Raw genomic sequence first — 72,089 nt, 5'->3', positions numbered from 1 at the left:
GAAAGAATGAAATATGGCCTTTTGTAGCAACGTGGATGGAACTGGAGAGTGTGATGCTAAGTGAAATAAGCCATACAGAGAAAGACAGATACCATATGGTTTCACTCTTATGTGGATCCTGAGAAACGTAACAGAAACCCATGGGGGAGGGGAAGGAAAAAAAAAAAAAAGAGGTTAGAGTGGGAGAGAGCCAAAGTATAAGAGACTGTTAAAAACTGAGAACAAACTGAGGGTTGATGGGGGGTGGGAGGGAGGGGAGGGTGGGTGATGGGTATTGAGGAGGGCACCTTTTGGGATGAGCACTGGGTGTTGTATGGAAACCAATTTGACAGTAAATTTCATATATTAAAAAAATAAATAAATTTAAAAAAATAATAAAATAAAATAAAATTCTAACCCTCTACTCCCAAAACTTACTATTTATTTCCCTGCATTATTTTACTCTATAAAATATATTACATTTTTACATATTTCTTATATATTTTGTTTATGGTCTATCTCCTCTGTCCCTCACCTCTATATTATACACTCCATAAAGACAGAGTATTTTTTTTATTCACTTACTGCTCTATCCCCAGTACCTAAAATAGCATGGAACATGGTAGTCATTTACTAATAGTAATAGAATGACTGAACAAAACAGCTATCCTTAATGCTTTACTGGACAAACACTGTCACCCTATCATCCTTTCAAGTAAGTATTTTGAATTTTGCACCCCCACCAGCTATCCTGAGTATCAGAAGTTTTCTTATGCACTGCCTTAGTGGCAGGAGTCTATTACTTCCCTGATGAGTACAAAGGAATTTTCAGAGGAAAAGCCCAGAACTGTATTCTTGTATGAGAGAAAGCTGTGGTTTTGATGGGTTAAGGTCTGAGTGTGATTGTTGTATGGTAGTTTGGTGAGTACGAACCTCCTTTCTTCCTGCAACATAGCATTTACAAGCCAGCAACATCTTATTTTTAATCTGAATCATTTCCCACAACATATACATTCTTCATAGCATAATCTTTGTTCTGCATACCATATTCATGAATTTATGCTTGATTCTAGCTCACCACAACCACCTTTTCTAAAATCAGCCTTTATCAGTCAGGGCCCAACCAGAAAAGCAGAAACCACTCCAAGTATGTAAAACAAACACAGAGAATTGGTTCCAAAGCTATACAGGGGACAGGGAACATGTTATAAAGCTATTTGGTACAGAGGAAGCAACCCAGAGATGATCAAGAACAGGAGACTCCTATAATCTCAAGTTTGAAGGGACAAGAGAAGAGTGTTGTCACTGGAGCCCTGGGAAGGGGGTGACCCAGGGTGAGCTGGAGCCAAGATGGGTCATTGCAAAGTTTGCTGGAGACACAGAGGAGAAGCAGCTGATATTGGAAATCCTACCACGGGCAGAGAAATGGCAGCTTCTCCCTTCTTCCCACCAATGTCCAGTCTTCCATCAGTGCCTTCCCGTCCAAACCCAACCATAAGTGTGTGCCTGCAGAATAGGAGTTGAAAACACAGCCTATGGGGATTAGTCAACTTTCCCCCGTCAATGCCTCCCCACCCTTTGTGCTGCAGAGCAGAGCAAGGAAAAAGCAAAGAAACAAATCTGAGGCTCCATGAACCTCCAGCTCCATGAACAGCCACACAAGATGGGATTTTTCTCATTCCAAGCTATCAGAATTTGGGGAAGTTAATTTCTCCAAAAGATCTGAAGATGCATATGGGGGCCTTCAGGATACGAACTACAGCCAAGCTTGCTTATGTTTAACAGGCTGGAAGGAGGTGGGGGGGGTTTATTATAGGGGGAGCTGGCAGGGGCATAGTGCGCAAGAAGAGTGAGAAGGGAAGAGTCTCCCATGTTCTAAGGCTGTTTCAGGTCCCACAGAGGCAATCTCCTATGTCTCTAAGGGGAACATGAAATGAGAAAGAGGTCTGGTCTAGAACATGGACACCAGTTTCCCATCCCATCCCAGGGTTCATAGCTGTTTGCAAACTTTTTTCCCATGACCAGGGCTCTGATTTTCATGAATCCATAAACCCTCAAAAGGGCATAGCCCTAAAATATTTTATTTTAAAGGCTATAATTACATTAGGTCCCAGATTAGTACACATAACAAAGGATACTCTTTACAAGAAGTTAGGTAACAAAAAGGAAGTGCATACCAAGCAGAATCACATGATTTTCTGGAGGAAACTATTTACATTTTTAAAATTTAAATACAAACAATGGAATGTATGTCTATGCCATTCCTACCAGTAACAGATTATTGCACAGCTACTTTCCATTTGGTTAAGAGTCAATGTTGATGAAGCAAAGCTTTTGATGTTTGACAACAGAACACATGCCCGACCCAGGAGATGTCATGAATCAGGGGCAAGAAGATGAGCGCTGGGGGAGAGAAACCAGACCCAATTCATATCCCAGTTTTTCCTTTTACTATTTAGATATCCTTGGGGAAGCTGTCTAATCAAAGTATATTTCTTCATCAGTAATAATGATTATAATTTATATTTACTGAATGTTTCCTATTTGCCAAGTACCTAAGTACTTTATATGCATTAACTAATTTAGTCCCCAGAAACCTATTATTGGCTTCACTTTACAGAAATAGAGAGAGGTTAAATAATTGCACAAGCTCACAGAGCTAAAAAGGAGCAGAACTAAGGTGGTTTTTATATGTTGTATACCACAAAAGGTGTCCCACCTAAGGGTTTGCCATTCTGATTATAGTCATGGTAGATTTGTGTATTGATAGGGCAATTTTCCGGAAGATGGCAGTACAGTGTTTTATCCTAACAAAATCAGTACATTATGACAGTTTTGACAGATGGAAGTAAAGCATTTTTTAAAAAGTGCACCTTTTTCAAGCCTGCACAAATTTGCCATATGGGCAGCCAGCAAAGGCATTGAGTAGAACCAGGATACAGATCTGGGCAGTCGGGCTCCAGGGAAATGCTAGAAGTATGTTAGAAAGACGTGTGACTTCAAGTTAAATTGTGAAAACAAAATAAGGTACCATATGTAAAGCATAAACATTTGTTGTTGCCACATATTTTTCAGGGAAGAAGAAACTATCTCTGTACTAATGCAGAACTATAGTGCTCCTTTATTTCAAGATATTTTACCAGAACTCACAGAACTTAATTTTTATGGCCTGGGCACTGCATTTGTTATGGAAGAGTGGTGATTTCCTACCCTTATTTCAGATCTTGCTTGTCCCCCCCAAAAAAAAGGCCTACCATTCACTTATGTTGATAATAAACTTGACAGTCTCCACAGATGTCTCTTGAAATAACGTTCCCCTCATTCCTCTTTGAAATAATTCTCCCCTCATTCCTCTTTTTCTTTCCAATAGTTCTGGAGAAACTTGGGGAAAAAGTTCAGAGCTGGGCTTTGTCCTTGTCTTACGTGTGTTGTGTTTAAGTTATTAAACTGTCCACATACTTTTTCCTCTTGACCTTTTCCAAAGCATCCAATCACATCACTTTCACCTGCACTGACCTGGCAAAATCATTACTAACACAAAAGGAGCCCCTCAGGGAAGCTAGATGTCTTCTCATTAGGTGGCTGACCTTCCAGAGTAGAATCCTCAGTTCTTCTGGACAGACACCCTTCCTTTCATTTCCTTTGCAAAACTTAATTGTTCACTATAACCATGCAAATACACACTAGTTTGCTTAATTAGTTGGAGAAATAAAATGTGTTGACAAAGTGGTGATGACAGGAGGTTCACTAATTGTACTACATAAAACATCCTGGTAGGGTGGCCTGCTAATACATCCTAATGATAGTGACAATTCTTATAATAAGTAGGATGTGTTGATCACCCAATAACAAAAAATTCTCCAGGTATTTCTCTTTTTTCTGCCTCATGCGAAGTCAGAGCTATTACTGAGGCTCTCTGAAGTCCCAGGGGGAGGCGGAGTAGGTGAAGCAAGACAATGTTGGTAAGACCAATACCTGTCTGGTGAGAGCCAGGGCTCTTACCTTTTCGAACTATGCAGGCCATTTTATATTGAATAGCTCTTCTGGGGAGAGCAAGTGGGGTGATGAGTGACTTGGAAATAATTTACCAAGAACTGAAATAGAAAAAAAAAATACTAGACAGTTTAAATACTACATTTTAAACAAAAGACCCATGGGGTAACGGTGGGAATTTGTAAATCCCTGATAGTGACTGGTTTCTTAGATGCTTCAAATTCTAAATAAAGGTTATAATCTACATATCAGTCCCCTATTCTTTTCTCTGTATGCTACATATTTTTTCTCTTGTGTCCCTCATGCTGAAAGTTAAGTTGGAAACAAATGTTATAGATAAAGGAACTAAACAACTAAAAAAATGTATACACATAGCAAAGATTAATTTCCTCTGCTAATACTTACTAAGCACAGATTATGGGCCAGGAACTGGGCTAAGAGCTAGGAATTCATCAAAGAACCAGATGGACAAGATCCCAGGTTTCATTGTGTATATTCTAGTGAGGGTTACAGAAAAAAAGCGGGAAAAAATAACAGGGTATTAAATGGGGCTATCACCATCTGGGAGTTTTAACTGAGTTCCTAAGACTAAGAACAGTAGGTGTAATGTACTCCAAATTCTAAATTGAAGAGGATTGGTGGGATAGAATTGGTTCCACCATATATTGCCAAAACTCACCTCCTGGCTATAAAGAGCAACAAAGAATAGAGGCCTGAAATTAACCAGTGATGGACAGGGTGTTGTTAGCAAGCAGCTCAGGGTATAAGGGAGCAGATTATTTCATCCTCAGAAAGTTTAATCTTCATAAAGCAGAAGTCTGGGAGACATAGGGTCTGGTATCTTACTACTCATGGCTGAAAGCCTCCAGCCAACTTTGAGTAACATCTGGTAGCAGGTTTCACTGGAAAGTATTTTCTATGATCTAAATGTGTCTACCTCTTCAAATTCATATGTTAAAACCTAATCCACAATGTGATGGTATTTGGAAGTAGAGATCTTGCGAGGTGATTAGGTCATGAGGGTAGAGCCCTCATGAATGGTATTAATGCCCTTATAAAAGAGTTCCCAGAGAGCTCCCTTGCCCCTTCCATCATGTGAGATAACACTGAGTAGGTGGCCATCAATAAGGAAGAGGGCTCTCGCCAGACACCAAATTGGCCAGCACCATCATCTTGGGACTTCTCAGCTTCCAAATCTGTGAAAAAGAAATATTTGGTGCTTATAAGCCACCCAATTTATGATATTTTTGTTATAGCAGCCTGAATGGACTGAGACCATCCTGTATACCCTCACTTTGGCAATACAAAGCTGAATTATTGTCGCTGCTCCAGATATAGCCTCTGCAAAAGGGATCCGTGTATCATGTTATCTCAAAAGGAGACTGCTCAAAGGATTGAGGCTACCCTAAGATGTTTGTTTGGGGGAGGAAGCCACAAGAAGCCAGGAGTGTAATCAACCAGTATCAAAAGTATTAACTGTGTGAGAAAACTGCAGATGGGGAATCTGCAACTCGACAAAGAATCAGTAGTTAGGCCTACAACACAGAAGGCCTGATGCCAGGTTACAATGATTCAAGTGAATTAAGTCTTTTTATATCTCTCCTAGCTCTGCCCTTGTTCCAGTTCCGAAGACTCAGGGAGCCTACACAGTTGGGTGGGAAGAGGAAGGGAATGCAAGGTAAGGGGAATAATAAAGAAGCTGATGTCCCCCTCTTTGTCCAATGCAGTCTTCCCAGCCTGAGGCAGGCCCAATCTGGGAGAGCTAAAAAGCTTTCAACAGTATAAGTCAAAGAAACGAGGGTGTAGATGCTTCACTGGATTGGAATTTTAATATTTGACAGGAATAGAAGAAGCTATGGGATTATCCATTGTGGAGGATAATGAGTCAAGGGATCAAGGTTAATAGAAAGTTGTTTTCTGCTTATATATACCAAATCCGGCTCATTCAATAGTCAGGATTTTAGAGAGCAAATAACTTTGCAGATTGTGATCAGTGCTGTCAATGAGCTAAGCAGGTCAGGAGAGGCCTCTCTCAGGAAGTGTCTTTGAATCTGAGGCCTGAGTGATGAGAAGGAGCCAACCAAACAAAGAGATCTAGAAGAGCATTCTCACTAGAGAAAACAATGAGAATGAAGGCCATGAGGCAGAAACTTTAATAATCCAGGCATAGACCAAAGGACAGCATCAAAAACATCAGAGAGAAGAGGCCTGATAGTGTTGGCACTGGAGGCAGAAGCCTAATTCTGAAGTGCCTTTTAGATCTTGGTTTTGAGTTTGAAATTAATAATAAAGGCAATAAGAAGCTACTAAAGGATTTGAAGGTGATCATGTTGGTATTCAAGGAACAACAACAAAGAAAGAAAACAACTCTGTTTCTGTGAGGACAATGTATGCTGTTGGGTCAAGTTTGACATAGGGGCACCTGTTGGAAGCATTTTACCAGTTTAGTTACGACATGATGGGACCTTGGCCTAGGTATAAGTGGAGTTGAAGTGATGTGGAGAGATTTCAGATATAAGCTGTAGGAAGAACTTAGGCCACGCATTGAGGGGGTCAACTAATCTTTAGTGGCTGCTATTGGTGCCCTGAGATTACCTACTTTATTGATAGATATAGCCATTCCCCAGCTGCCATGAGTGTTAACCACTAATTGCTCACAGCTACCATCTTCTCCAGAGAATTTTCACAAGTTAAACAGTAGCTGTAGTACTCAGAAAATTATGTCCTCTAACCTCCCATTCGTGGGGATCCAGAAACCTGCCATGTACTTACAAAAAGCCAGCCTCCTTGCCTCAAGATGAAAACAAGTTAGTGTACAATTTGCACTCCAGAGCTTCCCTGTGGGACTGTGCTGAAGCTACTCTCACTGAGCTCTTTTACCCAGCCCTCCCTTGTTTTCCTCCCCTTTTCCTGAGGGCACTCACTAAATAAGTCACTGGAATATCACTAAATCAATACCAATATAATAAATCACCCGAGAATCCCTGTCTGAGGCTCTTCTTCTAGGGAACCAACTTGAGGGAGGATTTAATTTGGAACATGTTACTTTTGATATGAATTTGAGGCATCCCAGTAGTAATGTTAAGTGGGCAGGTTGATACATGACTCAACCTTGGAGAGATGGAGTATTTGGACATCAGTAGCATATGAATGGTATTAACAGCCAGAGCAACGGATGAAATCTCCCAACAGGTATAATTATATAAGAGAGTCTAGGATTGCACCCTGAGATCAACAACATTTAGAGGCAGAAAATGAAGATCCTGCAAAGAGAAAACATGATATCTTGGAATCTGAAGAAACCGTAACTTTATAATAGGGTTCTAATAGGGTTCAACAATATAATATAATGGAAAGTATCAGACTCCCTAGTGACCACTGACTGTCTCCTTTGCTATACAACATGGAGAAAATTCAAGAAATGTGATTTTCTGTTACAGAATCTCTTAATCATTGGTACCTGCAAACTGATGCTTTTAGAGTCTTCATAACGCTAGGTAAGGTTATTTCATGTTAACTGCACAATTAACTCATGTCATCAATGAAGCTTTTTTCATTTGAATTAAGTCCCAAGTCCCTATAAAATTAGAATTTTCCTCATTTGCTGAAGTCTTCCAATTACTTTCTAACTTGAATTAGTAGTGCACTAAACTTTTATTTCCAGAGAAATGAGTTCAAGTAGAGGTCATCCATGCAAATGAGTTGAGTGATCTCAAACTAGCATTTTAGTGTGTCAGAAAGTTCTATCTATATTGGTATATTTTTAAAGGCAAATGAAAGATAAGAATATGGATTTTGTGTATTTATTTAAAGACAGATTTTTGAAAGTGACAGTATTTTCATCTAAATCTTCAGCACCCATTAAGTAACTTATCAGGGAGCAAAGTTTATGGCAGGTCAGAGAATCACAAAATGAAGAGACAACAAGCCAAAGAGGTAGGTCTAGTAACAAAGATGCTCTGAGTTAAAGATGTCATGGACAGTTAATCTATAAATAATTAAATTTTATACTAAGTTATAAGGAAATGAATTCTTATGAAAAAGCTCAAAGCTCTCAATTCTCATTTAATCTTTACTGCAATACTTTGAGCTAAGTGGTGTTTTCTTCAACTTAATGATGGCCTAAATAATCAAAAAAGCTAAGCAACTTGTTTAAGGAAGCAAAACTAGTAAATGGTATATTAAGACTCCAATCTAGGTCCCTCTGCTTCCAAGGCTCATACTTCTCACATACCAAGATCAATCATGATCAATACATGTTCCAAGTTTCTTTAGTGTTGCAACAGAAACGAAATCCAGAGATAACATTCAGTGGAAAAGTGAATTCTACATGCCTAGTCTTTGACTCTCTCCCCATGGGAACACCTCACAGCAAGTCATGATTCACTGGTCCTTGTACTTCTTTTTGTCCCTATAATGTAAAGATGGACTCTTCTTTGTCTAAGCATGGTTTACTGAGACACATATTTTTCCAAGGAATTCACAAAAGGTGCCGGGGATGTGGGTAGGGAATGATACCAAGTGAAGGCATATAACTTTATTTATGTCCATTTGTATTCCTCTTTTGCAAAGGGTTGAAACAGATCTGGACAAAGGGGAATGGAATTCTGATCTCCAAAGCTTTATACCCAGAGATATAACAGATTGCCTGAAAAGCAGGGAATTGTGTTTAAATATTAAATTGCAGAAAAGAAAAACAGGACTCTTTGAGAGTAGGGAGGCTGGATATTTGCGTGAGCTTCCCCACCAATACTGAAATTGTTGGAATTAGTAAGTGTGGAAAAAAGTGTCCATTGATACCAGAACCTTATTACCAATATCTGGTCTGGTAAGCACTGAAGAGCTACAATCCTTGGAAGCTTGGGTTATCTAACTGAGGACCCAGCTGTGGATAACACAGGTGATGCACTCTTCTTCTGCCTTGTTCCAATACAGGAATACTTGCTTCTTTTCACTACAGAGGGGCAATGATGAGGACCCCTAGACCTAGGGTGCAGGGCAAAACAGATGACATTCTCCAATACTAGAACACTCACAAATGCTAGATGCAGTAGTGGTTTTCCCAAGGAACTAAAGTGGAGGCCAATATTTATGAGGTTCAGTTGCTAGCTGCCTGGGACTATTCCTATTAATATTAGTCTTAAGGAGCATCTGATTTCCTGTTTAACTAGCAGGTCTTCAAAATGTATAAGACTGATTCACTGTGTTAGTCAACTCACTGCCATGTCCCCATTCCTATTTGGGGATTTACAGAAATATTTGAGTCAGGATGGTTCTAGGAAGACTGTGCTCACTGCAGATAAGCGGGGGGAAAGTTCAGAGCTAGTCAGATGTGGAAATTAATATTAAAACAATCATATCTGTACTCAGAAAAAAGATTATTTTACATAGGGTTATAATCAATGTCTAGTAATAGTCCCTTCACCCAAGCTTATTACAAACTAGGACAATCTTGCCTAAATTCATTCTCTACTATTTTCCTGACCAACTTCTCATTATTATCTCAGTGAATCCACTAACTTCTGTGCTTCCATTCAAGTGATGGTTTCCTTAAAGTTTTTGCCTTATCATCCCATGCTACTAAAGGAGTTTATCTTCTAAAGCTAACTCACTATAATTTCAAAATATATCAGTGCACTGGGCTGAATGGTGGTCCCCACAAAGATAACACTTTACAGCAGGAGGAGACAAAGGGAAGAAGGCCATAGGAAGGCAAAGATTGGACTTAAGCGGACACTAGCTAAGGAACACACGGAGCCAGTAGAAATTGGAAAAGGCAAGGAAAGATTATTTTCTAGAGCCTTCAGAGAAGCCAGGAAAGCCAAGTGTTGTCAAAATCTTGATTTTAGACTTCTTGCCTCCAGAACTGTGAGACGATAAATTCTTACTGTTGAAAACCACCAGTTTCATGGTAATTTGTCACAGTGGCCACAGGAAATAAATAAAACTGGTAGCAACATTGAAACTATACAATAACTATAACACAAATGTAAAATATGGAATACAGACTCTGAGAATATGGTTAGTGAACAAGAGGTAATGTTACTGAACACCTGCTAACATTTTGGAAGCATTTTGTGCCCAGAACTATCCACAGTTTCTCTGTAATGTCAAACTTATAGAACCATGTAAGGTGGGAAAGACCATCCTGATTTCACCCAGTTGGTGAAACTGGGGTCAAAGAGGTTAAAATTTTTTCCCAAAGACCAGTGCAAGAAAGAGAGTCAGCGTTTGTGTCCAAGTCTGTCTAACTTCAAAACCTGTGCTCTAATATATCATTCAGCCTGTTCCACATGGGAATCATTGATTTTAGGCCATCTCAAAATTACAGTAAACTGGTTGTATAGCTGCAGGTAGTCTAGCACAAACACCAACTGCCAGAGACTTAGTGTCATTAAAGGTACTATAATTTTCATCTTTCGGTTTTAAAATATTTCTTTGGGGAATCTTCATTCTCTTCCTAGAAAAAGGCTACAAATGAAGTATTGGTGAGTCAGAATTACATCCTCCTTTGCTTAATGTCTTCTGCAAGATTTTTAGGAAGGTAAAAATTACTCATGAGACTGACAGGTCACTCCTAAGTAATTATCAAAAATTCTACAAAAATTATATTTGTTGAATATGAACTATGAGTATAGTAGGGTTAGAGTAAATTTGGCAAAGTCTGACGTTTTGGCAAATTTGGGGGAGGATTCCAAAAGTTTCCATGCCTCTCATGGTCAGAAGAAGGTTATATCTGCATGAGAAATTATGCCCCAAAAAACCTCTTAGAATAACTTTAAGAAAAAGAAAATCATATTGTAACCATCCTCTAGAAGTTATTCTTAAATTGCTAATACACTCCTGGTTCTTTCCTTGGACAAAGTGAACAAACTGCTGAGATTGTGAACATTTGTTATTGTCATAGCAGAAGGTAAACTATTTTCATAAATATGCAAATATCTCCTACTGGGCTTCTATAATATTTCCAGCAACTCTGCTGCAGCGTATGTCTATTTCAAATCTGATGATATTAAAAAAGAGGAGAAAGTGCAGAGCATGCAGCTTGGAAATATTTCTGCCCAGGAAAGCTAGCAATTAGAGCAGGGGATAGGCGAGCAGCCTGGGATAATGAACAGTACCAAGACAACCTGCTTAATTTGATCTTCCTCCAAGCCTGAGATGGTTGTGAAGGAATGGGCTTTGTTTCTGTCGGGGAATATAGTGAAACAAGGGCAATGTCTTTATGATCTCACTGCTTATGTACTCAGAGGTTTGTATTCTAGAGAAGAAAAGTAATACTTAATCTAAGACAAGGGCCCCTTATCACACTCTGTTTGTCTGTTTGCTTGTTGCAGTTTTGGGGACTTTCTCTTCACCATTCTGTGAGCTTAGGGAAGTCAGGGACCCCTGAGAACAGAGCCTCAGAATGTCCACGTACCCTGCCATGCTGTTGAAGCAAAGGAGGCTCTCGTTAAGTGTGGATTAAGTGAATGAGTGAATGAATAAGAAGCAAAGATAGACATAATAATAAGAATAAAGGTTTTAGAATCAAACAAGGCTAGGATTAAGTCCTTGCTCCACAAGCTACTTGATCCCAGAAAGGTTCATAACATGTCTGAGCCTCAATTTTCTCATCTGAAACTCACCAAGCACTGGACCTGGCTTATATTAGGCATTTAATTCATGGTAGCTGTTATTAAGTTCTCATGATGGTAAGCTCCATAGCTGACCTTGGGAGAGTAGGCCTAGCAAGGGATTTATTTTTTTCACAGAAAAGGTATTTTGAGCCCCCATGGTATGACAAATGCTATGCCTGGCTGTTGAGATACAGATGAAACACTAGGGTTTCTACTTCTACCACATAGTGGAGACATATATCCTTAAAATGTAAATAATAAGTATAAAATGTATTATCTATTATTATAAAAATGTTACTGTTGGTATTAAAATATGATAAATGTTTTAATAGCCATGCACAAGGATAAGTGGGAACACAAAAAATGTCAGAGAAGACAGGAAGACAGGGAAACAGGGATACTTTCATGGGGGGGGGGGTGGTAGTTAAACTTATTAGTGATACCTGAAATTACATAATAATAATAGGAATTTTTGGAAATGGACTGATTTGAAGGTCACAGAGTATTTCAGGGATAATAGCTAATCATTGCCATGACACAAAAGCAATTATCAGTGTTCCTAGAAGGGCTGTAAAAATCTCCTTGACCCCAAATCTTTTCCCAACAGACGGTTCCCTTTCTTTTGAACACTGCCCTGTCCCCTGCAAATATCCCTGGAAAGGTAGAACACTAAGTGTCTGAGGCTGCAGTGTGCATGGGTAGTTCAGAAACAGTTTCCCATGGAAGAGACCAAGTCCCCGCCCCTCCAGGCAAGGCTACATAAGCATACAGCAAGGCAAGCTAGGTTCTGTAACACATTCCAGTTTTCCATAAATTTGTCTAAAATAGGCCTACTGAATTTACAACATTTAGAGTAATACATGTTTAAGGGGAATATTCATAGCTTCCTACAGCATTTCCAGTCTCAAAAGTTTTGGGTCTGGAGCTCTTCTAAAAGAGCTGCTGCCTTTTCTCTTTTACAGCCACATGTGGATTTGCAGGAGAGCTGGGGCAGGAGCTGGGACTTCCCAAGGCACATCTCTGTTACTTTGTACTCCCTAAACCCCACTGCCCCTTCTGATTCTGTAAATATTCAAAAGTCTCTTTTTTATATACAGATTTGTGAATAGCTCACCCTAAAACAGCTTCAGGGGTTATAGAAAACCTGAGCGTAAACGTTAGTGGCAAAGTATCTCAACATGATGTGAATTGGGGCAGGTGCTTATTAACATAGCATGTCACCAATCCTCATCTGAATTGTATCTCCTGGGGTCCTAAAGGGTCCCTGGAAATGTTTTCAGGTGCTGCCATATGTCTTCAGGAACGAGTAGATCTCTAGGCTCCTCATCTCCATTTCAAGCAAAATGACTTGCACTTGCCTGTATCTATATTGAACTTTTAGCCAAATTTTGTTTAAAGAAACTGTTTCTGCCACTTCAAAAATTTGAGAACATTGATCTAGAGAAGTGGTTCTCAAATGAGCAAGTATCCAAGTTACCTGAAGGGACTTTTTAATACACAGATTGCTCTGCCCTACCCCCAATTTCTGATTCCGTAGCTGTGGAATGGGGCTGGAGGATGTGCATTTCTAACAAGTTACAGATGACACTGACACTGCTGATCTGCTAATCGCACTTAAAGAATGAATGGTCTAGAGAGACAAAACTGGCTTGGGATGAAGGGACCCTAGGTTCCAAGCTTAGATATGTTACTAACTGGTAGTAAACATTTGAGAAATCATTTTTCCTCTCTGGGCTTCAGGTTCTAAAATTGGTAGGGATGGGGGGGTGGGTATACTTTTTCAGATGCTAGTGATAGAAAAACTCAGATTGGTTTACTAGCATAATGGAATTTATTGGTTTGTGAACCTGGAAAGCCCACGTATAGTGTTTGACTTTATACATTGCTGGACACAGGTTCTCAAACAATGTTGTCAGGATTCTGTGCCTCTCCATGTCTGGGTCTGTCTTCATTCTCAGACAGGCTCTCCCTCATGAAGAGAATCCTCATGAAGAGAAGCGATGCCAGACATATATTCTACCAATTTAGCATCCTTAGACAGTATCTTTCTCAATAGTTTGAGCCAAAAGTATGAGGGCTGATGCTCATTTCTTGGAATAAGCCAATTTGGGGCTCTGTTGACCAGACCAAGGACATGTGCAAATTCATGGAATTAAAGGATAGGATAGACACAGCTCAGGCCACAGGAATGGAAAGAAGGGGAGAGCTGATTTCATGAAGTTACACCTAGATGTTACAACCAGAAGAGCCAGGAATAGTGAGACAGTCAAGATAACTAAGGGGTGAGTAAATCAGATCGATCTTTCTCAACATCTTTTTTTAACCTATAGACCAGCAACCAAGAACACTTTGTAAAACTTTCTTTGAAGGGTCTTATTCTTTGAAAGTCATTGCAAGTTTTTTTTCCTATTTTGTAATATAAAATTATGTTGACTAGTTTATGTGCTTTTCAAGTATCACTCCCTCATACAGGGTTTAATTCCCTAGATGGGATCAGGTTAGGTGTTGCCAGTGAGGGAGTGGAGGTTTGGGAGTTAGCCACACCTGAGTTGAATACCAGCAATACCACTGACTACTTTTTCCTTCCCATCTCTGTGGATATCAATACCTATCTCCTAGGGTGATGGTGGGCACCAAATTAGGTGATGTCTGCAAAGTACCTGCCCCACTCAAGAGACTCAAAAGATAACAACTATTTTTATTATTACTGCTGAACTTAATGGAGCCTTTTTCGTCAAAATGGTCTAGATACCAGCTAGAAGCTTGGGGCTATTTTAGTCTACGGTCAAACAGACACAGACAGCCAATTAAAGTAATCAATTTGCCAGACTCAGGTTTGGCTTTTTTTTCCCCCAACTCTCAGCAAGTCCTGACACCTTTTTAATAAGGTTTCTGGAGCATTTCTGGGAGTTTATAAAATAAGGTAGAAAGTAGCCTGGATGAGATGAGCATAAAAAGTGGAAAACAAAGAGAACCTGGAATCAGTGGGAAACTTCATTTTCTTTAATTAGCATATTTAAGTGAAGTTTAGAAGCTGCTCCTTCCCTGAAACACTGCATTTTATTAAAAGCTGTTTAGAGCTCATAACCATTCTGCTGATTTTCTCAAAACACGTTCTCCTTATAGGCCGGTGCTAAACTGTGCATATGAAATGAGCTCGGCTTAATGTTGTGTTAAAAGAATTTGGTCTCCAGAGCTGTCTCTCTTCTTAATAATATGTAATCATACTCCATCTATTTAGTTTTCATTTAACTTGCCCCATGCAGGCAATGAATCCAGTTTAATTAAATGTGCCTTTAAATAGTTGAACGGCACTCATTTGCACCTAGCAAGCCTCCCTTTCATCCTATTAAGACCCCCCTCAAGATATAAAACCCAATAAAGAAACCATGTAAGACGTGTGTCTGATAATGCAAAGGAAGTCTGACATTTCCTCTGTACTTTAGTGAAACTTGCAGTAGCTTTTAGGCACATTGTCACAGCTGAATGGAGCCAGTGTGGGGCCTCTTGGGATGTGGGGTGGTTATTTGGATCAATCGTCAGACACAGAACATTTGGAAATGAGCTAGTGATTCTCTATGTTGGAATCAGCCATGCCCAAAGTGAGGCCCACTGAGACACCAGATAGCCTCCTTTGGTGACTCTCAGAGAGTTTTTGAAGAGGGCGTGGCTCTTGCATTTGGCCATATTCCCCAGGGAAAATGGGTGGGTGAGGCTGCAGTTTCTCCAATTAAAAGATTTGGTAAAAGGGCAGGGCAGTTTGTTCTGAAAATTGAGACAGGTGAGTTAGTGGTATTTTCCAGTCAAAAATACATAATATTAGAGAATTGTTGGGGCGCCTGGGTGGCGCAGTCGGTTAAGCGTCCGACTTCAGCCAGGTCAAGATCTCGCCGTCCGTGAGTTCGAGCCCCGCGTCAGGCTCTGGGCTGATGGCTCGGAGCCTGGAGCCTGTTTCCGATTCTGTGTCTCCCTCTCTCTCTGCCCCTCCCCCATTCATGCTCTGTCTCTCTCTGTCCCAAAAATAAAAAATTAAAAAAAAAAAATATTAGAGAATTGTTAAAGGACCATTCTAATCAGAGTCCCTCAGTTAAAGAATGGAATCAGTTCAACCTAGTGCTTCATTATTCATGCATTTAACACATTCAGTGATTGCCAATTGCTAGCCCCTGTTACTGACCAGGGACATAACAACAAACAAAACAAAATCCTTATTGTTTTCAAACTTAACATTCTAGTTGAGGGACGAAGAAAATAAACCAAAACAAGGAAACAAGAACAAATAAATATATGGTGTCAGGTGGTGAGAAGACAGAAAATAAATCATGTTAAAGAGCAGTGAGATTAAAGGGGTGGGGAGTTGCAAGGCAGTGTGAACACTGTGTCAGAGAAGACCTCTTTTATTAGACACTATTTTGTAGGATCAGATTTGACACACTCTTGTGAGCTAAGTCCAGTGCTGAGGATTCCACATAGGACATTGGAAATCCGGCTAAAAGTTATAATGATGCTCCATTGATTGACTTAATCAGGTTGATTGGGTGGGCGCCCCTTTCTTTATTTGTACTCTTCCTCAACAATGCAAAGGAATGCGAAAGAGGGAGGACCTCCCCCAATTATTCCCCCCAGCATTTATAAGTGCCATATAATATTGTTCTCAATGAGTTCTAGCACGCATAAGCCTTGCCTGCCTAGTGAGAAGATAAAATCCTTAATGGGCCGGGGGTGGCTCAGTCTTTTAGTTATTTATTTACCACCCAGCAGACATGTCTTTGTAATGCAGGGTAACACAAACTTCTAAAGTGTACTATGATTTTTTTCATTTAAATTTTCATACTTTATGCTTTTCAAAAAAATGGCATGTGTATGATCCCAACAACCCTGTACTGTAGAGAAGCTCTACAATGTCTAGATATGTGGTCCTGGACAAATTCATTCATTCACTCACTAAAAACTATCACTAAATCACTCTAACTTCAAGAAACTGTCAGACTAATAGCACAGAGGCCAGTGCAAGTTGTAAAGTGGCAAAAATGAGCTTCTTCTCTTTAGAAATACTTTTAGCCAGAGAGGACACAGCCTAGGCGCACTCAATGGTTATACATGTTCTGGTGACTTGTGTGTGTACAAAGTCATTTATCCTTCTCTGCAGTCTGCCGCCACTGCCAAATTCCTTCTCCTTGTTAGTCAAGAGCATCTTCTTTAGGAAAACTCACGTGGAACAGAACATAAATCGTAGGAAAATCTGTTCTCCCAAAAACAGTTGCATTTTGTACATCTCAGATCAAAGATCATAAGGCATCTTTCATAAGAAAGATGAAATTTTGTTCATCACTGGGAGAGGTAGACTAATGTATACATTCTACCCAGAGTTGCCCATTCCAGTAATTGCAAGAGGGCAAGCACTACCCCTCACTCTTTCCACTCTGGACAGTGGAGTGCCAACAAGACAACACCCACTAAGTAGGATGGGAAACACTCATCATAAGAGCTACACATTCTCTACTTCAGTTGCCAGCTACTGATGGGCTCATACTGGAACTCTATTGAATGTGTAACATTTTGACTTAGACTTAGCAGTAGGGAAAGATGAAGAAAGAAGTAAAGAGTGAACTTTTTTCCTTGCATTCACAGACTGAAAGATCATCTCAGTTCTGAATTTGGAATGACTGATGTGGCAATCAGGGGAGAGAATAAACACCTCATAGTAGGATCTTTGGATTGTTCTTGGAGTCAAAGGGTAAACTGGAAAGAGGAGAATAGTTTTTGGATATATCTGCATGATTGGTATGGAGACCATGTATGCTTTCTTGGAATCCAGTTCTAGAAACTGAGTTCTACAGATTTTGAACTTACTATCTGTAGTGCACATAGTTGTCTAAAATTGAGTCTCAGAGAAAGAAGGAGTGATAAGGAAATAGAAACAATTAAGTAAACTAAAGTTCAATTTTGACCCAAGGACCTTAAGAAGACCAATAGGTTACTCAAATATTCCTTACTCTCAATAAAGAAATGAAATGAGAGAAGGTAGGTGATTACTGGTCTTATCACCTCATGAAAACCTCATTAAGATGTATTTTAATAGACCATAAACTTAATATAAAATAGTACTATATTAAAGGTATTTTTATTTTTATTTATTTTTAATTTATTTATTTATTTTTTTTATTAAAGGTATTTTTAAGTCAAAATAAATTAAAAAAAGGTCAAAGATCACGGATAAAATAATGGAGTAGATTAATAAGAATGTAACATTCAGATCATATTCTTGGACTAAGCATTTTCTTAGATATTTCTCACTTATACTAGGGATTCTGGAGCAGTAGCAATGGATTTAGTATTCTAGGGTTCAAATTCTGAGTGAACACTTACTATGTGACTTTGGACAAGTTACTTAATCTACATTTCACCATATGTAAAATGGGAATAATGAGAACAGTGATCTCAGAGAGTCACCATGTTGATTACATATATAATATGGATTAAGTGCTTGGTACATGTCTGGCACAGAGTAAGTGCTTAACAAATAGTTTAAGTAAGTGTTAGTATAAGCGAAAGAAAGTGAACCTTAGTCATTGAGGTGATGTGTGAGTAGGATATAAACCAGGACAGAAGGTTATAGGGCCATACATGAATACAAATGGCCAAGGTGAAGTAAGGACTCTACAATATATGACACTCTCATTCAGAATAGCAATGAAAATGTGAGATTCCTTGCTTAAAAAGCAGAAACAGTTTCATTAAAAGTACTAAAATATGAATTTTTTACCTGTCTTCCATGTATGTCTTTTGCTCAAGTATATGCTCCATTGTACCATAGTACTTCATTTATAAAACACACAAAGATTAAATTACTAACTTTTAAGACAGCAACATAAAACATTAAACCAAGAGTGGGGTTCTTCTGAGGCCCTGCTCTCACTGTTCCATAGTAATCACTAAATTGTTGGAAATGGGGATCATTAAAAAGAATTAGGGCTTTTCAAATATAATTGGAAAGTGAGTCTCAGGCATTTTTTTTCCTGGAAAGACCATCTGGGGTATGTTTTTGGGGGGGTAAGGTGTTTTTAGTTGAATATAGCTGGATTATCAACCCATCTCACTTATTGTGCTATGGAAAGCCTACTTACACATAGAAGTATCTAGAGAAAACTGCATACTAAGTTATTTAGTATATTTTGCCCAAAATACAACCTTAAAACTAGATCTAGATTCTCAAGAAGCACCCCAGGTCTAAGCTGTGCCCCCAAAATTAGATTAATAGAATGAACTCATAGGATATGCTTGCCTAAGCCATATGGAGCCCCGATTGCTAATTTGGGAACTTTATTAAATAATGGATTAGGATTCATGGGGCGCCTGGGTGGCTCAGTCAGTTGAGCGTCCGACTTCCACTCAGTTCATGATTTCACAGTTCGTGGGTTTGAGCCCCGCATCAGGCTCTGTGCTGACAGCTTGGAGCCTGGAGCTTGCTTCCGATTCTGTGTCTCCCTCACTTTCTGTCTCTTCCCCATTCACACTCTTTCTCTCAAAAATAAATAAACATTAAAAATTTTTATAAATAAATAAATAAATAATTCAAAGGGAATGCTTCAGGGAATGGCTAGTGAAAGTTTCGTCAAATGAGACAATTAATACTGCACAGGGTTATCTATTGGGTCTCAGTGGGATTGCCACAGTTATGCCACTGCCCAACTCATAATCAGTAGGGCAAAGAAAAGAGGTCTACATAGATTGAATGGCCAAGAACAGATGAACAGCAAGCTAATACTATAGTAATTAGGAACAAAGCCAATGCAGGCCCCACAGATGGCCAACGTTAAAGAGAGGCAAAGACAAGTGTTGGATTCTGAAAAATGGACTGATTGGAACAGATTAGTTATCAGCATGTATTTTTATTTCTCACTTTTTAAATTTTTTAATGTTTCTTTTTTGAGAGAGAGGGAGAGAGAGAGAGAGAGAGACAAAGCATAAGCGGGGGAGGGGCAGAGAGAGGGAGACACAGAATCCGAAGCAGGCTCCAGGCTCCAAGCTTTCAGCACAGAGTCCGACATGGAGCTCAAACACATGAACCCGTGAGATCATGACCTGAGCCGAAGTCAGATGCATAACCAACTGAACCACCCAGGCGCCCCATCAGCATGTATTTTTAAACTAGGATTGGGGAAGAAAGTAATAAAAAAAAAGTTTAGCCCCATAACTCAATTTACTTAGAGATGTGATAAAATATTTGCAAAGTCCTCTTTCTCTTTTCATATAATAATTAACATTAGAATTTGTTGTTTTCTAACAAGGCTGTTAAGATTTGCAAAGTAATCATTTTGAAAAGTAGAGTCTGAAAGAAAGTCTGCCTAATGCTTAAAGGAAAAGCAAAGGATGCTGTCTTTGAGTAGATCCTTAGATGGTTTTTGATCAAGGCAAGGTGGTACCAGAAGAGACAGAATTCCAGTCTCACTTCTGCTGTTCACTCTGTGTGACCTTTGTTAGGTTTCACTTCCTCACTGGCCTTCAGGATATTTCTCTGTCAAATTGAATGACTAGACAATTCCCAAGTTTCTTCCAGGTCATTTAGTGATTTTTCCCTCAAAAGGACCCTGTGAGACAGTGGAAGAATAAATAACCACTAGAACTTATTCCAAAGTGAGACTGTTATCTGTAAACATGAGAAATTACCTATGCTTATATTTTATATTGCTATGTATTTCCCCATTGTCGCTTTAGTCTTCCCCATGTCCTTTCCATATATATTGGCATGTGTGGCCAATTTCCATAACAATAAAAACATAATTACAGTTTTAAATATTGTAATCATCATATAAGTTTGATGACACCCTTTATTTCTTCAAATTAAAATAAAACCAGATCAACCCCCAGAGGAAGTTGAGAAGACAGCTGGCCATCCTAATCTGGTTGGATTTCCATGTCCAAAGAAAGAGAAGCTGGCTTTCTAATCAGTCTGTTGTACCTTCTGTACCCACAGTTTTTTACTACCAAAAGGTGTCACTGAAGAATTTGGCTGATGATGTCCAGCACTGCATGCTTTCATTGGGCCAGCTTCCATCAATGATCTTTCAAGGGAAGAAGAGATTAAAAGTAACTCCACTTTTTGGTGCTGAATTCAACCCAAATGTACCCTACTTGGTTCCTGACATCAGCTCTCTTAGCCCACTGTCATCCTTCTCTGAAGGATCAGGAATGTTTTCTTTTTTTCTCTGTGAAACAGAGGATTATTCCACCTCTCTTCTGGACCATGAGGCCTTACTTGACTGCCCTTCTCAAGGGTAGTTATGTGTATTGCCTTAGGGAACCCATATACCTAAGAGATTTGCAATATAGTTTCAGAAACCCCTTATCAAAATAAATTACATGAGGACAAATTATTAAAATCCTTTATCCTCTATGCCTAATTAACAAAAATAATAATAAATGGGTAATATTTTCTGAGTATTTACTTGATAGTGTTGTTTTTTCTCATTCTTGGGAAGAAAACTTAACCAAAGTGTCTTATCTATGACATTTCAGAACCAAGGTTTGAAGGCATTTTTCATGTCAAGACCCGAATTTATACCTGGAGGCACAAATAGAATGATATATTTGAGCAAGGCCCACAGTGTCTAGTATGGTTACGGCATCCGGTGAGGGAAAGAATGTGATAAGAGATAAAGAGATAATTTAGTTCGTATTTCAGAAGGATTTGATGATCAGACAATATCTGACATTATCCTATTTGAAGAAGAGAACCACAACACTGTACTTTGGAGGAGCAAGGAGAGAACTTTACCATGGCACACCGTTTTGAAATATCAAGACATATGGGTGCCCCAGGTAAGCTGATAACTTGATGTACTTTCAAAATAATTTTCTTTTAATATATACTCAACATTTTCTTTTAATATATACTCAACACTTAAAGGAGAGGCAGATCACTATGTGAGGAACATTGAATAAAGGGAACCCATAGTGGAATTGCTTGGCCTTGCATGTACCTTTTTGAGTTCTGGCTCCAAGCTTGCATGTAAAATAAAAAAAGAAAAAGAAAACATTTTCATCAATTTGAAAAAGAAAGAAAAAGCCTTATATTTATGGGCATCGATCATTATTCAATCAAGTCTTTAAAGGCTTTCATTCTTCCTCCAAGGTTCTGAATAGCATCCTGAGCATTTGTCATATTTCCTGGCTCCCTAAGACTTTTCTAATACTACCCTAAGGGAGAAGCTAGAGAACTAGCTTTGTCAGCTTCTCGCAGCTGGAATTTGGCTATGCTACCTGGGCTCCACCAACTGGATGCACCTTTGCAAAACTGTGATAGAAAGTTAATAGTGGTAAAAGCAAGGACTGCACAGAATCCACTTTTCTGCTGTTTTTGCTGTTGTGTTGCAAAGATTGACATCAAGCATTAGGGGTCTATGGTGGTTGTAGAAAGTGCAGAGCTCCCTGCTGGTGCAGAAGAGGCATCAGTACAGGCAGCAACAATGAATGCAGAAGCAATGAGGTCCTGATGCAAAATGGTGATGGTGCAAATCATTTTATCTACTCTGCAGTGGACTTAACTATAGTTTTATCACAGACCAGAATTTCGGTGTGGTTTTGGAGCACTGCCCTGAGAGCTTAGTATCCAGCTTGCTTTCAATGATTCTGTGATCTGCTAAATATCTTTTTAATAAATTCTTTTTCTGCTTAATCATCCTGAGCTAGCTTCTGCTGCTTGGAACTACGATTCTCATCTGATATACTATATCCTTTCCTTTCAGATAAACTCAATTTTCTCTACTTTGGTGCATATCCAGTGATGTTTTCAATCCTCAGCTGATGGTTTGGCAGCTCATATGGATGGGTGCCTCAGGCAGCTGTTGTGCCAACCTGCTATTGGATCTGGGAACTGCATATTAGAAGGAGAAACTCCAGGAGGGCATCCAGGGAGTGGTGAGAGAACATAGATCACTGTGTGGCAGAAAAATGGAGAAGACCACTAACATGAAGGTTTAACTCTGTGTTGAAAAATATTACCCTCTAACTCACAATTTGTCTTGGGCTAGCCTTGAGTACAGCTGTAGGAACAGTTAAATTGTCAGCTGCTCTCAACTTCGAGTTCCCATAGCACATAGTACTCGTTTTTATTATAACACATCACATGCTGTACTACAATTATCAGTTCACTTGTCATCTCTATCACTGGAATTAAGCCAGAACCATGATGTCACTCTGTGTGTATACTAGTACCGACTGTTGGACTTCATGGGAGACCCAGTAAAAAGCATCTCCTCATTCCCACTCCTCAAATTATGTACACATTGATATGTGAGATAAGGGAGCAACAGAAAACACTAACAAAGCATTTGCCTAAGCACTTTCCATGAACTCTTTCAATCTGTAACAATCCTATAAAAAAGTACAGGCATTCTCCCATTTTACACCTAGGGAAACAGAAATAGAAAGGTTAAGTAGTTTGACAAAGATCATCTAGCTTATAAATAGAAGTCTTTCTAGTGTCTACAACAAGGCAGAGAGAAGTAAAAAATATCAACTTTTTCAATTACAGAGGTGATAGAGATTGTGATTTAAGTGAAAAGCAACAGTAGGTTTCATAATACTGCTCCTTAATCTTGAATAGTCTGAGAAAACTGTAGGCCTCCCCAAGCAAAATCTCAGACACTAAGCTTATCTCATGGCCAAGAGCAGAGAATATACATTTCTGAAGGCACAGAGAGCCCAAAAACAGGGGAAATAAGGGACTGAGCATCCCAGTTCCTCTCCCTATCTCATTAATCTGGTCACTCACTCCATCTGCCTTTGAGAGGAATAAGTAAGATGGGAGGGGAGAAGCCAAGAGGTTATACTAATGTTGCTTCTTTTGTAAACATGAACCAGAATAAAGGATGCTTTCCAATTAACATTCCCAAGACCTTGGTTCTCTTAACCCATTTGGCTTACTCTTAAACATATGGTCAAAATTGGTATGGATATCTCCTTGGGGGAGGAGATTGGTAGCCCATTAAGGTGGTCTTCATAAAGCTCTCCCCCATACCAATCAAGGGAAGACCCTCTTGAGGTTGCTGATGACAGTATAGATGTTTCTTCACTGAAATAGTTCATTAAACTAATTCCAAGGCCACTGTAGATAACTGAAATCTGTCTGCCTATTTCCCCCAATCCTGCATTCTGTTCAAGCACATTGCCTAATATAAGTAACCAGGAAGGGGCGCCTGGGTGGCTCAGTCGGTTGAGAGTCCTACTTCGGCTCAGGTCATAATCTCGCAGTCTGTGAGTTTGAGCCCCGCATCAGGCTCTGTGCTGACAGCCCTGGGCCTGGAGCCTGCTTCAGAATCTGTGTCTCCCTCTCTCTCTGCCCTCCCCTGCTCATGGCTCTGTCTCTCTCTCTGTCAAAAATAAATAAACATTAGAAAAAAATTTAAAAATGTATGTAAGTAACCAGAAAACTTTAAATTAACCTAATAATAAAAATTCCAATACCTGAATATGAACCCCCTTCCAGAATCAAATTCCTTGTGAGAAAATAAAGTCCATGGATTCGATTTCCTTGAATATTCAAGTTCAAATACATCAAAATTCAAAGTAATTACATAAGTGATGGTGATAAAGGAGTGTGCTTGTTGTGATTAGTTCCAGGTGCTGTGTGGATGTGTTAAATCACTATATTTGTACACCTGAAACTAGTATTACACTGTATGTTAACTAACTGGAATTAAATAAAAACTTTTAAAAATAAAATAAATACTCTTTAAATAGGAAAATAAAAAGTCCAAAATCAGATATTCTTGAACATGGGTATGAAAATCCCAATGAAAGTGAAGTCTTTGTTGTATTCTGTTCTAGCTGAAGATGTTTTTTTCAATGCCTGAATAGAGTTTGGCTCTTTTAGATGCTATAGCCTGTGCTGCCCATCACTAGAATACAGTTCTTTTAGACAACAAGAACTGACTTAGTTCCACATCAAGTCTGTCATGTACCTCATTTAAAGAGTCCAAATATTAGTACATAAGAGATTATTCTGGTACTGCTACAAACCTAGCAATGCATAAATGAAGGCAATTCTCAGTCCTCAAGTCCTCATCCAAGGCAAAGAAATCCAGAACTAAGGACTGCCAAAGAATACAGAAAAGATTCAACGATATTTGAAAGAAGTGATTATATGGGGAAAAATGTGGTTTCAGCTCCAAAGGATATCAGTTAGGACCAGCCTGTTAAGAAAGTCCATCACCTTGTTCATTTGAAAGGTCTTTTTTTAAACAAGGGTTAATTTATGCACCATACCTGATTTAGGGAACTCGATCTACAGAAAGTGCCATTTAACATACTGTCTTCTGGAGTTTAGACATTCGCAATGTAGCAGTACAAACATCGTGTCTTTTTCAAGGTATCACTCTTTCCCATTTAGCGTATTCAGGTCTTTTGCAAGGTATCACTCTTTCCCATTCAGTGTATTTAAACCTTCCTAATTTCAATTTCTCCTTGATCCCTGTGTCTGTGATATCCTGGTCCTCTATTGGGTACAGCTCTTTCTAGAAGCAACTTTCAACACTCTCATGGTGTCAGGCATTCTTCCCTATGCCTCCATGTCTGCTAACAAAGCCCCTTGCTGTGGCAGTGCTTAGGCCTATGAAAGCTGCCTCCTAGAGAAAGTTTCTCCCTCTCTTTACCTGGATGTTAGTGTGACCAACACTGAGAACTGAAGCTGTCTCGACTGCTTCCAAAACTTGTGCATGGGGGCCCCACGTGGACCCAAATCTCTAACATGTGCTGTTCAAATACAATACAATACAGAAATATCTTAGTAGTTAACTAATGGGGAGCCGATATGAATCCAATTTGTGTGGTTTTCAGGGGGCTGGAGGTAGTGATACAGAATGCGTGAGGCAATTGGGACTGGCAGCACTATCTTTTCTACTAGAGATGCCTGGGTCAGAGGAAAGTCAGTCTTGAGCTAGGACTAGAAAAAACTGGGCCTCTTACCATGAGGCTGGGAGGCAGAAGTCTGACTGAATGAGTATTACAGTTTCACAAGGAGGAAACTAAAGACCCTTCCATAGGTCAGGCAAGTTATAGAGTCCCTTCCATAGGTCTGGCCTGCACTAGGCCTGACACAACCACAAAGACAGAGAAGCAGGTGCTGTTCTTTCTTTAGGTCTTGTGGATAAGGGGGAATTGACTGTCTTAATTCTTGACTCCTCCATTTTCTGTTGTTTGGATGTTTTCACGGGTCTCACTTTTTCCAAAAGGTATAATCTTCATTAAAGTCCATATTTCTTCCAAAACAAAGTCAGAGCATAGATTCAAGATCTGTTTTAGCAGGAGAAAAGAAAAAAGGGAATCTTCTGTAGAGAAGCTTTCCATTGTCCTCAGGAATACAGAGTTCCCTCCATATTCCTGAACATGGAATGGAATTTGGGGGAACAAATACAGTGCAACCTAACATTTTACTATTAGAATCTTACCAGTGCTCTGTATGCAGATCTCAGACATGTTCAGATTTAGAAGTGGCAAATATTCTTTCCACCAATGCCTAAAATGACCTTTCAATACCAGCCAAGCTGAATGAGTAATTTAAGTCATGCATCCCATATCTAAGTCCAAACTTTTGGGCAAAGGACCTTGACAGAACTGGTTACATAATTTGTGGGGTCAAGTGCAAAATGGAAATGCAGGGCTTTGTTCCAAACTTAGTAAGAATTTCAACAAGATGATATCAATGCATGAAACCTGGTATGGGCCCATCAAGTAGCAGAGCTCTGTGTGACTGCACTGGTTGTATACTCATGATCCCAGCCCTATACTATGGTGGCCCATATGCGGTTTGTAGACCTAGCACCCCTTTGCCTGACTCCAGCCAACTTTATTATTAATGAACTCAATAGAAAACTTCACATAGGTGTGAGGCAAATTGGGTTTCACAATACTGAGTCTTCATAAGACTGACAGTTCTAGTCACAAATATCAAGGGGAAATTACAGACTGGCCCCCATTAAAATAGAACCTTTGTTGTTAAGCTTAACACATGACCAAGAGCTGACCAGATAGATTCCAAAGAGAAGGAAAAGATTAAGGGACTGAGTTCTTTGAAGCTCTTCAGTGAGGTAGGTCACTGTCCCCCTGGGAAGATATAAGTGTATAGGGGTGGAAAGATACCAAGTGATTTCTTAAATGTTTATTTATTTTTGAGAGACAGAGAGAGGGAGGGAGAGAGAGAGAGCATGAGAGGGGCCAAGAGAGAGAGGGAGACAGAATCTGAAGTAGGCTCCAGGCTCTGAGCTGTCATCACAGAGCCTGACGCGAGGCTTGAACCCACGAACCATAAGATCATGACCTGAGCCAAAGTTGACGCCCAACTGACAGAGCCACCCAGGCGCCCTGTGATTTCTCTTCTTACAGAAACCTGAAACTAGGGAAGGAAAAATCTCACCCTAGCTCCTAAGATCCCTAGACTGCTACCACAATGTTTGGCATGCTGTAGATATTTAATAAATATTATTTAAAGAAGAGATGTCCCATGACTCAGAAACATGTAACTTGGCTTACAACAGAATCCCAGGAACACCTCTTTATTCTCCACCAATCCATTTTATCTCCGCCAGCAGCATAGCATTAGATGACAACATGATTCCTTGCATATGTTATGAATTCCTTTCTCTCATCATTGTGTGGATTTTCCATTCTTGGCTTCCTAGACAGCAGCTTCTTCTAATCCCTGTTCTCAGTCAATGTGCAAGACAATGTGCTGGACAGGGAATGAAGAAGACTCAGTGAGAGTCTAGGCTTTGACTCTGGTTTGCCCATGAACTCAGGACAACCAACTAACCTCTTAGCTTTAATTTTCTACTACACAGTAAGGGAGTTGATTCACAAGCATAGCTTTCCATATTCACATTTCCCAGCAGTTTGTGTATCTAAAGCCCAGGATCTCCAAGGAAAAAAGAGGAACTTCTTACTTTAGATAAAAAATATAGGTTTACAGCATTCTGTATTAGGTTGAATATTTAAAATAGATCATCAGAAATCTATTTAAAATCCTACTAAAAGTATTTGCTATTAGGTAAAGGAGACAGAGGATTTACTATAATAATACATAACAAGATAATTCCTCATATTCCAAAAGATCCTAGTAAATCATCACTAGTAATATTTTCAATACATAGCATATCACACTTAACAAATGTTGAACAAAAATTAGTTCTTGGTAATTGTTACAAAATCCCACCAATCCCCATAGACAACTTTGTGTCCCAACAGCAGCCATTCATACTACTGGAGGAAAGCCAGTGCATCAAGTGGTGATGGCTCTACTATCCTACAGTCCTGAGTAGTGAAAATGTGATGGAGAGAGGACCACTCTCATAGTGCTATTAGGAGTTTTCCCATGAGGTCAAGGCTGACTCAGGGCAAAATTGTGAAACAGGTGAAGTTTTTCCCTTTGGAACTCTTCTCATGTCCCATGAACAATTCTTCTTGGCCACTTCCCTGGTGGCAGTGCTTCCTTCAAGATCAATAAGCGTAAGATAGTACTGTCACTAGGATATCATGGCACATTCCGGTATGTGATTTACAACAAGGGATGGAAAGGTAAGTGGATAAAGTTCTTTGGGCTTTATATTTTGTATGTCTGGATAATTTTGCTGCTTGTTACTCTGTAAAATCTGGGTAGCAGAAAGCAGACGGCCTACCTCTTACAATTCAAATGAAAAAGGAAATGATATAACAGGTTATTATGTCCATTAGTGGTATGACAGAAGACATTTGGGTATGACAGAAGAATATGGGCTCCCTCAAGAGGGAGAAGCATAGTCCACAAGCTTAACTGCAGACGAATCTCTTTTATGTCTCCTCCTCCTAAATCAGAGTAGATCTTAAATACGTACTCTGACATTTTAAAAATTAAAGGCAAAATAACTCACTCATACCAAGCTAAGAAATTAATGTGGGTAATATTTGATTATTAATGTCATTTTGAGTAGAAAATAAAAGAACTTTGCTAAGAGCCTTTCTGTCTAAAGTTTCTCTTGAATTTTCTTTATTTTCCTCATTGTCTTATAAAAAGAACCAATTAATTTGGAGACTGAGAAGGAGTTGGGACTCTCCCGTAATACCTGGACAACAATGCTCCAAAAACAGATACAGACTATTTCTCCCTGGGATGGTTTTATTATTGAAATTTCCACCTACAGTGGTTCCTCTTCCCTGTAACAGGCCCTATTTTTTACCACAGAATAGGCCAAGGATTTCAGTAACCTTAATACGAAGCTTGTTAGACTTAATTACATTTATCATGTTCTTTTACATCAGATTATGGAAGCAAAGCTACATCGCAGTAGCCAGACCCAAGGATTCAGGCACATGTCTGTAATGTCTCTACAATTCATCTTTCCCTGCCACTAAGTACTCTATACTGCCCATCTGATTAGATTGTAGTTCCTCTACTTTTTGTTCCACATCTCAATTTGGACACTAAGCTAATTTTTAGTGTGTCTTAATTTTTTTTTTTTTTTGAGGTAATTCCAGTTCTTATAAGTGTACACTCTCTTTCCTCCTCCTTTCAAAATATTTTTCAGGAATCGTTTTATACTTCCTTCCACCTTAGGATAAGATTACTCCTTACCTACTCCAGTGTTCAAGGCAATGGGCAGCTATGTATTTAAATTAATCTCATTTAATTTATGCAATTCCATGCAAAGCAGTGAGGCAGAAGTGCTAAAGTCTGGTATGTTTGGAAGGCTAGGACTTCCACTGTGCCTTTTTCACCCTGGACCCTATGCCACTGTTCCTCCTGAGGTGTCCAGCATACTCATTCAGGCTTTCCACTTTCTCTACTCAATGACAGAGATCTAATAACAATGAGCACACTGACATGGTGGTGGCCTAATGTAGCCTTTCTATCAGGAATCTTAGCTTCAATAGAAAAAGATTTAGGAAGAACTGAGAGTTATGCTTAATTAAAAAGGCATACATCACTAGTCTTTAGAACAAAGTAGATGGAAGGTCACTGAGGAAGGCAACTTCTTATTTTCTCTACTTACCAAATTAAATCTGCTTGATTATTAATCTACCTAATGGTCACTTGGGCTCCATTTGCAAGGAAGCATTCAAAAAACTAGTAGAGGGTATAGAATAAGTAGAAGTTTTGAAGAATACATTTGCCAGCCTTCTTATTTTACTTGAAGCCTTTCCCATTTCCCAGCCTTTTAAAATAGAAACTCCAGAGTAAATTACAACACAGAATTAAACAGCCTCAAGCAGAAGCACAGGCAGCTGAAATTTGGAAAGAGTGTAAAACAGTATAAAGTAGTGACAAAATCCAAAGATGAGAAATGGTTTGGAAGGTGTACTGTATTGTGTTTTATTTAGAGATTCAAGAAAATTTCTCTTTGACAATCTCTCTTTTTTTCCCCCTTCCTTTTCTTTTCTTTCCCTTGCTTCCTCCTCCTACTTCCTTCCTTCCTTCCTTCCTTCCTTCCTTCCTTCCTTCCTTCTTTCCTTCTTTACCCCTCCCTCCCTTCTATTCCCCATTCTCCCTCCCGCTCTCTTTCTCTTAGCAAAAGAGTAATGCAGCGCTGGGCTCAGAATTTGTTGGATCCTGAGTCCTAGAGGTCTTGATCAGCTAGATGTATTGGCAACTTTAGCACTGCAAGGGTGAAAGTTCTTTGTCTCTGTTTCTTGCTGCCTGCATAGACTGTGTTCTAGAGATGGAAAGACCACTGTCAGGTTGGATGACTCACTGAAATAAATCTGATGTGCTCCATGCAAGCAGAAACTGATCTCCAAGTAACAACACCAAACTTCAGGCCAGAAGTTAGGAAGGAGAAGCACAAATGAGATAATGAGTAAATACCTATCAAGATAAAATGGACAATAGTGTAAGCTACATACATAGCTATATGGCTGCTGGGTGTTAAAAATAGGCCTAGGAAACATTTATGTAAATTTTAACAAAGGAATGATGAAGAATGTCTTAAAAGACTATTGTGGAACTCTGTTATTCTATTCCATCATTTGGGCAACTGTCCTGGTACAAGCCTCTACCATATTTCCATGGGCCTAGCTACTTTAACAGTGTCCCCAACTCCCATGAGCGTACCTTCCTGTCCATGTTGTCACCAGGATGTTTGTAAAACACAAATCCAGTTGTGACACTCTGCTGTTTAATCTCTCCAATGGCTGGTTATCACATACAGGATTAAACTCAAACTCCTTAGGAAGTACTTGGCCTACATGTATCCAATATCAAGGTTCTATCAATATACTCATCCTTCCATATGCATATTCTGTTATCTTAAACCTGTAGGTCTTTTCTTTAACTTTTAAATTTTAAACCAAAGACTTATAGAAAAGTTGAAAAAATAGTAAATTCTTTCCGTATATTCCTTACTCCCTCTAACATGTTACATAAAAACAGTCCATTTATCAAGTAATTCACATTGAGATAACATTATTAACTAAATTAGATGAACTTATTCAAATTTTGTGAGTTTTTCACTAACATTTTTTGCTATTCCAAATCATATTTAGGATCCCACCTTGCATTGAGTAATTGCTTCTTAGTCTCCTGCAGTCTGTAACAGTTCCTCAGTCTTTCCTTATCTCTCATGACCTTGTCCATTTTAAAGAGTATGGACCAGTTGTTTTGCTGAATGTCCTTCAGTTTTGGTTTGCCTGATGTTTTCTCATGTTTGGACTGAAGTTATGTGGTTTTGGTAAGAACAACACAGAAATGTTGTGTTCTTATCAGTGCATCATATCATGGGTTTCACAATGTTGATATGTCCTACTATTGGTGATATTGACCTCTATCTATCAGAAGATGGTTTCTGCAGGACTTTTTTTCCAGTAAAATTTCTATCATTGCCTTTGTAGTTAATATATATCTTGGCAGACATACTTTGAGACTATGTAAATCTTGTTTGTTCTAAAGCTTTTATCCACTAATTTTAGCATCCAACAGTGAATCTTGTCTACATCAATTATTACTGATGCTGATCTCATTCTCATTTTTTTCCCCTTTGCCTTAAATATCTATCACCACTTTTTCCTCATGGTCAATTTCTACTCATCCTGCACATCTCAGTTCCAGATTGTTTCATTGTTTCTCTTCTGTGAAACCTTTCCAGACCGCCCCACTTCCTTAGCAGCCCACACATAGCTACATAATACACATCACTATGTTTGTTGGCTGTTTTTCTTTTCCTGTGAATCACCCCACATGAACTTCTTGAGGGTAACTACACTGTCTCAGCATTTTTTCTGCCATTTTTTTCTGCAGTGTTGGGTCTATAATAGACGTTCAATATGTTTGGAGAATAAATGAATGAATGAATACATCTGTTGTATTCTTTCCAAAATTCATTTCCAGGCTGAATAATTTAGAGTTTTTATTGTTACAGTTAAAGAATAGTGCTCATTTCTAAATACATAATTCTGATTTTCTGCCAAAATTTTACCCCTTTGAGAAATTCACTTCATCATGTTCCTGGCAGAATCCTTACTTAATCCTTGAAAAACAAAACTAAAATCCTGCTTGCTGCTTTTTTTTTTCCTACCTTCCCTTGTCATACGACGGCCTATCTTTTCCTCTTCTACTGTGATTCAGTTTGTAAGTATATTTTTTCAGGGGCAGAAGAGAAGAAACTGCTCTTTTTTTCTTTTTGCTAAGCTGCTAGGTGTTTCCTACTCTGATCCTGATGCATAAGCTTCCTTAATCCTTGGTGATACTTTTCCTCCTGTGTGTTTGCTTTATTCTGTAAATTCAAAGGAGGTTTTCTAAAACTGCCTTTATTTCCATGAAGAAGCAAAACAAACAATGGAAATTGACTTTTTGGCTAACAGTTCTCATTATTATTATTACATAATCAGTGATTTGAATCATTAATGTAGGAAACCAGGCATGCATGTGGATGAATAGCTTGCCTGGCTATATTCCCATAGACATGTCAACAGTAACTAACATAATTGTAGATGCTAAAAGGAACTTGTCCTCCATTATCATTATCAGCAGCAGCAGCATCTTGTCATTGAAACCTGTACCACATTGTGTAGTCTGCACAGAACCATACGTATTGTTCTTAATCAGTAACATCGCTCTTTTGAACCCTCTTATCACTTAGAACGAACCCTTATAATACCTCATTTTGGTAGTTATGTTAGACTGCATTGTAGCCATCTGGAGTTATCTCATCCTTCTCAATCCACTGTCTCCCTACCCACACTAGACCAGGAATTCTTTAAAGTCTGAAACTGAGGTTCATACCCTCTTTATCATTAGTGCCTACTGCTATGCTGAGAACATAATAGGAGCTCATAAGTACTTATGGAATTCAACTGCTTTTCTTCCATCTAAAACAGAAAACAAAGAAACAGAGAAGTTGAGGAAGGGTGTGTAGGAATGAACAATTATAGCATCAGAACTTTTTTTTTCATTGATACGATGTTATTGATGAGCACATGTTAAATAGAACAAGGTTTCTAGAAGTTCTGAGAAGTTAGAGAAAGAAATCAACAATTGACATTTTAACAAAAAACATGGACTACAGAATGAGACCTGAAAATACAAAAGATTCATTTGGATTTGATTTATGTAACACTTTTCTAATGGTGGGTGACATTCAACCAAAGAAACAGTCTAAATGTCATTCTCTTGCCTCCAGAGCAGTATTAATTTTAAGAATCTACCTCCTCTTAATTCTCATTGACAATGTCTTAGTTCCGATCCTCGTTTTTTTTTTTTATCAAGATAATTGCATTACCTTCAAATGATTCTCCTGCTTCCAGTTTTTTCTCCCTTCAATTCTTAAGAGATGGCTCCCCATTGATCATAAGACCAAGTTCTAGTTCTTTATCATGGCATATGAGATGCTTCAATTTTGGCTATCGTCTATTTTATTAGACTTTTCTCTTACCATCCTCCTTATGCAAAGCTGTATTCTAGCCGCATAAAACTTCACAAGTCTCCAGGAAGGAGTATAGCATGTTTTTTTTAGCTTTCTACACATTTCCTAATGCTGTTTCTACAAACAAAAATTCCTATCATTTTCATCTGATCCTCCCAAGACCCAAGTGAAAAAAAAAAAAAAAAAAAACAACTACACACACACACACACGCACCCCTCAGTGATATATTCCCTAAATTTACAAAGCAGAATTAATCTCTCTCCATCATTTGCCATAAAAGTTGGTCTGTACCTTTTTATAGCATTTCTCATATTGTTTAGAATTCTTTGCCTGTAAAACTTATATTCCCTAAAGCTAACAGTTATTCATCTCTGCATCACCAACACCTAGAAAGAGATTTTAGTAGGCTGCGCTGATATAACAAATTCTGAAATATCTGTGGTCTATCATAATGAGAGTTTAATGTTCACTCATGACAGACCAATATGACAGGGAGAGGAGAGGAGTTTTTGTTCCACATAGTTACTCAGGGATCAAGGCTCTTTATATCTTATGATACCACCATCTTCAACGTGTGAAGTTCAAGTGTGCCACAGAAACATTAAGTAGAAGATCGCATGTGGGAGATTTTTATGGATGAGACCTAGAAGTATCATACAAAACATTAAATCACATTCCATTGCTGTAACTTGCCCACTGACCCAAACTAATTTCAAAGGGCCTGAGAAATGTAGTTTATCTGTGTGCCCAGAAAAAAAGAAAAGAAATGTGGATGTTAGAGAGCACAGCATTCTCTGTCAACATGTGCAGTAAATAGGTGCAGAATAAGTACAATGAAAGAACTCTTTCTAATCTGAAGCCATTGTGATGGATTCAAAGGGACAAAGAAAATCGTTTTTGAACAAGAAAGTCCTGGTTTCAGACTACAGCAATTCAAGCCATTTACTAACTCTGTCGTCATGGCAAATATTTAAAGCTCTCTAAGCTTTAAGTTCCTCATCCATAAATGAAGTTAATACAGAAATTAATTGAGGTAATAACATGAAAAGCATCTGGCACATTTGAAAAGCTATTTAATAATTATCTTTATTTCATTCAAATCATTTTTTTTTTTTGCCTTAGAATCTGCATTGTGCTAGTACAAAGTGCTAAGTATCAAGACTAAGAAAATCTCTTAAAAATATTCCTTACCTTTAGGGAATTTACAGACCAGTTGTTGGGGCATAATAATAGATAAGAAAATATACCATTTAAAATACATTGTGATAGGTAGGCTTTTCACAACAGAGGCTATCAAAATATCCAGTAAAAAAATAAAAAAGTACACACATCATTAGTTACCAGAAAAATGTAACTTAGAACCACGATAAGTTCCCATGACATACTCACCAGAATGAGTAAAATTAAAAAGATGAGCAATACTAAGTGTTGGCAAGTATACGGAACAACTATAAACTTCTTACGTAGCCAGGAGAGTGTAAATTGATCCCATCACATAGAAAAAAAGTTTTACAGTACCTACTAAATATTAAGAAACACATATCCCATGATCTACCAATCTCACTCCAGACATCTGCCCACAGGAATGTGTGTTTATGCCCATCATGCCAGACAGGAGTGTCCACAGCATTTTTACTCATAAAAACCCTACGCTGAAAAGAAGCCAAATTTTCTGGGAAATGTTCTGGTAAAAGGAAATGACCTATACCTTGATATAGATACAGATTACACAGTACATGCATTTGTCAGGACTGTTAGAACTCACACCTAAGATCTATACATTTCAAAGTATATAAATTATGCCTTAATAATAACAATTACAATAATGATAAAGTAATGAAGTATAAAGCAGATGCTTCCAAATCAGCTACAAGAGTCTCTTATACCTCAGTTTTGGTTGTTTAGAGGATGGCTCCTATCTTAAGATATGCCATAGTCCCTCGTGCATCCAAGGAAATTTTGTTAATAGTACATTATCTCAATAATTGTTTCAACATTGTTAAAGTCATTATTATTGAAAAGCCATCCCCATTTTTATCTTCTAGATAATCTATCTCTTTAACGGCCCCCTGGAACCACTATTGTGAGTTCCGCATACTACCTAGACTATATTTTAAGGCAGACCACCTAAACATACCATCCATTTTGGGTAAGAACCCAGATCACCATCTTGAATTACATATATATTAATCTTCTTCATAAAAAAGATACTCTTTCTCACGTTAGTAGTAAAAAGAAAGAAGAAAGAAAAAGAAAAAAAAAACACCAAGTAGAAAATATTTTGTTGCAAATCTGACTTAAAATAAGAGGTAATGAATTTCCTCAACGTCCTCTAAAGTACTATCTTTTGAAAACTACATTCTATTCCCTAATTATACGGTAAAATATGAATATAGAAATATTTCAAAATATAATAACATAGAAAGGCAAAATTATCACCCAAACTCCTAATCCCAAAAATAACTACTTTAATCTTCTGCTAATAGGTAGACAGATAGATACACAGATATTCTTTTTATAGCTATTTAGATTAAAAAGTTAGAAGATAAAGAATAAGTATCAGCAAAAAAACATAAAATTTACTCACAATTCCATCACTCAAATGAGGTAGGCATCATAGACTTGACACCACAGAAGAATTGCTTGTTTCCTTGGCTGTCCATGTCTTAGGAACAGAAGAATGTGTCTGGAGAATAGAAGAATGGAATGTGAAGGATTTTTCCATCTGGCTCCGTCTGCAATGGAGAATTTTACTTTGATTTTGGCATTATATTAGTTTCTAATTTTAGTTACTTTTTTCTGAGTTTTCTTCTTTTGCCATTTCTATATTTCTTGTTCTCATGTATTTGCAAGCATATTTTAGTGAGAACTGGGAGAGGCTATCAGGGAAATTGTTTAAGTCAGAAACCTAACAGCTATAGGATGAGGAATCCCAATGAATTAGATACCAAGTAATATCTACTATCAAACATCATAAGGGTGTCTGTAGCCCGGGTTATTAAGGAAGCTAGAGAGGATTTCTGGAAGGTAAAGCCAATGTAAAAAGACTTCTAAAGGCAAAGAAAAATATGGAGAAAATTGCCCTATTGTATTACACAAAGCAGATTGTGCTTTTGGCCTCACAGATTCCTGCATGAGGAAAGAAAATAGATTTGGCATACCCACACAGTCTTATTGGAATTAATCTTCCTTTCTACTTAGTGACATTTGTTTCAGATCATTAGCAACTAAGAAGGCAGTGTGTAAGCTGGCAGGATAATTGAAGTAGAGATTCTTGGTTTACTGTTTCCCACTAAACACCAAGGTCCAAATACTCAGGGATTCTTAAATAGAGGAAAAAGAAGTAACCTATGGTAAAAATAATGTGAACTTTATCTCAAAAATATAATTTTATTTGATACAGAAAAAATTATTTCATTTCCAAGAGAGGAGGTTGTTTTTTTGCTTGTTTTTTAATTGAGGTAAAATTGTTATATAACATTGTATTAATTTCAGGCATGTGACATAATCATTTGATATTTGTATACACTAAAAGTGACAATCACAGTATGTCTAGTTACCATCTATCACCATAAAATTGACCTCCTTAACCCTTTTTTCACACCTCCATCCTGCTTCCCCTTTGATAACCACAAATCTGTTCTCTGATTCTGAGTTTTTTGTTTGTTCGTTTGTTTTTTTAATTCCATATATAAGGGAAATCATGATATCTCTCTCTCTCTCTCTCTTTTTTTTTTTTTTTTTTTTTTGCTTAGCACAATACCCTCAAATTCACATTGTTCAAATGACAAGATTTCTTTTTTATGGCTGAGTAGTGTTCCATTGTTTATATACTGCACTTCATCAATTCATCCACTGATGAACACTAGAAATTGATCCATTTCTTCAAAATTATCCAGTTTGTTGGCATATAATTGTTCATAGTAGTCTCTTATGATCCTTTATATTTCTGTGGTATTAGTTGTAACTTCTCTTTCATTTCTAGCTTTATTTATTTGAGCCTTCTTTTTTTTTCTTGGTGAGTCCAGCTAACAATTGTTAATTCTGTTTGATAAAAAGAAAGATATACAGGCATACCACTAAAGAAAGGCACCAAACCAAAAAGAAAGAGAGCAGGAGAAGAAAGGAACAGAGAAGAGATTTAAAAAAAAAAGTCAGAAAACAATTAACAAAATGCAATAGGTACATATTAAATATAATATGGACTAAATATAAATATAAATTTACAAAAAGTTTCATCTATATGCTTATAAGAGATTCATTTCAGATCTAAAGACACACAGAGGTTGATTGCTGCCAAATATGCCATTTTTAATAGAATTATAAATGGTGCTTTTCTTGGAGAAGAGAATCAAACATGGAATTCTAACCCTCTCAATATTCTGAAGGATCCCTGCAACATCTTGTGAAATCTGACATAGCTCATAGAAAACAGAAAAATATTTAGGATTTCTGATAAGAAATAAAACAATGTGGGAATAGACATCTTCATATTTGAGGAAATAAGACTACCTTGCCATAGAGAACTGGAAAGTTCCCTCTCTCATATAAATCTAGTCTAACCCTGGTTAAATCTACTTCTCTGCCTACTACACATCTGTTTCCTAGAAACTGAGCAGTTGAACATGGATGGAGAAGAAAACACAGAACTGAACTATTAGCATTACTTCACTTTTAGGACAATTAATCTGAAATTGTCCCATTGTCAGGCTATCCTCACAATAACAGCTGACATTTCACAATGCCAAGCTCTTTTAATTCACCAAACAATCCTATGATGTAAGTACTATTATTATCCCAACTTTACAGATCAGAAAACAGAAGCACTTAGTTGTTAGGTAAGTAAGGACACAGTTATAATTGATACAGCCAAGACTGCATTCCAAACAGTCTGGCTGCAGGATCTATGCAGATAACCATTATACTATATTGCCTCTGTCATCTTACCACATTTCCTAGTGAATGTGTTTTCCACTGTTAGAGACCATTATTTACAGATGCTCTCATAAAATCTATAAAAATTACTCCCCTTTCTTCATTCCTAATTGATGACTTTGTTTTTTTATTTCCCCAAGAAAATAAAGTATTCAGAAGACAATTCCCTCATTTTTCCATCACCAAATCTCCCAGGTTTTATAATCAGTATCTATAAACTCAAGTTTCTGATACAGCAAGTGAAATATGCTTACTCAAATAGGGCTGCTAAAACTAGTCTGTCTAAAAGGGAACTGACTTTAATCCCCTCCTGCCTGCTCACGAATTTGGTTCTTAAATTTCATTTACTCTACTATGGTGTCATTCCTACTGACTTATGTGGTGGAAGCCCATTAAATATTTCAATTGCTTTCCTAAATTTTCTAGCCATTAGGCAGGCCATGTGATAACTTCTGACCAAGTAAATGTACAACCATCTTGCACTAAGAGAGCGAAAAACCCCATGTACACTTTTCTAGTCTTACTCATCTGCTGTAGCAGTTGAACGGTTTGCATATTTAAGATCATGCACATATAAGACAATGGAACCTCAGTCAGACTGTGACCTCAAGGAACTTTGGGTAAGAGAGCTTCCAGTCTACCTTCCCTGAATCTGTAGGATGGGTGAAACATAAGCCTCTGTTGTAGTAAACCACTGGAATTTGGGGCCTAATTTGTTACTGCAGCATAACTTAGCCTATCCTGACTAATAGAGCATACAAATACATTATAAAAAAATATATCTTAACCCTACGTTCTATTCCAGCTAGTGTCAATTTATTCTGCTTTCTTTACAGAAAAATCACTGAATGTATTATCTACATTCAGTCTCCACTTCCTTGCTTTAAAAAAAAATCTATAATCAGCCTTTTTTTCCTCTTTATAATGTCACAAACATCTTTATCTCACTAAATCCATCAGTCGGTTCAATGTCCTTATTATTCAATCATTATCAAGCTTTGAAATACTCCCTTCAGTTTATTCTCAGTGAAATTTGTTTATTTCACAGATGACTTCTCTTCAGTTTTATTTGCCAGTTTCTTTTCCTCTACTCTTATCTGAATATTGTCCTGCCCCCCAATCTTGGTCTTTGGCCCTACTCTCTCTCTACCTCCTTCAGTGACCTTACAATTTTGTGCTTTTATAAAGCATCTATATGCTGATGACACCCAACTTGTATTCCCCATCCAGACCTTTCCCTGATGCTAGACTCACCCCTAACTGAATATTAATAGTAATAGTTTAGAGGTACCTAAAACATAACATGTTCTAGTCAAAACTTTTTATTTCCACCTCAATCCCCCCAAACATCTGTTTCTTCACTATTTCCCTCATTGCATCCACTAACATTCACTTATTTGCTAAACTCAATCATGGCCTGTGCATGGGTGAAGTTTGTGCTCTGCCAAAATTCTAGATGGCTCCATTCTTCCCGTTATTCTTTCTCCAATCTCAACTTTATCCACGTCTAATATATCAGAAAGCTCTTTTGGGTTTTACTCTCAAAATATATCCACGTCTCATTATTTCTGCTCACTTATTCAAACATCACACACTTCTAAGATACCATCTCCTTTGTGGCCTTTAGAAATTGACTCACAACTGGTCTCCTTGCTTCTACTCTCACCACGCTACAATTTATTCTCTACACAGTCACCAGGGAGCTCTTTAAAACTACATATCACATTATGTCACTTCCTTTACAATACTGTTCTGCTTTTCATCACATTTAGAATAACAGCCCAGCTGCTTACCAAGGATTCCCCTGGCCTATACAACATGGCCTCTGCTACCCTCTAGCCTTACCTCCTGCTTTGCTCCTTCTGACCCTCTTCACTTCAGCTACACTGACCTCCTTGAGGTTTGTAAAACACTCTAAGCTAGTTTTTGCTTCAAAACATTTACACCTGCTATTCCCATCCTATGTTATCACCTCTCTATTTAACAGTTTGTTAGAACTTCACACTACTTTTTCCTACGTATCTTCAGATCTCTGCTTAAATATCCCTTCCTCAGAAAAGCCTACCCTGACATCCACTCTAGAACAGCCTTTAAATTTCCTACACTCCCCCTCCTTTAATTTCTTGGTAACATCTACCACACTATAAAAGCATATTCTTGTACATACTTGTGTATTTAACTCTTGTTTCTGTCTTCCCTACTGTAACTTAAGTGTGGGGTATTTACCTTGTTTGTCCCTGGATTTCCAGCACTCAGAATAGAGCCAGGCATCTAGTGGATGTTCTATGCATTGCTATTGTATTAGCAAATGAATTAATAAGTCACACATGTCTAATTTTGCATATGGGTCTTTTGGAATTTTATAATTTTTCTTTAAATTTTAATTCCCAAAGAAAGGGAAGGATTCACTGAGGCAGAAAATCTCTCTGACATAGAGAATATCAGGAATGATCCCTAGCTGAACAAAGGCCAATTCTACAAATAGCTGACAAATTGGCTGAGTTTTGGTCAATTCATTTTTTAAAGTCACCTCCTGAATGTGTAGGTTTTTGCAGGTACTGGATCAGCCATGCAGTCAATCCAATTCAGCCTCAGAAGTGGGAAATAGATTGAATGTTTTTAAACCTATATTTTTACTCTCTCAACAGGGGGAGTCTATACTTTGGACAATTTCCAACACAGAAACCATAAGTTTATGAAAATCTCTGTAGTGTTAACCTTGTTGCATCCACTTTCCCACTGCATGATTTCCTCTTCACATTCAAGTACTTAGAAAGCACTTGCCCTTGTTACAAGAAAAACTAATGTTGGAATCTCTTCTAATCTTCATGTTTCCTGAATTCCTATTAACAGAAGGGAAAGAGACCAACAATCTCATGTGTGGTTATTCCAAACACAGCCTCATCTTCATCTTCACATTTGAGCACTAAGTTTAAGAGCGAAACTCATTACACAACAGAGAAAAGGGGCACATTTTAGCAGTTAAGCTTCAGGACAACTTGATCCGACCTAAATGCTTTGTAATCTCTCTTTAAACAAAAGCTTTAGTTTCTGTAATCCTCCTCTTTATCTATTCCTATGATGCCTCCTGAGGTTGAAGCTGCTGCTCATGTCATTTTTATAAACAGCCTAGATCTCTGCCCAAAAATTGTTTTCCAAGGGTGATGGCAGCGGTGTCAACTTAGCTCAAGTGTCATGAGTCATGTTTCCCTCCCCTTGGAGACACCTGCCCAAGCAGAGCCCGAACATCCTTTGCTTGTATTCTCACTGCACAGGCGTCCTGTTACTGAGCATCCAGGCAGCCAAGGGCCCTGGCTCATTAAAGTGTGGCTGAGAGACTACTGTGTCTGTCTGTACCTTCTGTTCTTGAAATTCCAAGAAAAGCCTTCCATTTGTCCTGTACATATGCACTTTGCTTCACTGTGCCACACTGTACCCCAGGCTCCACCCAAAGTCTGGTGTCTTTGATAGGGTCCTTTGGTGCCTGTGAAATTCTCTTTCCTTTCCTAAAGGGAAACATCAAGGAAGCTCAGGCTCCATGACTCCAGACTGATGCCCTAAGGAAGAAACAGTCTAGCCAGTATTGAAATGGCTCATGCTGGCCCAGTCACTGTGAACAGGCATCTTTTTTTTTTTCCAAGCATCGTTAATACATGCTGATGAATGCCGGCATATAGAGACAGTGGAAACCTACAAGTCAAATAAAAGCCAAAAAGCAAAAATAATTTTACAAACATCACTATGCAGAAACATCACAGAGAGCAACCAACTTCTGCTTTACCTATTATAACAGAGCCATGTGACCGCATGTACACACACACACACACACAAAGACTCTGCAAGGAAGCAGCTGTCCTTTTGTCTTCTTACAAACCCATGCTCTAGCTATTTGTGAAAGACAGACAATCTCTAGATAAATCGTCATAGGATAAAGACCTATTTTGACTTTATCTTTGACCTAGAACTCTGGGATCAGACACGCTGATAAGAAAGTTGCTATCACTGGGAATCAAGAGAACTAGATTGTCAACAAGTGGCCTACCTTAATGAAAGGAGTGTGGACTTTAGCATTAAAGAGACCTGGCTTTAAATCCTTCAGATTCCATTTACTAGCTGTGCAGCTATGAGCAAGTACCTTAAGCATTCTGAGCCTCAGTTTCTTCATATGCACAAAGCTTCTTAGAAGGATGATGTACATGAAGTGGTTAGAACAAAGTAAGACCTCAGGGCTTTATAGGTAGTTTCTACTAGGGGCCAACTCTTACTCATATTGGACAAGACACACCACCTCTTTGGACCCCAGTTTTTATCCTTAAAAAATCAATTCTAGGTCACAATAATGGAAGGAAGACTGATAATGTAAAGATTCAGGATTTTCTTGATAAAACTTGATGAGTCTCCTTCTCCCTGGTGTTTCTGGATGGTAGATGGGCAGAAGTTCTGTCTCGACATATACACAGGTGTTAATAAAATAGGATGTGATGATGGTAAGTCCTTAGGGAAGGAAGTATAAAATTTCCTTGACTTTGTGCTCACTCGCTCTCTCTCTCTCCCTTCCACTTTCCCATTCTCTTTCTCTCCCTCTCTCAAATGCAGAATGGAGAATCTGCTGTCTCAGTCTTACATTTCATGAGATTATTAATATGAACATCCTTATAAAATGATATATAAACACTAAGTTATTATTGCTAACTATTTAAACATTATTAGAGTGTCTCCAGTTTTTCTTGGATATAAACTATGTTCAACCCTAGACTGTCCTAGAAATAGTAATTGAAAAGAAGTTAATGTACTTTTGATATTATACACAGAAAACCCAATAGACTCCTAGAGTCTGCTAGAACTGATACATGAATTCAGCAAAGTCGCGGGATACAAAATTAATGTACAAAAATCAGCTTCATTCCTATACACTAATAATGAAGCAACAGAAAGACAAATAAAGAAACTGATCCCATTTACAATTGCACCAAGAATCATAAAATACCTGGGAATAAACCTAACCAAAGATGTAAAAGATCTGTATGCTGAAAACTATAGAAAGCTTATGAAGGAAATTGAAGAAGATACAAAGAAATGGAAAAACATTCTGTGCTCATGGATTGGAAGAATAAATATTATTAAAATGTCAATACTTCCCAAAGTAATCTACACATTCAGTGAACTCCCAATCAAAATTGCACCAGCATTCTTATCGAAGCTAGAACAAGCAATCCTAAAATTTGTATGGAACCACAAAAGGCCCCGAATAGCCAAAGTAATTTTGAAGAAGAAGACCACAGCGGGAGGCATCACAATCCCAGACTTTAGCCTCTACTACAAAGCTGTCATCATCAAGACAGCATAGTATTGGCACAAAAACAGACACATAGACCAATGGAATAGAATAGAGACTCCAGAATTGGACCCACAAAAGGATGTCCCACTAATCTCTGTCAAAGCAGGAAAGACTATCCAATGGAAACAAGACAGTCTCTTTAACAAATGGTGCTGGGAGAAATGGACAGCAACATGCAGAAGAATGAAACTAGACCACTTTCTTACACCATTCACAAAAATAAACTCAAAATGGATAAAGGACCTGAATGTGAGACTGGAAACCATCAAAACCCTAGAGGAGAAAGCAGGAAAAAAACCTCTCTGACCTCAGCCGTAGCAATTTCTTACTTGACACACCTCCAAAGGCAAAGGAATTAAAAGCAAAAATGAACTATTGGGACCTCATAAGATAAAAAGTTTATGCACTACAAAGGAAACAATCAACAAAACTAAAAGGCAACCGACAGAATGGGAAAATATATTTGCAAATGACATATAGGACAAAGGGTTAGTATCCAAAATCTATAAAGAACTCACCAAACTCCACACCTGAAAAACAAATAATCCAGTGAAGAAATGGGCAGAAAACATGAATAGACACTTCTTTAAAGAAGACATCCAGATGGCCAACAGGCACACGAAAAGATGCTCAATGTCACTCCTCATCAGGGAAATACAAATCAAAACCACACTGAGGTATCACCTCACTCCAGTCAGAGTGGCTAAAATGAACAAATCAGGAGACTATAGATGCTGGAGAGGATGTGGAGAAACGGGAACCCTCTTGCACTGTTGGTGGGAATGCAAACTGGTGCAGCCGCTCTGGAAAACAGTGTGGAGGTTCCTCAAAAAATTTACAAAAGATCTACCCTATGACCCAGCAATAGCACTGCTAGGAATTTACCCAAGGGATATAGGAGTGCTGATGCATAGGGGCACTTGCACCCCGATGTTTATAGCAGCACTTTCAACAATAGCCAAACTATGGAAAGAGCCTAAATGTTCATCAATTGATGAATGGATGAGGAAATTGTGGTTTATAGACACAATAGAATACTACTTGGCAATGAGAAAGAATGAAATATGGCCTTTTGTAGCAATGTGTATGGAACTGGAGAGTGTTATGCTAAGTGAAATAAGTCATACAGAGAAAGACAGATACCATACGTTTTCACTCTTATGTGGATCCTGAGAAACTTAACAGAAGACCATGCTGGAGGGGAAGGAAAAAAAAGTTAGAGAGGGAGGGAGCCAAACCATAAGAGACTCTTAAAAACTGAGAATAAACTGAAGGTTGATGAGGGGTGGGAGGGAGGGGAAAGTGGGTGATGGGCGTGAGGAGGGCACCTGTTGGCATGAGCACTGGGTGTTGTATGGAAACCAATTTGACAATAAATTTCATATTAAAAAAATAAAAATAAAAGAACAGACTGAATATTCAAAAAAAATAAAGCTTCTATGAACATTGAAGTACCAAAAAAAAAGTTAATGCCCTTAAAGTTCCCTATATAAAAATACTGGGTGAAGGTATCATATCATCTTGCATTTGGAGAGTTTCCTAAGTGTTCTTTCCATACCCTATATTTGATTTGTATTAGACAATTTCATTTGTAATCCAGGACTGCCACTTACTTCCTACAAAAGAAAGTAATGCAGCTGGACTCAGTTTCATAATTTTTTAAATGTATGCATATACAAGGACTCTCTTGATCATTTATTTAAAAGGTAGGTAATAGAATTTAAATGGGATTAATCAGCACATAGCTATGCATACACATACTGTTTTGAGTTGAGTAGCTGGCATTTTTCACTTGCTTTTTTCAGGTGATCAATCTATCCTTAAATAGCTTTCAAAAGACATGAACTGGTCTGGCTCAAACACTGGAGTTTTCTTTTCTTCTTGTATTGATTATAGTAACTATAATAACAAGCCAATATCCACAGGGTAAAACAAATCTCTCTCATACTGGTGAACAACTGGTAAATTACACTGACCTATTTTTCTTTAATGATGTAAACTATGTTTAATCATTAAAAGTGTTCTCAGATTTCCTGATTACCACTTGTTTTTCAGCTTGACAGGACACTAGTGAGACAAAGTGGTAATTCCACACACCAAACCTTTTGTAAATGAATTACTGAAAGACAGAACCTCCAACCTCAGAACAAATGCTACAGATAAGATGGAGTCTTACCACTCATCTGGTCCCTACTTGGCTCATCTTTAGCATCATTTTGATTTGTACTTCTAAATACGTAAAATAGTTTTCTGTTGCTTTGTAACAAATTATCACAAACATGGGAGCTTAAAACCACACACGTATTTTATAATCTCGCAGTTTTAGTGGGTCAGAAGTTTGAGCACCTCTTAAATGGGTCTCTTGTTTAGGGTCTCACAAGGTTGCAACTGGTGTCTGCTGCATTGAGTTCTCATCTGAAGGCTTGAAATTATCCACATCCAAACCTACTGCCATTGTTGGCACAATTTCCTTCCTTGTCATTGCAGGGCTTAGGGCTCTGGCTTTTTACTGGTTGGATATTGGGGCTGCCCTCAGTTCTTAGAACCTGCCTCTAATTTCTCACCATGTAGACTTTCCCCAATGGCTGCTAACTTCATGTTAGCAGGACGAGTCTCTAGAACAGGTTTGGTACCAAAGTAGTCTTAAATAACAATGTAATCATAGGAGTGATATCCTTTACTTTTGCTGTATCCTATTAGTAAGAATCAAGTCACAAGTGCCACCCACATTCAAGGTAAGGGAATTACAAAAGAGCATGAAGACAAGGAGGCAGGAGGCATTGTGTGTGTATATGTGTGTGTGTGGCGGGGGGGGGGGGGGGGGTATGGGTCATCTTAGAATCTGTCCAATGATAGCTACAAAAGGCAAAATATTGGGAAGGGAATAAAGGAGCATTCAGGGCCACCAGTACTCTTCAAGAAGGTAAAGTTCAAGACAGAGATGGAGATGATAATGTGACCAGCCCAAGAAGACTAACATTTGGCACATTTCCAAATTCATATTTTAAAAATATTTGCTCTAGGGGAGGTGGGTTGGGGGATGGGTGAAATAGATAAAGGGGATTAAGAGTGTACTTATTGTGATGAACATGGAGTAATGCATAGAAATATTGAATCATTATATTCTACACCTGAAACTAATATAACACTGTGTTAATTACACTTTAATAAAAACTAATTAAAAATATAAAAATATTTACTCCATGTTTACATAAAGAAGAAATGAAGGGCTATGAAGGAGGGAAGAGAAAAAAGTCAAACTTGACTGAGGACAGCAGTCAAGTTTGAAAACTCACTCAGTAAAATAAATCCTTGCATTTAACTGCCATCACTTCCTTTAGAAGGTAGTCTAGTTACCATCTGCTGTTATCCAGTTATGCTGTCCACAGCCTCACCATTCCAACCTAAAGTATCCTATAACATTATTCCTTTTGGCTACAAGTAATACTCATCCTAAGACCAATTTTGGCAAATTCAATTTTCTCTCTCTCCATTCCTGAGGATACAGCAGAGTCTAACAGATCAACTCCAAAGTAAAAGACTGTATTTTTATGTTTTTATGCTTACACGGAGCATTTTTAAATTTTTTAAAATTTTAATGTTTATTTATTTTTGAGAGAGAGAAAGAGCCTGAGCAGGGGAGGGGCAGAGAGAGAGGGAGACACAGAACCTGAAGGAGGCTCCAGACTCTGAGCTGTCAGCACAGAGCTCAGTGAGGGACTTGAACCCACAAACTGTGAGATCATGACCTAAGCTGAAGTCAGACCCTTAACCAACTGAGCCACCCAGGCACCCCTACACGTCAGCATTGTTAAACTTGGCAATGCAAAGAATTAGGATGGGTAACAGTCTTTACTGTTATTAGGTCTTGTCAAACACTAACTGGAATAACTTCTAACTATATAGGTTTATCTTTCTAACTGCCCAATTTAGGTTTCTGGAAACTTTACTTTGTTAGAATTCAGGTTTGGATAATTTATCATCCTACAGAGAAATTAGGGTGGGGTGTTAACATTGTAAATGAAACTACAGGACTTCTTATAAATATTCTCCTATTCTTTGAAATAAGACAATATAGATGGAAAAACAAAGAGAATACCATTTATGATCTAGATAACCTAAATTAGAAAAAAAGGAAGGAAGGAAGGAAGGAAGGAAGGAAGGAAGGAAGGAAGGAAGGAACAAAAAAGAAATATACAGTTAATTTCCACTTACAATAACTTCCTCTCAGGATTTTCTTTGGAAATTCCCACATAGGCCAGCAGAACTCCTGAGGTAAGTCTCCAAAGGAAAGGGAGCCTCCCAGTTGTCTACATGCCTGGCCTCTAGAAGCACTGAACTGTGATCCAGGTTCAGTGATCATTCAATTATTTTAGTGCTTTCTCTCCTTTAGAAGACTCATGAAGGGGGGGTGGGGGGGATCTCTTGGCCAAAACTTTATCTTCTTTTTTTCCCCCTGAATCCTTAGTTTCCCTTATTTCCAGATACACCAAAAGAAGTACCTCAAACTCACTGGAACCAAAATATTCACTGTTCCCAAAAAGCTAATCAAGGAAACCTTCATGACTACATTAGAACTTGAAGTAAGAGTATTTGTGGTAGAATAATTCCTGTTCACATACCACAGACCTACCTTCCACCTGTGCAACAGGAGGCATTAGCTTAGGTCAGGCCATCTCTTTACAGCCCAAAGTGGGGCCATACTCAAGTATGACTATTTGTTCTCCACTAGTCTCTTGACAAGCTGTCAGTTTTACTCCTCTCCATGTATCAAAATCTGGCCAAGCTTTTAGGGTTCATCTTCAGTCCCTAAGACTCCTTTCTGTTTCAGTGGTCTCAACCTGGGCTGCATGATAGAATTTCCTAGAAGATTTAAATGCAAAAAATATATATATATATATAATGACCAGATCCCAAGTATGCTTACTTAGCTGTTCTAAAACGGAGCATGAACACTTTTTTTTTAATGTTTATTTACTTTTGAGAGAGAGAGAGAGAGTGTGTGAGCAGGGAGGACCAGAAGGAGAGGGAGACACCGAATCCAAAGTAGGCTTCAGGCTCTGAGCTGTCAGCACAGAGCCCGATGTGGGGCTTGAACTCACAAACCATGAGATCATGAGCTGAGCTGAAGTCAGATGCTCAACCGACAGAGCCACCCAGGCGCCTTGAGCATGAACACATTTAAAGAGGTCCTTAGGTGATTGTAATGTGCAGCAAGATTTGAGGACGACTTTCACATTTAATTCCATTCAGCTCAATTATCATGTTTCCTTTGGTAGTTTAGTTATATCTTCCATATTTCCATGTGTAAATGTCTCAGAGTTAAAAACCCTCTTGTTACTCTAATTGTGGATCCTCCTTTGCTCATCCAAGTCAAGAAGGCCTTTTCACTTTTAAAATATAAAACTGACTTTGCTGGTCTTGAGCTTGTATATAAGGAGAGAAAGTGTCACTTTGGGGCATGGGGCCCAGGACATCCTTTATTGTTTAACAGTCACTGTGTACAAAGAGTATCAAAGCCTTACTTCCTGGCAGAAGAGGAGTTAACTATGTGGTGGGATTTGAGGGATTCTTGGCAGAGCATTTGATTTAAATATGTTTTACTCTTGGTGACACATTAATAGAACTTCTGTTATTAGAGATTCATTTATTTGGATTAAGCTTTCACCTCTTTAGGAACTTTTCATTAGTCACAAATAATCCTAGAGGGATTCATTAAGACCTTTGTGTGAAATAGTTCGCTAGGTCATTGTTGCTTGCAACAAGAGGAGGCATACACAATTACCACTTGTAATAGACTTTGTCTCCTTCTCTAGTCTGCACTCTCCATGAAGGCAAAGCTATGCCTGTATTAACTATTATATCCCCAGAACCTAGCTCAGTATTATGAACAAAGCAGGTTTATAGTAAATACCTTTTTGTTTTGTAAATACCTTTTTTTAACACTTATTTATTTTTGAGAAAGCGAGAGACAGAGTGTGAGCATGGGAAGGACAGAGAGTGGGAGACACAGATTCTGAAGGAGGCTCCAGGCTCTTAGCTGTTAGCACAGAGCCCAATGTGGGGCTTAAACCCACAAATGGTGAGATCATGACGTGAGCCAAAGTCGAATGGTTAACCGACTGAGCCACCCAGGCATCTTGATAGTAAATACCTTTTAAATGAATGAATGATGAATAAAAGAATGAATGAACACACTTGAACAAACTGATGGACACAATTAGTTATGAATCCTAAAAGAACAGAAAGAGAAGAAAAAAATAGAATTCTTGGAGGCAAAACATTACCATGTCACAGTTTTCCTGGCAGTTTGAGGCTTTGCACAACCTTTTCTCATAAAGTATACTAAAGACAACTCCCTAATAGTTCCATTTTGAGTCTGTTGGCTTTTTTGCTGGGATTTTCTCTCCATCTTTCTTATTCAATAATATTAATAAGAAGAACAATCAGAGCTACCATTTATTGAGCTTTTACTAAGAACCAGACATTATACTAATTACTTAGGTATTTTTACCAATCCTCTCAATAACTCTGTGAGGAGGGTATTTTCATTACCAATTTATAAATGAGAAAAACCTAAGATTAGAGAGGATATGTAAGTTCTGACAATCAAATGGCAGATGTGGGATTTGAGCCACAATCTGTCTGATGCCATGTGGTTTCATTGGATCCTAATGCTCCCCTTTTCATTTGCTTTCCCCCACTCCAACATATACTCTTTCTCCTTCTTTCTCTTTCAACAGTCACATATACATCTTGGGCATGAGGATGCAGTTTACCCTGTCTAAATGTATGGTGGCCTGGAGATGTTTGTTAGGAGGCTACAGGCAATATTCCACTAATAGAAATCAACACAAATTCTGGAATTGAACATGAAATGTACACAGTTTCTTGGCTGCCAATATGCAGAGGAAAATATGGTGAGGTTTTAATGTATTTTGTTCCTCAAGGAAACAAAGTTTTCCTGCTTATTAAGCTTGCAGATTGCCTACACTGAAAGGGGACATATATAATCTAAAAGTAAACATCCTCAGCCCCTACTTCACATCAAATGCAAAAGAATCATATGACAGTCCTTACAGAGAACTCTGATAAAATAATCATAATACCAGAGTGTATTTTATTTTTTATTTGAGAGAGAGTGTGTGTGTATGTGTGTGTGCATGCGTGTGCGCTAGCAGGGGAGAGGGGCATAGGGAGAGAGAGAGAATCCCAAGCAGGCTCCTAGCTCAGCACAGAGCCTCACATGGGGCTTGATCCCACAACCCTGGAATCATGACCTGAGCTTAAATCAAGAGTTGGATGCTCAACCAACTGAGCCACATAGGCACACCATCCCCCCAAGTATAATTTAGTAACTCTAATTTAGATGGTATCATGCACATAAGAGTGGTCTCATATAGTAACACTTGCTGAGAAAAGGAAAAAGTGTAAGTAGGCCTCTGTGACCAAAGGTTGCTTGAAAGCTAATGGAAAAAGTAGAGTATGAGGGTCCAATATTTTTTAATGCTTATTTATTTATTGAGAGAGAAAGAGAGAGAATCCTAAGCACATTCTACACTGTCAGCACAGACCCCAAGATGGGACTCGATCTCAAGAACTGAGAGATCATGACCTGAGCTGAAATCAAGAGTCAGACAGTTAATCATCTGAGCCAAACAGGCACCCTAAGAGTCTAATATTTAGAAGAAAATATAGAGTACACACATTTAAATATGATAGTATCTCACTGTCACTCTGTACAAATTGTATGTCTTAAAAAAGAGCTGTCTCTCAAATAAAGATTATATTCTCTATTCAGCAGCTGGAGGATTAGTATCCTGGAGACCTAATTCTGTATATTTATTAAAGTTTTGCAAACCATACAAGTACTTGCTGAAGTAACATGCTCTTATGGAATAAACAAATTTTAACCAACATTTTTACATAGGTGGAAAGACAAGGCCCCTCCTCATGGATTGAGAATGGCAAAACCTAGTCTGAAAATTTTTCAGAAGTAATACACACACACACACACACTATATACACACACACACACACACACACATATATATATATGTATATATATATATATATATGCACATAGACAGATAGATGTGCATATATGAGAGGTTAAATTTAGACAATGATGTAGACAAAGTCCAAGAAGAGATACATAGGGCTAAAAAAGGAACAGTCACTGAGACTATTGGATTTTCTGTGTGGACTCCTAGAGAGAGCATCAGAGAGACAAGATTACTGCATTTTTGGTGTGGAAAGTTGGCAGAAAGAGGATGTTTCAAGGAAAATATCATCATGCAGATCGATTTCACCATAGGCCAAAGCATCTCCCACTGAGTGAGGATGAGGCAGGGACCTGTATTACTTATTCAAATGTAACATGAAAGTGTATATATCATAAAAGTTCCAGGAAGTCAGATATGGGAGAGGAAAAGAATGTGAATGGCCTTAGGAAGAGATGGGAGAAAGGAGGATTAAAGAAGATGAGCTTTAGATGGCAAAAGAAGACAAAGAGATGAATGGTAGATACAAAAACAATACAATAGATTGAAGCTAACGTTTCCTGAAAAAAGCAGAAAGGACAGTCAGGCCTCAATGGATACAAGGGGAAGAATGAGAAGGACTTCAAATGCCACTGCTAGTCTGAAGATGAAAGAGGCCACGTGAGAGGTTGCCAGTGGTCTCCAAGAACAGAGAGTGCCCAGCAAGAAAGAGAGACCTCAGTTCCACAACTTCAAGAAAGTGAATTCTATCAATGACCTGAATGGGTTTGGGAGTGGACCCTTCCCCCAACTAGAGCCCAGCTCAGCCTTGATTTTGGCTTTATGATATCCTGGGCACAGAACCAAATAAAGCCCACCCAAACTTCTGACTTATAGAACTGTGTGCTAATAAAAGAAAGTTGTTTTAAGTAGCTTAGTTAGTAGTAATTTTTTACGCAGCAGGTAGCTAATCAACACAGCAGCTGTGACAGTCACTAATGTGGCTTTCCTGATAATCTGATTTTTCTGTCCTCCAGAATGACACTGAAGATTCTTCTCTACTGCAGGACCAAATCCTAAATGTCTGTGGTCAGGACGGGCCATTTGACCAATGGTTAGTTGGTTAGTTAGTTAGTTGAAGTAGCATATGTCACTTCAGGAATATCATATTTAATTAGTTGTGCTAGTTACTGTATGGCTCCCATCTTTATGCCACAGGGTTCTTGGAAGCTTGTGATGAAGTGAAGCCTCCACTAGCCTGGATCCTTACTTGAGCAATGAGCAGAGATCCACTGCTAACCCTAGTTACACACTTAGTGAGAACACAAAGTAAATTTTTGTTGTGATAAACTCCTGAGTTTTGGGAGCTTTGTTGTTGTTACTTTAGCATAACCTGGTTAGTTTTTTGTTTTTTTTTTCTAATTCAGAAACTTAAAATATTTCTGGGAAGGTAGAGGACAGATTTTAAAGAGAGAAGTAAGTCTAAGTGGGTGCCACTGAATGATGAAGTGATGGAGTTAGCCATGTGCAGACCTGAAGAGAGAAATATTCCAGAAAAACAAAGAACAGAAAGTACAAAAAAACCTAAGACGTGGATAAGTAGGAGAAACATCGAGGACAGTGTGTCTAGAGTATAACAACCAAAAATCAAAAGTAGGCAGGGGTCAAGTCACATAGGGTGACAGACCATGGTAAGGGACTTGTTGCAACTCCATCTGCATGGGGCATGTTTCAAGCAGCAGAGGACATCAGTCAAGACAGATGGGTTATGCCATAGTAACAAAAAAGAAAATTTCAGTGGCTTAAAAGCATACAGACATCCCTCATGATTTCAATGTGTGTTTAACAAGGGTTGGCTGGAGATTCTGCTCTCTATGGCGACCATCCTTATCCTCACTCCAGGACCCAAAATGATGAAGTCACCACTGTGTAGAACATTCCAGTCTCTGTGGCAGTGGGAAGAGAAGATCTGGGGGTCTCGAAACAGCAATTAAATGCTCCAGCTCAGTAATGCAGATGTCACTTTTGCTTACAACTTATTGGCCAGAACGAGCCACATAAGCCACCCATCCACAAGAAGGTGGGTAAACACAATCCCACCAGGTGTCCAGAGGGGCATGGGGACAATGTGGTCAGTGGGTAGTACTAATGAATATGACAGGAGAGACTTGATAGGATTTATATTTGTAAAGTATCACCTTGTCTATTATGTGGAGAATACATCATGGAAGCAAGAGCAGAAGCAAGAATATTGCTTTAGAGACTATTTTAGTTACCCATGAAAAACGTGCTAATGGTGTGTGGTGCACAAGCTGGAACCACAGGTTGAGGTGAGGCGGCTGGTGTGGAGAAGTGGGACCGTCCTGCACTGCCTCCCTGAAACTGGGCCACCGCGTAGGTTGGTCTGAGGGCTCTCAGCGGGTGGCCAGCGGACTTCTACCCAGCCTGCACCACGAGCATGGAGGTGTGCATGAGCAAGGATGGGGACCCAGGGCATTCTGGTTAAGAGGTACAACCACATGTTCAAGTTCTTGTGGGTGGGCGACAGCAACGTGGGCCAGGGCGAGATCCAGGAGCGCGTGCAGGAAGATGCAGCCTAAGCCCCTTAAGCCTACAGCAACCGGATCGACTACAAGACAACTACCAACCTGCCGGGCGGCCAGCGGGTCAAGCTGGAGTTCTCCAATATGTTGGGCGGCGGCAGGTTCCGCACGGTGTTCAGGTCTTACTCCAGGGGCTCGCAGAGGATCCTCCTAGTGTGTGACATCACCAACAGCTGGTCCTTGGACAACTCGGATGGGTGTATCAAGGGGATCAAGAAGCCAGCGCGCCGGGGTCTCCTGGATCCTGGCAGGGAATGGAGCCTCCAGGTAGCAAGTCGCCAAGGAGCAAGAGCGCACCTGCGGGGAGAACGGCCCAACCTTTTTCAAGTTAGGTCAGCTGTGCAACTGCAGCTTCTTCAGGTCCTTCGCTGAGCTGTCCCACGTCGTGCTCATGCAGAATGGCGTGAAGATCTGTTCGGGCCACTGTTTACTGCACCGCGTGTGCCTCACAGTCCAACTCCTGCTGCCAGTCACCTCAAGTCTTTACTAATTGGCGATTGCATGCATGAAACACCTGCGCTGTTACTCACTAGCGGGTGGCGTAGAAATGGCGGCTGCAAGAGCAACGGCCTCCAGAGGTCCGTCCATCTGTCTCAGAAATGCTTGAGGAACAAATGCAAGATCCAGTGGTGCAGGCCGGGGCCGCCAGGTCCAGATGCGGTCTGGCAGGGCTTGCCCTTGGCGAACGCTCCGCTCCTGACCCGGCGCTGGGTGCAGGGAATGCTATGGCTCCTGTTTCTGGGAAGTGTGGGGAAGCAGCTAGTATGCTTGGCAGTCTCAGCCAGAACGAGCCCTGCAGAGGGCTTCGAGACTCCTGCTGCGGGAGGTCTAGGCAGAACAAGCCCAGGACTCTGTGGTGCAGCTGAGAAACGGCCAGGAGGCGGTCCCTAGTAACCCTGGAGGCTCGGCCCACCTTTCTTATTTTACATAAATAAGACATTTTACCCTTTTTTTATATTTTAAAATCGTGGGCAGGATCCTCCGTGTAGCCAAGCGGTGAGCCCATGTCACTTGTGGGGAGGACCTAGAGACATTTGGAGAGGAAGGGGATTTGAGGCAAACACAAAGACGGGAAGGAATCTGCTGTCAAAATTTGAATCTTTCTTTGAATACACATACACTTCACATGGGGGTGTGAGGGCTGCACAGGGGCCTTTGGGGACCCATGAGATAAGTGAACCCTTTGCAAGCTCTGGGCAGTAAGCACTACCCCAGCTACCAGCACCAGCAGGTATGAGCACCGTAAGTTTTTGTTTTCTCATTTAGTTTTGTTTTTTAAATTGGTGTCTCATTTTAAGGTAAAGCCAACACAACTCTGGTGATGGATTGAGAAAAAGAAGTTTCAAGGGTGATTTCTGAGCTTTGGCCTCAACATCTGTGTCAATGAAGCTGTTTATTGGTAGAATGTCAATGGTAAGGGCTGGACTAGAGTCGGTAGGGAGAATCAAGACGCTTGCTTTTTTGGATATGTTAATTTTCAATGCCTAGGTTTACCAGACTAAAGCCCAGGGGAAGGCTGAAGAGTCATCACCTTAGAGGTGATATGTATATCTGAGAAACCACCATGAGACCATCTAAGAAGTGACCTTTGTAAGAGAAGATAGGAGAACAGAGGACTGATACCTTGGACGATGTGGGTAGAAAGTGTGTTTTATTATTATTATTTTGAATATTGGAGACTAACAATGCATTTGTGTTGTGATGGGAAATGAGTGATTCAGGAAAGATGTGGAGTACCTGGAACAGCAAATTCCCTAAGAGGGAAAGAAGAATTAGGACACAATAAATGCAAACTCACTTTGAAAACTGTAACATGCTAATTCAGGAAAGTTCTATTAGTAGGAGTAAACTATGCCCTCCAGAAAGAAAAACTCAGTGTGATAAACTCTGAGGAAGAAAACAAAGAAATGTACTAAAAAATTCTGAGAGATGACTTCAAACAACCCTACACTTTCTACAACTTGGGGCACAACATCAACATGCTCTAATTTAGATTGTGAAATCCAGCTGATTTAGTGACCCTAAAATTACACCAAAAGAATGCAATGCCAACTTCATTGCTAATGTCCTTGTAAGATTCTCCTGCCTGGTTCAAATTAAAAACTCTCCCAAGATTTCCTTCAGTTACAAAACAAAGAAATATGCTCTAATCAACATGCATAATTATGCATATTACAGTGTGAAGATGATCAACTTGTCTCTTGGAAATTTATGGTAAACGCGATGTAATTGTGCTCTCATAGGGTTTCAACACAGCCTCTCTGGTTCCTGGGCTATTTCTCTCTGCCACATAGCCACAGTTCTATATAAAGGGGAATATACTCACCCCCATTTTTCTCCCTACCCTACTGCTCTATGATGTCAGTTTTTACTACCTCTGGAAATGTAAATTATTCAAATATCAATAATGCCCATTGTATTAGCCTGGTAAGCCTCCCATAAGCAAATATCACACAGACTGGGTGTCTCAAACAACATAAATGTATTTCTCACAATGCTGGAGACTGGAAATCCAAGTTCCAGGTGTGGGCAGGATTGGTTTCTCCTGAGGTCTCTCTCTCCCGGCTTGCAGACAGCTGCCTTCTCTCTGTGTCCTCACATGGCCTTTTCTCCGTGCAGGTGCAATCCTGGTATCTTTCTCTTTTCACAAGGGCATCAGTCCTATTTGTTTTGCAACTCCTCCTTATGAAGCTATTTAACCTTAACTACCTCTTTAAAGATGCTGTCTCCCAATATAGTCACATTAGGGGTAAGAGCTTCCAAATATGAATACAATTCATTTCATTGCATTGAAACTATGTTCTTAATAAATTCAATGCCAATTGTAGCTTTATTTGAATAATGTGGTTTATTTAATACTTTTTACAACTCTCTCCTTATAAAAATTCTTTTTAGTCCCCCTCAACTTTCCATGACACTACCCTTTCTTTTTAAATTTTTTTTTATGTCTTTATTTTATTTTGAAAGAGAGAGACAGAGTGTGAACGAAGGGGAGGGGCAGAGAGAGGAGACACAGAATCTGAAGCAGGCTCCAGGTTCTGAGCTGTCAGCACAGAGCCTGACGTGGGGGCTCGAACTCACAGACTGTGAGAATATGACCTGAGCTGAAGTCGACGCTTAACCGACTGAGCCACCCTGGCACCCCAACATTACCCTTTCTTGATTGTGCTTTTTCATTGGCTATTTCCACTGTTTCCATTCAATGTTGTTAATCTCTAGGCTCAATCCTGAGCCCTCCTCTTAAAATGATTTCACTAAGGGGTATTAATCATGCCATAGTACAAACACAATCTGCTTATTACTGATACACGCTTTTATAATTCTAGCCCAAACAACCTCTCGAGTCTCAGAGTCATGTGTATTCACTTTCTATTGAGCATCCTGGAATCTACTGAACATCTCCGACTAGGACACACACAAGGGCTCAAAAAATAGTTGGCTTTCAATACATATTTTTTGAGTTCTTTCAATACACTTATTAATTCTTTCATTCAAAAATAGTCATTGATTTGCCTACTAAATAGCACGCACTCTTTTAGGTACTTGGAATACATCCATGAACAGATCAAGATCCTTATCCTCAAGGAGCTCCCGTCATAGCAGGTAGGCAATGGTGAACATGATAATCAAGATGATTATACACATGGAAGTTGTTAAATGCTAAGACTAAAGAAAAAGTAGGGCAAGATAAGGGGGATCAGGAATGGGTTAAGGGGAGGACCGAAGGACTAAATTAGATGGTTAAGGGAACCTCACTGAGAAAGGGAGACTTGAACAAAGGTTTGAAGGAAATGGATGAATAAATAGTCATCTCAAATATAGTAAGTCTGAAATCTCCATTTCCAACACATCTCTTCCCTAGAATTCTCAATGTGATTGTCATTCCTTCTTCCACTAGGGTAACCATATAAATCTGTCTGCCAAACTGGGACATACCAGAGAATAAAAGGATAGTACTACGGGCCTTAACCAGCACAGCCCGAGACAAACTTGGATGTCTTGAGTCCTTTTGATATTAACTCCAGAATTATCTCCTCTTCTCCATTTCTACTACTGCTGTCTCCATTCAGAATTTCAGGATCTGTGATTTGGATAGACACATGAGTTTAATAACGATCCCTTCTTCTCTCTGTCCTTTTCCCCTCAAATCCCTTCCCTATACCTCAGACAGAATCTTCTTAAAACACTCACATCTGACACTCTCATTTCAAATATTTTTCGAGAGAAAGAGGGGAGTGATCAGTGCGGGTAGAGAACATGTACAGAGGCCTGACAGGAGCAGGGCTATGCTGGGCCAAAACACCCTCCTCTGTGACTGTCACCTACTCACAGGTGTAGGTCAACCCGGGCTGTGAGTTCCTGTTACAATCCCGCTCTGCTGAATGCCTTTCCCAAAAGGTAAGAACACAGGAGAATCAGCCGGTTTATCTTTGAAATCCACAATTTCTTCAACTTCAACTCTAAAACTCAGTGCTTCACAAAGATTAAATGCCCATTATTTGTCCTTAAGATGTGGGAAATTAAAAATATATCAGATCTCTCTATATTTCCTATTTCAGCTCAAATGAATCCAATTAGGTTTCACTGCAAACTATAAAATACTCTAGGCCTATTTCCTCTTTAAATTGATTATAAATGTTGATGCTCTTACGTATAAGTGCAAATTAATCTAGGGAATTCCATGAAATTTTATTTCTTAATTAAGCAATTTAAACTAAATTACTTAACTAAAATGACTACTCTGGCTCCTAAGATTGTTCAAGGTCAGACAAATGTAATCAAATGTAACACAGTGATTTTTCACTTGGCATAAACCTTTTTGTCAAACTCATTTCACTGCTTTGGACTTGAGAGAGACGAGAAGATGGACTTTTGACCAGGGTGATCTCTATGGAGACTGGAACCAAGATTATAGGAGGCAAGACTGGGTGACAACACTCAGGCCAATTGCAGGAGTTTCTGTAAAATGGAAACAAGGTTTCCATTAAACTCAGAAAGGAACTGAGGGCTTAGACTGCCCAGAAATTAAACTTTCTACTGATATACATCTGGCAATGCTCCAGTGAGTGCAATCCATTTGGCCAGCCAGATGGACTAGTCCTGGCAGCTTTTCTGTCTCATGCACAAAGCACTTCAGCCTGGGGAAGAGAAAAATCCCCAAACAAAAATAAAAATAGAGAAGACTCCAGTATTGTGGTTAAACAATGGAGAAGACTTGTGGTCTTACAAATGAGGTTTCCACAACATTGTCTGTGCATTTCAGACATTCCAACTGTTACCTTTTTCCCTTGATTTTTAATAGCTTATTTATCATGGGTGAAGGATGAGATTACTTATCTGAGGCTCCATGCTTTTGGCAGAAAACCTTTATAATGCTCAGTTACTCTCTCCTGGAGGAAAGAAGGCAATCTCTAGCCTCTTTCTGAGAAAAGATACAAAGAATGTTGATAAAAATCCAAACTGAAAAAGATCATTTGAAAATGCAAACTTTTATATTGCTGACTATCAAAGGGAGTCGGGCTAAAAGGATGGACACACCAAAGAGACTGTTTTTTTCTCATCTGAGGAGGCTTACCCTTTTCTCACTTCCTAACACCACGAGTCCGATTCAAGTCGCCCATTAGCCTGAATGAGAATTTTCTTCTGTCAGTCAAACCGTGCATCTGAGTTGAAGTCCATTGATCATCCATCAGCTGAACTGCTGTGGCTACTCAATAATCATGGCCCATTTCTGATTCCTTAAGTCGGATGCCTAGATGAGGGCATGACATCCACTGAGTAGTCCAAACATGTTTTCTCCTTCCTCAGCCAGAGTTTGCTGAGGGAGGAATACAGAGATAAAAATCCATTCTAAGGAACCATCCCAATGTATGCCTTTTTATAGACTTTATATATGTATGCCTAATTATAGACTTCTAAAATTACTCTAAAAATATATTTTAACTCATTTATTAATAAATTATTGCACAAGGACAGGTGGGAAGGTGTGACATAAAATTTTAAAAAGTTAATGTCTTTGGGGTGCCTGGGTGGCTCAGTTAAGCATCAGACTCTTGATTACAGCTCAGATCATGATCTCATGGTTCCATTCATGAGATCAAGCCCTGCATCGGGCTCTACACTGACAGAATGGAGCCTGCTTGGGATTCTCTCTCTCCCTCTCTCTCTCTACTTGCTCCCACTCAAAATAAATAAATAAACTTTAAAAAAAGTTAATGTCTTTTATTTATTGAACTTCTTCATCAAATACATTTTTTTGTCCTTAGATATATGGAGTCAACCAAAACTTAAAATATGCTCCTTCCTTCCATCTCTCTTTCCCTCTCTTCCTTCTAGATTTACTTAGCTCCCATTCTGTGTACCACAGTGGGGGATTTGTGTGAATTACCAATAAAATAAAGCATTTTGGGTGAACTCGTGGTTTTACATGTAAACTACCTGCATTTCTGTCAGCTAATATTTAAGTTTCTTCCATTATTTGCATCTTGACACAATGTCAAGTTCCAGATCAAATATCACAAACACAAGCTTCCATGTGGAATGTTTTCCAATGTTTGATTGTGGTTCTTGTAGTGTTTGGGCCATATATTATCTAGTTTGTTTGGAGAACTAGATTCCTTAACCCTCTCTTCTTCATTTACAAACACTAGGAATTCCTTTTCTTCATTTCAAGGGAGGAGTACTATTACTTTCCATCTATTCATGCCAGCTGCCTTGGCAGAATCAATCCTTTCACTCTTTATATCACTTCTGCACCCAGGCCTTTGCCACTATAGGCTGAAGCTCCTGGTAAAATTCTCAGAATCATAGCATGCTACAGTCTTTTTTTTTTTTTTTAAGTTTATTTATTGATCTGGAGACAGAGAGAGAGAGCGAGCATGTGTGTGCACATGCACACATAGGTGAGGGACACAGAGAGAGGGAGAGAGAGATCCCCACACTGTTCTTGAGAAGCCTGATGTGGGCTTGAACTCTCCAACAATGAGCTCATGAGCTGTGCTGAAATCAAGAGTCCAGGATTAACCGACTGAGCCACCCAGGCACCCCCTCCAGTCTTTTTGAAAGGTCATTTTCTTAAATATGCTTTCTACCATGGTGTGACCTCTTTTTATTTCTTATGTTTCTTTCTTTTACTGTCTCCGTGAAACAAATCTAGAGTACTAGGACTGGAATTTATCAGGCGACATGCTTAGCAGATATTTTCAGAGACACAAGGAAGCTCGCTACCATCAAGCCCTCAGCACGTTTGCCAAGTGGGCACAGTTTGGCCTTATTTTGTTATCTAGTACTTTCCTTTCTAAAAAGCCTTGTGCTGTTGCTTATGCTTTTATTGGCCAAAGCAAGAGCTGATTAAAAAAAAATTAACTGAGGGGCGCCTGGGTGGCTCAGTCGGTTGAGCGTCTGACTTTGGCTCAGGTCACTATATCACAGTCCGTGAGGTCGATCCCCACATTGGGCTCTGTGCTGACAGCTCGGAGCCTGGAGCCTGCTTCAGATTCTGTGTCTCCCTCTATCTCTGACCCTCCCCATTCATGCTGTCTCTCTCTGTCTCAAAAATAAATAAACATTATGAAAATTTTTTTAAAAAATTAATTGAGATATATGGACATGTAATTCGATGTGTCTATTTTAAGTATACAGTCTAATGCCTTTTGATACGTATATATACCGTGTAACCACCAGCACCACAATCAAGATACAAAACACTTTCATCACCCCCCGAAAGCTCCCTGTATCTCTTAAGGTCAATACCCCTCCCCATTCCACCTCCTAACTCCAAGCAACCACTGCTCTGCTCTCTGTCACTATAAATTAGTTTGGTTATAAAACTATAGTTCCAGAATATCATACCAATTGAATTACATAGTGTGTTCTTTGTGTCTGACTTCTTTCACTCATGTTTTCAGGATTGATCCACGTTCCTATGCGTATTGGTAATTCCTTTTGTTTTAGTGCTACTACATTCCTTTTTGTGGATCTACCACAACTTTTTATACATTCACTTTTTAATGGACATATGGGTTGTTTCCATGTTTTGGTTTTGCTTTGTTTTTTGGTTTAAGTAAATCTACTATGAACTTACCTGTATAGACCTTGGGTAGATATATCAGGGCACTTTACTAGAAGAAATATAAAATGGATATTCAAGGGCCATAAGTTCAGATGCCAAACGGAAGACATGGGTAATATAAATGAATGAAGCAGACTAAGCATTGGGTAAAAGGGGGAGGTGAGGAATGGAGCAATTGGCCACAGATCCAGTTTTTAACTCTCACCCTTATGAAATAATGTTAAGAAAGCCAAAGTGATAATATACTGCAGTATCAAAAGAAAAGTATTGTAGGTCAACTCATTCCTTGGATCAGGTAACAAACAAATCTTTTCAGATATTTTTCTTTCTCACAGGCTAAGGTGTTATCAAGCATTCATCATTAAGAAAACAAATTTAGTTTTAGACAGCCTTGGGTTTGAATTCATGATCCACACCTACTAACTGTGTGACTTTAAGCAGGTTTCTCCATGTTTCTGAACCTTTGTTTTTTATTAGTAAAGGGAGATAATAATGTTATCCATTTCATTGAGTGGAGGTAAAGCATAAACAAAATTAAAGTATTATCTGAAATTAACCTAAACACTCTCTCACTTTGGCATAAGTTACAATCTTTGTGTGTCTTCCACATACTAAGCCCTCTGTGAGGCACAGTACTCTCATTATCTCATTTTATTAAATCCTCACCTCCTTCGCTAGACAAGAAAATACGGCTGAGAGAGGTTGAAAGCCATGTGATGAAAGCAAAAATGAGAACCATCAGCTCTGCCTGGAATTTGCCAGGCTTCATCAAAGGATGAGCCAACAGCATAATAATTTTCATTGACTCCAAAGGTATTGCTACACTTGCAAAAGGCTGGGACACATTTAAAGGGAACTCCACTTTTTTGCAACTATTATAGCTTCTTCCACTCATCCACAACATACAGGTCTGATGTGCTGCTCATAAAGAGCTGGAGGCCAACCTTTTTTGAAAACTTGTCTTTGGCCAACTCTAACACCATCAAAAATGTGTCTCCTCTACTAGACTGTGAGCTCCATTCCCAGGACCTCACAGAATGCCTGGCACATAGTAGGAAGAGATCATTTTATGGAGCACAACTTGGACAGTTTTCCTCACATCAAATTCAGGAACCAGAATCTTTAGATAAAGAATAAATACTCCCTTATTAATCTCATTGTGTATATTGCTGTAATCTTTACAATGTCTTTAGTAGCTTAAACAGCCACTTGAGTAGCTTCAGTTGGCCTCATGACCAAAAATGTATCTCTCTTGGTATAATATTGAGTCACTTATGTTTAAAATGATGTCACTTGGGGCGCCTGGGTGGCTCAGTTGGTTCAATGTCCGACTTTGGCTCAGGTCATGATCTCACAGTTCGTGAGTTCGAGCCCCACGTCAGCTCTGTGCTGACGGCTCGGAGCCTGGAGCCTGCTTCAGATTCTGTGTCCCTCTCTCTCTGCCCCTCCCCCACTCACACTCTGTCTCTATCAAAACATGAATAAACGTTAAAAAAAAAATTTAAATGATGTCACTTGTCTTCACTGGATCCCTGTTGTTTCTTTGTCTATAAAATGAGGGTGTAGACCAGATGGTTTATAAGATCCTTTACAGCTTTAAATTCTCTGTAATTCAAATAATACTCACTGGTTTCTCTCCCAATTCCAAGAACTTTGAGGTAACCTGGCATTTTTCTCAGGACCAGAAGTGTCAACATCATCCAGATCATTAAGTTTGAGAACTACCATTGCTGAAAGGGAGGATCCCAACCCTCTCCCTCTAGTCTTAGTCTTTCCTCAAACATCAACACTGGTGCCCACTCTACAGCAGCTGCCAGCTAACACCTCTTACATTCTGCAGAGAGGAGAGTGCCTGGAGAGTTCTTTAAATTCCACTTCCCCTGCCCTATGACCCAACATAACATCTCTGTCAGCCTCACTAATGAATCATGAGGATAATTGAAACACATGGCATCTTTCCAAAATTGAGCATCAGTTGGTAAGCAAAGCCTATTGAATGGTTTCTGCGTGGCTAAGGGGAGAAGGTGTTTGTGATATGTATGTAGGTGGGAAGGATCCCATTGGGGACAAGAGGTCCAGAAACTTCTGCCTGAACATCTTATTAATAAAGGAGCTTGAATTTAGAACTTTCATATAGTCTCTAAGTTTTATGTGAAAGATGGTCACTCCACTTGAGTCCCATATCTGGACCATACTTACTGTGCTGTATTGTGAATTATGTTTAAAATAATTGCTCTACTTACCTCATAGACAACACAGTTATCTTGCATTGGGTTTTCATAAAAGTATTTCACTTGTTAATATATTAAATTCTTGGGCCCTATGTTTGCATGATAGTAGACTAGAGCCTCAGTATATCAACTTGCCCTGATCTCTCTGAGAAACTCTGGGAAAATAGTGTCGAGAGGAGCAGATACGAGGATACATTAGGTCTCAAATGGATGCAATGCAACTTATGCTAATAACTTCTCCTTAAAACTAAATTCCCTCAGGCATTTAAAGTACTCCCTAATTTCATGTCTTATCTCATTCATATCAAAAGTGAACAAACATTTATCAAGTGCTTACTATTTGCCAGACACTCTATTAATACTGAGGACACAAAGATGAAAAAGATAGCCTCAAAGAGCTCACAGCCTACCAAGGGAAGAGACTTAATAAACCCTGTAAGAGAAGGATGTCTATGATATGGAAATTCATGTTAACTGGGGAGAAGAGGAAGTGTTCTGGGAAAGACACCTCAAATAATGACTATGAATGTGACCTATGGCCTCACAGCGCAGGGACAACTGGGGCAGAGGCTAGAGCATGGGAACTGAGAGGGCGACTGTAAAGAGCCTGAGCAGCTGGCTGGGTTTTGCTGCAGGCTCAAGGCCAAGAAATGGGAGCTGGTGTGGGAACAGAGGAGCCACACCTCCCGCCCTGTGGGATGCTTAAATCTCTGAATCTCTCACTCTCTCCAACATAGGGTCCGTATTTGTTGAGAGTTTTATGGCTAAGAAAATTCAGGGTACTGACAGGACTGTTGCATTCCCCCCCTCCAGGTGGGCCCGGGGTCACCCGAAAGCTGGCAACCCGGCTAGTTAACAGCTGGGCCAGCAGCTGTAGGCCGCCACCAGGCTCTGCATTCTCCCCCTGGAAAGTGCAGACGTATAAAGAAAAAGAAGGAGAAAGAAAGAAAGAAAGAAAGAAAGAAAGAAAGAAAGAAAGAAAAAAAGAAAGAAAGAAAGAAAGAAAGAAATGAAGGAAGAAAGGAAGGAAGAAAGAAAGTCCTATGTGAGTGCAGACAGATCCATATATCAGCAGGGAGTTATCAAGGTTAATGAGAAAAATTATCTCATCAGAACAAACCCCGGATGGAGGCCCGCGCACCACAGCCACAGCCTCTCTAATCTGCTAGCGCTGGGCCTCCAGTACAATGTGATCCATCAAAGTCACTTCCTCTGCTTTCCTACCTTCCCGGGGGAGCGTAGCTCCCCTCCCCCACCGGGGAGGAAACCAGTGGGAGGGAGGGTCCCCGCAGGTGGGCACTGGTTATATAAGGGGGATGCCACTGCCACGTGTGCCTGAAGCGGAAAAGCGAGAAAAGGACTGCGCCCCAAACCTCCTTCAGGGAGCCAAGAATTAAGGATGGCCAAGCACATGCTAGGGGAGGGAGGGAAACATGCGCCTCCCCGCCCCCCACACAAGCATATACACCACACAATGCATGAACGACACACGCACACGCCACATACCACACATACAACATGAACGTACACCATACACATACACACTCACTCATACCCACACACACACACCATGAGTGAACACACCATACACACACACAGGCATGCTGCGTGTCCTGCTGTCATTTGTTTGTAATTGTTTGTCCTTTATGAGAAATAACAACTGTTTAGCCAGACGCATTTTCATAAACGTTTGTCCTTATGGTTCCTTTGGCAGGAGCGTGGAATCGCCACCTGCTGCCAGTCCTGTGGGTAGAGAATTTTTTGTTTCCTTTTGTTGCAGTTATTGTGGTGGTGTTGTTTGCTTTTGCTTTGTTCCGGAGAAGGCAGGAGTCCGCAGAGAAGTGGACAGGAAGCCACAATGTTTGGCTGGGCCAATGTGGTGGGCCAAATGTGTGGTGGGCCGTCCACAGTGTTATGCAGTTTGCCAGACCGCAGGCCCTCTCGGTTCCGGGACTGCACTCACTGCTCACAGCCAGGGTCCAGTGCCGGCCATTGCCGATTCCTTATGCGAACGGCAAGCTTAGCACCAGCAGGGGGCGTTACTTTTCTGTCAGACCCCCTTCTGCTGGCCATGCCTCCCCTATTCTTTATACTCTTTCTTCAAGCCCCAGCTTGAGAAGCCTTCAGCCCTCAGTGATCTTCCTTCTCCTTGGACATTCTGCACTAAAGTTATAGTAACTTTAGTACTCCTCTGTAAAACACAGTTTAGCCCATAATTTATGTCGACTTGTATTCTCTCTAGATTTCAAGGATGTCAGTCTCGACTTCTCCAGCCAGCTTGGAAGCGACTGCAGGGCATGATCAGTGTTTTAACGCATTCTGGCATGCTCCCTCAGCATCTGGCAAAATGCGGTAGCTGAGTTGTGATTCTCATCTTAAGGCATGACCAATAGATTTTATATTCATTATATTCCTTTCTTTGACAGAAGCTTCGTTTGAGAAACTACCTATCTTTCTAGATGCTCTCTGTTCATGCATGCTAAGAACTTTTGAAGATGATCCAGGCTTACAAATTGTTCTACAAGAATAGAACCTTCTTTTACATAATTGTCAATATTCTTTGGTGAAGCCCTTGGGGGTAGGGGAGCAGAAGGGAAGTCTCTGAGACCATGATCGCTAGCACCTGAGCCATCCTGTTTGATGACCAGTATGCCTTCCTCACATTAGGAGGGCAGAAACACAGTTTCCAGTAATCTCACTGAAATTAAACAACTCCCCACAAGCCTATACAAACTGGTTGGCCAATATGATTAAAACAGTACAATTTATCCATTCATCAGATATTTATTGATTGCCTAATAGCTATGTTCTGGACTCTGGGTGAGGTACAGGAACTATAGCACTGAACAAGACAATTCTGGGACATATTTTAGAATTGCAAATGGTGATCAACACCATGAAAGTACCGGAGAGTTGTGATGACAAGGGAGGAGCTGGATTGGGGGGCAGGGACCAGTGAGCTAGAGGGAGTGGGAGCATAGTGAAAACTAATTTAGGTAGAATAGCTAGAGAAAGTGAGGACACAGACAGTATGACATAAAGGGGGAAAGGGAGGCGGGTTTCAGAGAGGAGGGGAAGAGGTAGTTTGTCAAATGCAACAGTTGGTTTTGTTCAGTTCTACAGCCACTCATCATTTTGAGAAGCTGCCTAAACAAGGAGAGTCCTAGGTCACAATTATAACAGCTAACTAGCATTCATTGTTCAACTGCAAAATGCCAAGTTACAACAATGGTCTAGGTAAGCTTATTGCAAATGAGGAAACTGAGACTCAGTGAGGTAAAGAGGAGGGGTGGAGATCCAACCTGGGTCTAATGGAGTCTAGAGTGTGTGCCTCTTCCCCCTTAGCTAATTGTACATAAGATAATGAGCATGGCTCAAAGCCACCTAATTCCAGGATCTGAACTGTTAAAAGAGTATGTCCTAATGATGGCTTGTCTTTATTTCAAATTCTAAATAAATCACAACTGTTTTAGTTGTAAAAATCAAAGATATGCCATAAAGTATATTTAGGAGTAGGGAAGAGTCAAACAATTAAAAAAATTATCCAGAAAGATCAAGAATGGCTGTCTTGAAGCATCCTGCTATATATTATGTGTTAACATTCACTGGTCCCTGCCTGGGTAGACAGTAAACTATTATTGACTTTAATTTTTCCTTTCTTCATTCCACAGACATTTTTGAGCACCTGTTCTATGCCAGACACCATGGTAGTAGTAGGTCAGGATACAGATAAATACCATGATGCTGTTCTAGAATTTACATACAATATTTGGGGGAATAAAGAAAAGAGACCGTTATAATACACAAAGGGAACTTCTGTGATAGAGGTCACTAAAGGGGCATCTAACACAGAATGGGAGGAAGTGGTGTTAGGAGGCTCTCAGCAAATGTGCCTTGAAGGAGGTGATTTCTGAGCTAAGTCCCTGGAACATTAGGAGGAGTGAATCAGGAGAGGTCTATAGTCCAAAAAAGATAGCAGTGTACATTCAGGGAACTTTTAAGTAGCTCTTGTGGCTGGCCCTAGTGTTGGGGGATCTGAGGGTAAACACAATAGGTGAGGTTGAAATCTATCCAGAGACCAGACTCTGAAGAGCTTCTATATTTCAGTAAAAAGTTTGGGCTTTACTCTAAGGTCTATGGGAAGCCATGTGTGTGAAATTATAGGCAGAAGAATGATGTTGTTTTAGAGTAATCTCTCAGACGGCTGTGTGGAGAATGAATTAGAGGGAAGTGAGACTACAGGCAGGGTGAGTAGGGTGGGTGGCTGCTTATGTGATGAGGACTGTCTGTTGTTCTGACTATGAACAAGGCAAATGTGGAGCAAACGGGCTAGTGAGAGTTTCAGTGGCAGATCTCATTTGATATTCATGACCAGGAACCTCAAATGGGCTCTTTGTGCTGTCTAGTAATCCTGCTTCATGTCCACTCATCCTTCCTCTCCCCTAAATACTATTTCATACTTCTCTTCCCTCATACCACCCACCCCACTTCCTCCTACTTAGATGCTGACCTTGCTTCCAACTTCACTGAGAAAATAGAAGCATTTAAAAAAGAGAACTTCTGGAGACTCTCAGCACTTACCTACCCTCAGTGTCTGCACACCTGGCTCCAGAGATGAACTCGCTGTACTCCCATATTATGCCAATCCCTTCCATTTCTAGATCCCATTCGCTCTCACATACTCAAAGAAGTTCTCAACCTCACTCTCCCAAGACATTTTTCTTCACTCATGGATCATTGCCTTCAACATACAAATATGCTCATAGTCTTCCTGCCTCCAAAGTCACCTCTTGACCCACTTTCTCCAACTACTGCTGTGTTTCTAGGTTCCTGGCTGTAGCAAATCTCAGAAGAGATGTCAGTACTCACTGTCCCAATTCCTCTCCTCTTAGTTTCTTTCTGTAAACATACTTCAGCTGAGCTTTAAGCCCCACCACCATACAGAAATTGGTTTGCTAAAATCTGATGGTCAATTCTCACTGCTCATCTTAAGTGATCTATCAATAATGATACAGTTGCATAACTCCATTTCATATATATCCTTTCTTGATCTTGCTTCCAGAGCACACATTTTTCTTGGTTTTCTCTCTACCTCACTAGTCACTGTTTTTTGGTCTATTCCACCACTTCTCACTAACCCTTTATATTAGAGTGCCCGGAGGTACTGCCCTTGATCCTCTTGTCTTCTGTCTATGTACTCATATCATCTACATGCTGATGCCTCGCTAATATATGTAAACTTCAGCCTATTCTTCCACATTACAGGCTCATATATGTAACTACCTTCTCAAGACCTCCACTAGGACATCTAGTAGACATTGCAAACTTAACATGTCTGAAGTTGAGCTCCTAGTCTTACCCCACAATGCCTAATTTCATCAGCAGCCTTCCCCATCTCAGGCAATAGTATCTCCATTTGTCTAGTAGCTCAGACTAAAACTCTTGGGGACCACCTGGCTTCCCTCTGTCTTACACACACCATATCCAATCTAAAGGAAATCCTATAGCTCTACTGCCATCATATGGCTAGAATCTTATTACTTCCAGCCACCTCCACTGCTACCATTATCTTCTATTTCAAAAGAAGATTTGAAATATGCCTCCTAACATGTCTCTCTGCTTTTGCTCTTACCGTCAGAAAATCTGTATTCAGCACTAGAACTATTCTCTTACAACCTATACTATGCTTTGCTTAGGATGGCTGGGTGACTCAGTTGGTTAAAGCATCTGACTTTGGCTCAGGTCATGATCTCGTGGTCCTGATCTCACGGTCCGTGAGTTCCAGCCCCACATAGCGCTCTGTGCTGACAGCTCAGAGCCTGGAGCCTGCCTCAGATTTTGTGTCTCCCTCTCTCTTCCCCTCCCCTGCTCATACTCTGTCTCTCTCTCTCAAAAAAAAAATAAATAAATAAACTTTAAAAAAAATTAAACCATGCTTTGCTCAAAACCTTGAGTAACAGCCAAGGTACCTCAAATACTGAAAGGTATACTTAACTTGCCTCTCCATCACCTCTCTAGTCTCACCTACTTTCTCTCCTTTAATCACTGTGCTTCAGCCATTCTTGCCTCCTACCTAGTCAATCCTCAAATTCTCCAGATGTATTTCCTCTTAATATTTTTGTATTGGCTGTTTATTCTTCTGAGAATCTTTTTCCTCTAGATATCTCCATGTATTCCTCTAGATACACCTTCACTTCATTTAAGTCTTTGCCCAAATGAAACATTTTTATGACCTTCCTTGAGCTCCCTAATTTTAAATAGCAATCCCTTACCCACCAGCACTCTTGACCAACCCTTAATTTGTTTTATTCTGTAGCACTTGCTAACTTTTATCATATAATTATGTACTTATTTATTAGACTTTATGTTTGTATTGCTCTCTGCCAGCTGGAATATGGGTTCCTCAAGAGCTGATATGTGTACATTTTATTCCCTTATGCATGACATGTACCCACAACAGAGCCTGTCAAATAATAGGCATTTCATGACTATTTGCTGAGTGAATGAATTATGATAAATGTTAAGAAGCAACTAAAGGATGTGGGGCTGAAATGGGATAACATCAATGGAGAGAAGAGATACAAAAGATTTAAGAAGGTAAAATTAAAAAATCTCTTTGATTGAATTCAGAGATAGAAGAAATGTGTAAACAATGATTCCCAGATTTTAGGCTTTAGAGTATCTCTGTGGAGAATGGTGCCATTCAATGAGATAAGAAATGGGAATTCAATTTGGTACCTGGATGTGGGACACTAATGTAGAAAGGACTATTTGTCAAGATTTATTTTTATTGATATATAATGCACACAAAAATTGACCCTTTTATTGTTCAATATTCACAAATCAATGTGATACATCACGCCAATAAGAGAAAAGATAAAAACCATATGATCATTTCAATAAATGCAGAAAAAGCATTTGACAAAGTACAACATCCATTCATGATATAAAAAAATCTCAACAAAATAGTTTTAGAGGGAACATACCTCAACATAATAAAGGTTGTATATGAAAATCCCATAACTAAAATTATACTCAATGGTGAAAAACATAACCTTGTTCCTAAGGTCAGGAACAAGACAAGTATTCCACTCTCACTACTTTTATTCAACATAGTACTGGAAATCTTAGCTACAGTAATGAGACAAGAGAAAGATATAAAAGGGATCCAGATTTGTAAGGAAGAAGTAAAACTCTCACTATTTGCAGATGATAATGATACTATATATGGAAAACCATAAAGACTCCACCAAAAAAATACTAGAACTGATAAATAAATTCAGTAAGGTCACAGATACAAAATCAATGTACAGAAATCCATTGCATTTCTATACACTAATAATGAAGCAGCAGAAAGAGAAAATAAGAAAACAATCTTATTTACAATTGTACCAAAAATAATAAAATACCTAGGAATAAACTTAACTAAAGAGGTAAAAGACCTGTACTC

This window comes from Panthera uncia (assembly GCF_023721935.1).
Source record: "Panthera uncia isolate 11264 chromosome C1 unlocalized genomic scaffold, Puncia_PCG_1.0 HiC_scaffold_3, whole genome shotgun sequence".
Lineage (NCBI taxonomy): Eukaryota > Metazoa > Chordata > Mammalia > Carnivora > Felidae > Panthera > Panthera uncia.
Note: the sequence above shows the minus strand (reverse complement) of the source record.